This window comes from Ahaetulla prasina, chromosome 1 (genome assembly GCF_028640845.1).
Source record: "Ahaetulla prasina isolate Xishuangbanna chromosome 1, ASM2864084v1, whole genome shotgun sequence".
Lineage (NCBI taxonomy): Eukaryota > Metazoa > Chordata > Lepidosauria > Squamata > Colubridae > Ahaetulla > Ahaetulla prasina.
The window spans coordinates 197702228-197774316 of NC_080539.1; the positions used below are offsets into that span (position 1 = coordinate 197702228).

A 72089-nucleotide genomic window follows, 5' to 3' on the forward strand; every position below is an offset into this window, starting at 1 on the left:
TTTTGCAGAGGTCTTCAACTTGCTGCTGCCATTTGTTTGCTGTTGTTAGTTGCAAAGTCATATCCGACCCATCGCGACCCCATGAACAAGATTCCTCCAGGCCTTCCTGTCCTCTACCATCCTCTGGAGTCCATTTAAGCTCATGCCTACTACTTCAGTGATTCCATCCAGCCACCTTATTCTCTGTCGTCCCCTTCTTCTTTTGCCCTCAATCTTTCCCAGCATTAAGCTCTTCTCCAGTGAGTCCTTCCTTCTCATTAGGTGGCTAAAGTATTTGAGTTTCATCTTCAGGATCTGGCCTTCTAAAGAGCAGTCAGGGTTGATGTCTTCTAGGACTGACCGGTTTGATCGCCTTGCAGTCCAAGGGACTCACAGGAGTCTTCTCCAGCACGAGAGTTCAAAGGCTTCAATTCTTTGGCGCTGAGCCTTTCTTATGGTCCAACTTTCACAGTCATACATTGCAACTTGGAAAACCATAGCCTTGACTATACACACTTTTGTTGGCAGGGTGATATCTCTGCTTTTTAGTATGCTGTCTAGATTTGCCATAGCTTTCCTCCCCAGGAGCAATCATTTTTTAATTTCTTGGCTGCAGTCCCCATCTGAGGTGATCTTGGAGCCCAGGAAAACAAAATCTGTCACTACCTCCATTTCTTCCCCATCTGTTTGCCAGGAATTGAGAGGGCCGGATGCCATGAACTTAGTTTCCTTAATGCTGAGTTTCAAGCCAACTTTTGCACTCTTCTCCTTCACCCGCATCAAGGGGCTCTTTAGTTCCTCTTCGCTTTCTGCCATTAGAGTGGTATCATCTGCAAATCTGAGGTTGTTGATATTTCTCCTGGCAATCCTAATTCCAATTTTTGATTCATCTAGCCCCGCCTTTCTCATGATGTGCTCTGCATATAAGTTAAATAGGCCGGGCGACAGTACACAATACAACAAATGGCAGGTACTGTCACCCTGCCATTTGTTAACAATTGAATATTTTATTATTCATCTTGAGATTAATGCAAAAACAAATTGAGTGATTTACAGACATTTGGCCAGATTATATGACTGCACTTTTTTCACATCTCCTTTCTATTTTCAAATAATATTCTTGTGAAATTTGGCTAATGTCGTCCTTAGGCTAATGTCACACTTTTATGGGAAAATGTTGATAATAATGTGCACTTTTTATATAACAGCTACGTATTTTGTCACAAGAGTTAGCTGTTATGAAATATACCCTCGAAGGGTAACTAATTTGATGGAAAGTAGCCAAATATTCCCCCAGCTAGTTAATGCTTATTGTCTGTTTGCTACAGTGCTCTCACAAAATGAAGATTTTCCAAGAGGATAACCTGGAGGATATTTAAAACTATTTGTCCTGAGCTACACATCACCTCCAGCCCTAGGTCATCCTGGGGAAACAAATGTTCTTCAATCTTTTTTACAATGGTGTCAACTCAGGTGCGAAATGTAAAATTTGTTACTACCGGTTCTGTGGGCGTGGCTTGGTGGGGGGTAATGTGACTGGGTAGGCATGGCCAACTTTTTTTTTTACTGTTAAAAGCATTTTTTCTACAACCTCTTCGGCCGAAGAGGTTGTAAAAAAATGCTTTTAAAAGCCTCTGATGATCAGGCAATTCAGCTGGGATCGCCAGAGGAACCTTTTAAAAGCATTTTTTTCTACAACCTCTTTGGCCGAAGAAGTTGTAGAAAAAGGGTTCTGACGATCCCAGCTGAGTTACCTGATCACCAGAAACTTTTAAAAGCATTTTTACAACTTCTTTGGCTGAAGAGGTTGTAGAAAAAATGCTTTTAAAGAGTTCTGAAGATCCCAGTTGAGTTGACGCAAACATCAGAGGCTTCTTTTTACTTTTAAAAGCATTTTTTTCTACAACCTCTTTGGCCGAAGAAGTTGTAGAAAAAGGGTTCTGACGATCCCAGCTGAGTTACCTGATCACCAGAAACTTTTAAAAGCATTTTTACAACTTCTTTGGCTGAAGAGGTTGTAGAAAAAATGCTTTTAAAGAGTTCTGAAGATCCCAGCTGAGCCACGCAAACATCAGAGGCTTCTTTTTTTACTTTTAAAAGCATTTTTTTTTTGGCCGAAGAAAATATGCTTTTAAAAGTTAAAAAAAAAAAACACCTCTGATGATGCACGATTCACAGGGCATGGGCGGGGGGGGGCCAGGGATTTTTGCTACCGGTTCTCCAAACCACCCACCACCATCGCTACCCGATCGGGCGATCAAACCAGAAGCATTTCACCCCTGGGTCAACTACTAAGGTGGCAAACCTGTTTGGGGGATCTCAGGTGGCAGATGAAATGAAGTGAAATGAAGTTTATTATACACAACCCAGAGTTACTTTGTGCAAGTTGGGTGGCCATATAAATTTGATAAATAAAGAAATAAAAGTGAGTGGATGTTCCTCCAGAATTCTCTCTGTACTCTATGAAAAACAAAACATAAAGAAGAAAGAGGCTAATCTTCGCCAGGGATTGCTGCTTTTTAAATGGTGGGAAATTGTTTTGAATGAAAACAGTTGATTCATAGCAACGTTTGGCTGCTGATAGCAAAAGCACTATTTTAGCTCCCATTGGGTCCCAGTGTCTTTTGAAAGAGACACCCTCTCCCTGTTAAGTAGATTCTTCACACCACAATATAGAAATAAGTATCTTTACTAAGATGGTCAGATCTTTAAGGCACTCCTAACTGCTAATACTTGCTTCAATAAACTAGGCAAACAGGATGTAACAAAAATAATATACATGTGAATATACAACTAAAGACAATTCTGTTCTTACAATAGCTCCCAAAATTCCTGATGCCCTTTGAAACAGCTTTCCTCAGAATTGCTTAAAGTAAGATACTGGCTCAAAATTTTCTGTTTCTCCTTCAATACAGTTAAGACTTCAGAACTGCAGAATAATTAAAACCAGGTGGTCCCTTCCTTCACTTTACAATTTAAACCAGAGATTTGCAACTTCGGGCGGGATGGAGACAAAGACCACACTTAGCCGTCAGAAAATCCTGTAGGGAGCCAAGCAAAAAGTGAGGGCGTTTTCATTTATTTACATCTAAAATTGATTAAAATTAAATACAATGTATCTAATTATTTTCTCTTTTTGCCACATTAAAAATTGCGGTAGGTGAGCAACCTTTGGGAGTCTGCAGGAGTGGACCTAAGGCTTTTGGAGGCCATAAAAGTTGTAGCCTAAAGATGATGCACAGAGCTTGATAAGGTTCTCATCCTTTCCCGCCATTGCTCTTTTAGCGCTTGGCTTTTATTTTACAGTGCTAATCTGACATCTCCAATTAAAAGGACCACTTTGGTGCATGGGTTAAAGCTTCAGGTTCGAAACTGTGAAACTGTGAGTTCTAGTCCCACCGTAAGAATGAAAACTGGGTTGATGACTTAGGGCTAGTTACTCTCTCTCTCAGTCCTAGGAAGAAGAAGACAAGGACAAGTCAAAATATTGTCAAGAAAAAAGCAGAGACTTGTGCAGGCAATCCCCAGGAGTCAAGAATAGTTCAAAGTTTGACACATTAAAAGAAGGAGGAGGAGGAGGAGGAGGAGGAGGAGGAGGAGGAGGAGGAGGAGGAGGAGGAGGAGGAGGAGGAGGAGAAAGATCTCAGCCTGAGATTTTAGGCAGCCAGGTTAGTCAGAGTGATTTATTAGTCATTTAAGAATCTCTTTCTTATCCACCTTCTCTTATAATATGATCCATGATATAACAGGCAGCGCCAGGAGGAACGTACCTGCAGGGCAGTGGATAAGAACAAATATACTTATCATTTGTATATCCCATTGTCTGGTCCTTCTCTCAGCTTCATAAAAACAATTCTCATTGTTATTTAAAGAATGTGCTGCTTAGCTTTCATATGATCAGTATTCTCTATTGCCTCTGAATCTCTCTTTCTCTCTGGCCACATATCCCTTTTCGTTTGTAAAGAGAAGTGGGGAGGAATTTGTTAAAAGAGTGATGTCATCATTCTCCCTTGCCATTCATAATCTTGCAGCCCACCAACTTTTTCCAGCAAGTTGTCACGGAAATTAAAATGATATATATTGCACATGTCAAATATTATCTAGATTTGGAGTTCCACAAGGAGCCACGGGGCAGAAAGGAAAAGCAGGTTCACGTTATAGCTTTTGTGCAAAGAAACATGTTTTCTTTGTCGCAAAAGGACCTGTGGCTTTATTCTTGTAAGAAAGCCAGTGGAATTCACAGATGTTACCACATTCATTTCCTCACATACCCAAAGTGGCTTCAACGTTGAATTTAAATGTTGCTTTGTGATTCAAAATTCCTTTTTAAAAAACCAATACTTGTGTGATTCAATTGACTGGTGTTCTGTTTCCTTTTTTCAAACTCTGACATGAGAAATTATAAGTTCCCATGACAAATACACAAGTGAATATTTTTCTTCTTCTTGGTGTTGATTAGATGTTTTAGCTATCACAGTGTATTGTTCTAGAATTTTTTCAGTTGCTATGACAACCCTTTTCTGCTTTCTCATACCTTCAGCAAACACTGGCGCTGGATACGTATCGACAGGCTTAGCATCAGCAGTGAACTGTTAAGGCCATATTAGAATAAAAACAGAGTGAAAAAGACTCTTTTATTGTATACAGCTTGGATTGTGGTCTGATGCTGAATGCTAACCATACCAACCTAGTGCTTCCCAGCTAAATTAGGACTACAACTCCAGAATCCACAGGCACTATAAGTAGTAACTGGTTAGGCTGCATACATATTAGGCCACATCTTTCATGGCTTAGCTGTACAGATCAAATTTTGAAATCATTTCCAATTCATAAATAGATATAACATCAATGTAATGAATATCCATACAATTGGAGATCTCAGACTTTTTTATGTATTAACAAATCTGTGCATGTTTGACAGCAGAGATAGACTAGCAAATCTTTGAAATATAAGAGTGAAACATAAACCTAAGAAATGAATAAATGAATGGATTTATCTCAGATATTTATCTGCTATTTGATTAGCCGCTCATATGAAAGTGAGATGGTTCCCATTGCCTCTCCTTGTCTCCCCATGCCAGACATAATACATCTTCCCTACACTGTACATCTCGTCTCCCTCCAGAGGAGTTGTGCAATTTATCAATGTATCTTCAAGAAGCTAACTCCATATAGTAAATGTAAAACATATTGTTATTTCTTATTTTAAGTTTTCCTGTTAGGGATGCTACAATTTGTTTATGATTCCTGTTTCGCCACTTGTTTGGAGAGATGGAGCTACCCTTTCAATAAAAATTAGTGAGAGTCTTTTTCAGGACATATTTCTCACCACCTTTATTGACTCGTTTGCTGCTCTTTCCTATTTGAAATCTGCAGTCACAACTAACATAACAGGTAACGTGAAATAGCAAAATATCACAAGAAACTCTGTAAAGATAAGCAATGGCCCTGCAGGTCATAGAGTGGAGGCATTTAAATACTATAGGGTTATCACCATCTATCAGGACTGCTACATTTACAAGATTCCTGTTGTGAATAGAAAACAGGAACAGGGCAACTTCAAAGATCTTCTCCAACTCAACATGCCGTGAATCCCCATTTTTCTCTTGCTTTCTGTGTATTTCCAAGCCTCTACAAATGAAAACAGTACAACCTGTTCCCAGTGTGTCAAATGCAGCAATAAAAAGAGTTCATGATTCTTTTAAGAGTTTACTGATACTAAGAGAGATCTTCTATTTCAATTCTAATTCTTACTTTCTGTTGTTGCTACTGTGTTCATTTACTATCATCATTGTCATCGTCATCATCATCATCATTGATGTATTTAATTTGAGATCTGTGTGATTTTCTTTGTGAATATGGTATCTCAAATTCTTCATTTATTTCTGTGACTGATCTTTTAATTCCATGTTGTCCATTGATTCAGATCTCTTGCGACCCTATTCATAATATTATGTGTATAGTCCTATTCATAACCTTGTTCACCATGGGAACATCCCACTTCCAGTTTAATGTGATACATGCTCATCCACAAACTTGTTTAAAAACAGAAGAAAGTTTTAAGACAAGTTAAAGATCTACTTCAGATTTCGTATATGGAAATAGTTCTGTATTAGAACAAGGATTTAGGTCCTCCTCTCTAGATTTCCAGTCATTAGCAATCACAGCCACTAAAGCAGTTTGAAGAGTTTTCTGGTTGCTAAGATAGAGGACAATTGGGAAGACAAATATTCATACAGCCCTTTCCTGAAAAAAGCTTGTCTGATTTCACACAAACACTCACCATTGACCCTCTTCTGCTCATTTGAATAGCTAGAGACACTAAATAAGACAGAAACAGACTTTTGATTTTCGGTGTTAAGAAAACCCAGTTGTGATTCTACTCCTGGAATCATTTTTCTTGTCTGGCTCATCCTTTTCCAGCAACTGACTGGAGCAACTCCGTCTGGGGCTCTTTTCAGAACGTGCAGTAATGCAGCCCCAGATTGGAGGCCTGGGCTTTAAATTCAGATGTTTGTTTTGAACAGAAAACTGTAATGGTCTTTTATTCTCAAGGGAGCAACAAGACTAAGTAATTGGAGTTGGGGAGAGAAGGAGCAAAATACTATGGAAACATTTGTATTGTTTCATGCTCCAAATATCTAAGCAGAAGGAGAATCCACGGACAGCTTTTATGTCACTTGCTGTTGAAAAGAGGGTGCTGAAAGTACCGAGGTATGCAAAGCTGAACAAATACTGAATAGGTGGAAGGCCCATATAAAGAGGGCCAGATGTAAAAACACTACTGTAACCGTTTCCCAAAAGCAACAAAATTGACAGGTTTTTTTTAAGCTCATCCGTTCAGAACTCCTTCACCATTTTCTTATTTTCTCCATCCAATGCCAAGTTGAAATCCCACAGAAGTGACACAACAGTATTTCCCTAAGCAATATGAGTTCTTGTAGACTAGCTTTCCTTCTTTTGAGAAAATTACTACTCTAATCATAAAAACCATTACAGCCTACGCTCATTCAGCCCAATGACCGGCATTTAGTTTAGTCATTGATCTGAATATCTAATATATCCATTTTATAGTTATATCTTTCATATAGAGATATAGACACTCCTAAAGAGCTGTACCTTCAATATCTGGAGGTAGGAACAGTACCTTCAATATCTGTAGATAAACTGTCCAAGACCACTGCAGTCCTCCTCATGGACCACTTGCAACACCCTCCTGTACATCTCCAGAACATTTGCAGCATGATACCAACTAAATGAGGTTCAGCAATAACACTTAGACTTATATACCACCACTTCATAGTGTTTTACAGACTCTCTAAGTGGTTTACAGAGTCAGCATATTGTCCCCAACAATTTGGGTTCTCATTTGACCAACCTCAGAAGGATGGAAGGGTGAGTCAACCTTGACCCGGTCAGGATTGAACTGTTGGCAGTTGGCAGAATTAGCCTACAATGCTGCATTCTAATCATTGCACCACCACAAACAATAGCCACCAGTCCCTGGTGATCCCAGCCACCTCTTTAAGCAGAAAAGATAGAAAGGAAAGCAGCTCACAAGTTACCTATTCTTGTTCTTGATAAATTGGCTTGATATTTTCATTAAGCAGCATCAATGTATTTATAAAACTTAATGTAGTCACAAATGTTCCTACTAAAAATCCTTATTTCCCACTGACCTCTGTTTCTATTATTTCTGGCTTCTTAACTTGTGTAAAATATTGCTTCCTCTTTCTTCTCTTTTCTGATCAACATCTCATTTTGCTACTAATCTCTGGGCAGATGGAGAGGACTCCTACCCCTTCTCAAAAAAAGGGATGAAGCTCCATCACATAAGACTAAATTCTTTGGCTGAGCAATCAAAGAAGGGGACAGGGCAGCCCAGAAAACAAATACTAACTTCTGGCATCTGATGAAAGACATCTTACTGTGATTTGGAAGCTTCTTCTATTGTTATAGCGTAAACTTGCATTTCCTTTTGTGACATTTGTATCACACTTCCCATTCTTATTTTGAATATTTGGAGATATATGACAAACGCAGGGATTTTCTTGGCTTCCACCACTGAAATCTACACAAAGCAGGTTCCAAACTCCTTAGCCTCTGCAACACAAAAGAAAAAGATCTATTTTGGAGCCTTGGTTCCTGACCAGCCTTGAGTGATAACCATTGGCCCCAAAAATATTGCCCACCAAACCATCCAGATTAGGGAATCATCTCAATTTATATCTAACAGTCCTAGACCTGTCTGAATGGAGGAGAGGAGGAGATTGTCTGGAGGAGAGACAAAGGTCAACAATGTGTTAAGTGTTTTCTCTCTTGGTTTATAAAATGTCTTTTTCCTTGGTTTCCCAAGGAAGTAGCTGAAAGCATAGCAATACAGCCACATGATGTATGACTTGAGCTGGATTCTTCCTATGTAAGGGTACTATGCTGATGGGGGCAGTGAACTGAGATTTATGCCACTTGCAATATTTAGCCAATGTAGGTAGACTGTTTAATTGTCGTTTTCATTTTTTTTTCCCCATCCAGTAGCAAAACATTATTTATTCTGGAATTAAAATCCCTATATCACTTGGAAATTGAACGAAGAAATTATTTTCCAGAGGTCTGACTCATTTTAATTGTCCCATTAGATGAATATTCTGACTGGGGAAAGAGCCATATGCTAAATCTGAGGTGTTCCATTGGCAAATATAGTGACGTCTGTTTCACATTATTGAAGGGGCTTGTGTCACAGCCCTTTAGACGGCAGAATTTAACTCCGGAACTATTTGTAATTTGTTATTGTTGTTGTTTTTTCTTACTGCTTGAAATCAGGAAAAAGGTCTTTGTTTCAGGTGTATTCTCTTGTAAAAGTGATATAGCATTCTCTTGTAAAAGTGATATAATAGAAATCTTCCAGAGGAAAATCAGATTGCAGGGTGACCCTGTCCAGATAAGCATGAATTTTTCAGGATCAAGCCTAATTTATATCTTGTACTGTACCATAGAACAACATTAGGAAGTTAGTTGAAAAAGTTATTCATTATTAATGCTCTATCAGTCAAAAATAGGCTTTTAAATATTGGAATATACATTAAACATTTATATTTTATTGTCAGGCCACTTAAATCAAGTTTTAAGCCATGAATGTTTATTATAGGAGTCTTTTATTGATCAGTATTTGCAAATATTTTGTGTGCTTTGGAGGAAAACAAATACAGGAACATACTTCCTGTACTCATGAAGAAAATATTCACCAATATTTCCATTGGAAAGAGAAAAAGGAGAAACTAACATTTCAAAGCTTGTTGTAATATTCAACAAAAAAGGGGGGGATTCATGAAAAGGAAACAGGTTACTCCAATTTGTTTTTCCCAACTTAATAAATTCTTTGCTGTGCTTATTTTCCAACTATTTCATTCATTCTGACACTGAGTCTGCTGATAAATAGAGAAAACACAAAAGACCTAGATAGTACCTTCCAGTTTGGAATTTATAGTATTTGCATACCTGGGTAATATACAGTATCTGCAGCAATATATCAATACCATATAACTAGAAGGAAACAGGTACCAATTTTCTGATAGAAAGATAAAGACAATAATTAACTTTTATAAAATTATTTAGCTAATGTTAATTTGGGGAAAGAAAAATGTGAAGCTGCCATTCCGAGTACAGGTAGTCCTCGACGTACAACAGTTCATTTAGTGACCGTTCAAAGTTACAACTGCACTGAAAAATGTGATTTACGACCATTTTTCACATTTACATACAATCGTTGTAGCATACTTATGGTCACATGATCAAATTTCAGATGCTTGGCAACTGACTCATGTTTATGATAGTTGCAGTATCCTGGGATCATATGATAACTTTTTGACAAGCAAAATCAATGGGGAAGGAGTGCAAATTCACTTAACAACTGTATTACTAACTTAACAACTACAGTGATTCACAACAACTGTGGCAACAGTGATGGGTTTCACTTACCTTGGCTACCAGTTCACTCGCGCATGCACGCTCGCTTCGCTCACACACACGCCACTTCTGTGCATGTGCAGAAGCTTCTACGCATGCGCAGAGGGTATTTGATGATGGGCGGGTGGGCGGAGCCTCCTGCCATTGCTACTACTGGTTCGCCCCAAACAGGGTGAACCGGTAGCAACCCACCACTGTGTGGCAAGCAAGGTCATAAAATGGGGCAAAACTCACAACAAATGCCTCACTTTTGGGCTCAGTTGTGGTCATACCTGTATAATAACATGCTAAAAGTTATAGACACTATTATGCCATTTCCTTAATAGGAAGGGGTATCTTTGGTTATCCCTGGAATATCCTGCAGGCTAGATGCCATAATCCTATGAGGAGATCTTTAACAGAAGCCCGTTTTTGACACAGATTTCCAAACTGGATTGAACTGATTAAATATAAATTTGAAAAATACATTGCATTAGACTAATTCAGGAAGCTCCTCTTAAAACCCCACATTTCTCTAACAGTCCTAGTTTTTTAGAGTGCAGGTCACCATCATTCAAGCCAGGGGTCTCCAACCTTGCTCCCTTTAAGACTTGTGGACTTCAACTCCCAGACTCCTGGGAGTCAGCTTTGCTGGCTGAGGAACTCTGGGAGTTGAAGTCCACAAGTCTTAAAGAGACCAAGGTTGGAGACCCCTGATTCAAGCTACTGGAGCCTTTAGGGTCAACACATGAAACATTTTTGGCTCAGACCACTTCCTACTTCAGAATGGAAATTAACTTTTGGCATATGGTGTCCAAATGACCAAAGGAAGAATGAGTGGAATTTTTGCCCATGACCAAGAAAACAAGATCTGTGTTCAGCACTGAGATGCTAACAGATGCTTTGCTGGTTCGTGGGAATATTGGAGCAACAAGTTTTATAAATACATTCTTGGAGTGAACAGAGTTCCTAAAGCTATTGCTTTTAGCTTGTTAACAAAACTGTGGCATGAAGATGTTATTCAATGGCTTGGAGTGCCTACATAAACCTGGTGCACAAATTTCATTCTATAGGCTTTCAGCTGCTTTTTGGCAATTCCAGAGACTCAGAGTAACTGCCATAGTTCCAAACACACAAGGCAAATAGAAACTAGTAACTCTAAAAGCAAAGCATATGGAAATTCAGCTGCAAAACGGTTGCAGTGTTTCTGACTCAATGAAAAAGAGACAAGACTCACATGGGAATTGCTTGACGTCTTGACGATTACCAGATCCCAAAGACTGGAATCCTTCTGATATGATATGCTGCATGATTCATCTAAAGGCTATCTCTTTAGAACCCTATCTTTATTTGCTGGCAGTTTCCTTCAACCTTCATGCTGGAAATAGTTTTATGTGATAGTTTAGGGAGGAAGTACGTTTCTTCCCCAGAAGGTAAAAGGAATCTGCAGAATCCAGAAGAATCTGCAGAATCCTTGAAGCAATACATTATGTTGTGATTGTAATTGCAAGAGATATTATAACAGTCTTCAACACCTTGTCTGATTATACCATATTAATGCAAGCATTCCAACCAAGGAATTAAAATTCAGCAAAATTACTAAAACACCTTCCTTTGTTTTTAAGAGAGATTTCAAAGCTGAAGAGTACAAGTACAATGTAAGAAGCATATATTCACACAAATCCTTGCCCAATATAAATTATTATCCATAGAGAATCTTGGACCAACCATTTTCTTGAATCTCTTTTTAACTATGGCTATCCCCTTAATTTAATTTGCTATGGAATCCAAATTAAGAAATAATGGCTAGTGTTTACTTTGCAGTCCAGAATCAGAAGCCCACTGACTACAGCAAGACAAGCAATGCCTGCTGAGTCAGAGATCATAGCCACAGTGGTTAATGCTACACACAGGGAAAGCATTTGCAATTGGAAGAAAGGAACATTGAGTCCATCACTCAGTTCTTGTACTAAAGGATGTTGTAGACTGACTGACTTAATTCGTTCTAATTGGAACATTTAGAAACCTGATCCCCAGTACACGTAGTCCTTGACTTATGACTGCAATTGAACCCTAAATTTCTATTGCTAAGTGAGAAATTTGTTAAGTGAGTTTTGCCCCATTTTACAACCTTTATTGCCACAGTTCTTAAGCAAATTATTGCCACAGTTGTTAAGCAAATAATTGGAGCTGCTAAGTTAGTAACACGATTGATAAGTGAATCTGGCTTGATTTTGCTTTTCAGAAGGTTGCAAAAGGGGGATTGCATGACATTGCAATGTCACAAATACGAGTCAGTTGCCAAGTGACTGTATTTTTATCATGTGACCATGGAGATGCTGCTATGGTTGTAAGTGTGAAAAATAGTCATAAGTCACTTTTTTCAATGCCATTGTATGAACGATGAGTAAACGAACTGTTGTAAATCGAGGACTACCTGTACCATGTAGAGTATAAGGTCATATATTACATACACACACGCATTACAACCATGGATCTATCCACATGAAGGACTGGTAGATTTCTGGCCCTGTTGAGGGAAAAGTAACAGCATGCCTGTCTTTTTTAGGATGGACAGCCTTCATTAGTGGAGCAATAAATGGGACAAGATTTCCAGTTTACTAACATAGCTGATAAACATCTAGAAATATTATTTCTGCAGATGAAATTGTTATTTGTTTTAAGAAGTTGTTTTCAGGAGTAAAACATTGATAATAAGACAGAGATTAATTGTCAGAAAACAAAAGTATTGTTGCAAAGAGACCTGAAATAAATATAGTGGTAATTACAGAATAGCCAGCCGAGTCTTGCCTCAGTATTGTGGTGGTGGTGGTGTTTTAATTAGAAGAACACAGTATACTCCTGAAGGCTTTTTGAAGATGAAGTCCAGTTATTCTACAGAGCCTAACTTGGCCTGATGTATTTCATAATAGTAAAGAAATTATTATATATAAATAAATTGGAGAGCTCTAACCTATGCTTAGTACATTGGAAGAATGGGAAGATGCCAGAGGTGGGTTTCAGCAGGTTCTGACCAGTTCTGGAGAACCTGTGGCGGAAATTTTGAGTAGTTCAGAGAACCGGTAAATACCACCTCTGACTGGCCCCGCCCCCATCTATCTCTGCTTCCTGAGTCCCAGCCGATTGGGAGGAAATGGGGATTTTGCATTAACCTTCCCCTGGAGTGAGGCGGGAATGGAGATTTTACAGTATCCTTCCCCTGCCACACCCACCAAACCACAGCCACCAAGCTATGCCATACCCACCAAGCCACTCCCACAGAACCAGTAGTAAAAAAATTTGAATCCCACCACTGGAAGATGCTTTTCACTTTATCTCCCATTAGGATGTTTCTCATGCTTTTCCAGCCTCTGACACACTTTGTCTCTGTGTTGCTTAGAAAACAAAGAGTGTAGTCATTTTAAAGGAAAACAACAACAAGCTTAAGACTGGAAGGCTTTCACGTTCAGTAAATAAACAGGGTGAATCCTGTCCATAACTGATGTGGAAGACAAGATTAAATCCTGCTTTGCTGTCTCAGATGTTTGAGAATGTATGTTAGATTCGGGCAATAACGAGGCAGGAGACCAGGATAGTGACAACAGCTCTTTACTATATGGTGAACCCAGCAGCCAGTGCTGGGAAAAACCTCTCTTTATATACAGTTTAGCCGGAGGCTTCAACCAATCAGCAACGTGCTATTTTCCCGCCAAAACTTTTAAAGATACATTACACTCCTTCCCTCCCAGAAAACACTTTACCAATATTTGCATAAAATTAGCCTCTTATTTTACTACGTAATCACGCAGGTAGACTGGGTGTCTCCTGACTCTTTCGGACCTGCGCAATTCACTTTCTGGGAGTGAGTCGAGCTGACCGGAGGGACTGTTTGTTCCTCTCAGCTCCTCCTCTAGGCCATCCGGCCCTGGATTATTTGTAGAGTCGTCCCCGCTGTCTTCAGGATGGGCCGGTTGGTGTCGCTGGACCTTCTGGAACTGTTGTGTCTTGCCCGCCCTCAGAGCAGCCGGGGCCTTCTTACCTGCTCCCGCACACTGAGGAATGTATGCCTCCCGGTCCCAGTCCTGGCTCCATGCCCACACAAACTGCAGAAGGAGAATCTCCCTGCCCCAGCCCTGACTCCATGCCCAGGCAAACGGAGCAGCTAGACCCCTCCCCCTCCTCCACAGCAGGTGAGCCTGAGGAGGTTTATTAACAGCTGATTGGTGTGACCTCGCATCAGAAGATTGGAGGCGGAGGCTACAGAGGGAAGGAGGCCAGGCCTTAATGAGTGCTGAGTCATGGAGCCACACCCCATGGCCTATATAAAGGATCTACTTTCTGGCAGTCTCTGAGTCAGGCAAAAGTCAAACTTATCTTGCTGAAGTCACTTACTGGTCTCCTGCCTGCTCTGAGGACTTTGCTAGGACTTTGGGCAGAGCTGCAGAGGCACGCCTGATTCGGATTTCCCGGACCCAGCCGTCAGCGGAGGAGTGGGACACGACAGGAACTCAGATAAGTCTCGCGTTTGCCCCGGGTTTGAGTCAGTTGTGGATTCATTCGTTGGGTAGTCAGGGCCTGTTTCGTCTGTTTCTGATTTACCGGTTATGCGTTTCCTTATCTGGTCTATGTGGCGTTTCCATACCCGGCCATCCTCTATCTCTACTAGATATGATTTCGGTCCTGTTATCTCTAGGATTTTTCCTGTTACCCAGGTCGGACCCACGCTGTAGTTGTGTGCCCACACTAGGTCGCCTACTGCCATCCCTCTTGTTTTACCCTGTACCCCTTTGTAACCGTCTGGTGTGTAGTTTGGGTTTAAACGGTCTAGTGGGCACCTGAGCTTCTGACCCATTAATAGCTCTGCCGGGCTTCTGCCAGTTGTGACACAGGGGGTTCTGTGTTGGACGGCCAGGAAGGTATCGATTTTTGTTTGTTCTCGCCCAACGTTTCTCCGATAGTTAGGTGACAATATAAATTGGATTAACAAATAAAAAAAGCCTATAAAAATAGCTACATTTATATGTAGAAAAAATGGCTATTGGTGAAGTCCTAAAATTTTAATATTTCCTTGCATGCAGCAATGGCAGCTGGAATAAATTTTGTGGCTGTCCTGGAAATGTCAGTGTTCCTGTCTAACAGTAAAAGCAAAGGAGATTCTCCTAAGAACAAATGGCATTTCTGCTAGAAACTGCTGTTATGGGGGGAGAGTGCAGGTTGTAGTGAGCACAGCTCTGTATTTATCTGATTTGAGGCTCCTTATTAAAGATTACATCATTTGTTTGTAGCTATAAGTCTATCGGATCGCTAAAGTCTTATGGAGATAAATGAAGGGAAGGGTCTTCTCCACCGCCTTATTCTTAATGTGAATTTTTCATAATTTTGCTATGTAATGCTAATATAATATTAATATTTCCCAGCTGGCTTGTTATTACTTAAAGGAGTGTGTTTAAGACACAAGGAAGCTTTTACCATCTATCTGTCTGCTATGTCTGATAGGTTACATAGAAATAAGGCTTTTCACATGTATTTAACAAAACTGCATTTTACTGTCAATCCAACTAATGTTTATTAGCATTCAGTAATAGCTGAGCTAAGCCCAGTCTTGCATCTAAGTTAGCTATTTCAAAAAAAAAAATCAAAAAACCCCAGGATGTTAGCATTCTTTCAGCCCTTTGCTTAGGAATGTAGTGTAGTGTAGTGTAGTGTAGTGTAGTGTAGTATAGTATAGTATAGTATAGTATAGTATAGTATAGTATAGTATAGTATAGTATAGTATAGTATAGTATAGTATAGTATAGTATAGTATAGTATATACTGGGAAAGAACTAAAAAGAACTAAGGGGCGTGCATAAGCGCACAAACGTGCCTACCGTTCCTGTCCTATTGTTTTTCTTTTCTTCTTCCTATATATATGCTTATACCTCCTTATATTTACTCATATATGTGTTTATATACTATATAATCTTTTGTATGATACCTACATATATTGTTGTGACAAAATAAATAAATAAATAAATAAATAAACTACTAAATTTAAATCTCTAACACGTCCATCATATACTAGAATAGTACATATGATGTTTTACATCATTTCTGTGCTGTTTATTAATGACTTGTATTGCTTTGTCATTTTAAACTTATTTTAGTTTTAAATTCCATGTAGAGAACTTTGTTTACTGAGTGGATGATAAGTATACTTGATCAATAAACCAATATCACATTCTGTGCTCTGGATCAACTCACTTCTCTAGTTAAAATACATATGCACTTTCAGATCAACTGCCTTTCCTTCTTCAAGATCTCAGGATGACATTTTTCCAGCCTTAAAATTCTTTAAAATGCTCGCTTGGCAGCAACCTCTTTGTACCCAACCAATTACAGTTCTTATTGTAATGTCCTTACGAGCCGAGCCACCTCTTTGGATGTGACTGGGCCAGAGTCCAAAGAGTCAATTAGCAGAACTGGTATCCCGGAGTGGGGTCTTCGATAGTCTCTGGTAACGGCATCTGCTCAGGCGTCTGCATGCCCTAATTCCTTTCCGGCCGGTGTAGTAATTTGTAGAATATGCCGCTAGGAAGATAGTCCATCGGGTCAGTCTGGGCGAGAGTGCCACGGGCGTTGGCCCGCCTGCCAAATATCCTTCAAACTGGGTTGCCGTGAATTGCGGGCCATTATCGGAGACTAATGTGTCGGGCAACCCGTGGGTTACAAATAGGTGCCGTAGGACTGAAATCACGGCATCGGCTGTCATGGATCTCATGAGAATGATTTCCAGCCATTTGGAGTAGGCATCGACTACTACCAGAAAGGTTTGGCCGTGGAAGGGGCCGGCAAAATCGATATGGATCCTAGACCAAGGGCCCTGGGGTCTCTCCCACTCCCGAATCGGGGCCGTTGGGGGTAGTGGTCTGGATTCCTGGCAGGCCTGGCATTTCCCTACCCTTTCAGCAATTTCCGAGTCCATTAAGGGCCACCACACATAGCTTCTCGCTAGATCCTTCATTCTCACGATCCCTGGGTGGCCTTCGTGAAGGAGATCCAATACCTTTTTCCTCAATTTCTCCGGGATCACCACTCGATCCCCCCATAGCAGGCACCCCCCTTGAGCTGAGAGTTCCCCATTTTTACAAACTCTTTAAAATGGGGGCAGGGTTCAGAAGATTAAATAAGCAAGACACATTCAGCTGTTCACTGTTATCTATGAATCAAACAGATGTTGTAACAGCATGAACAGTAGGTAAGAAACCCTCCCACTTTTGATAAAGCCAGTTCTTCTCAAAGTTAATGCCCTAATGTATTTATTTATATTGAAGGTGTTACAGAAACATCTACGGTATGTTCTTATACTCAGATAACCCTGCACATTATAAGATTATATAATGGTATGTCATCTTTCTTGTCATTTTCAGAGTTCTGGCTACCTTGGTGATTTGATCAGTCCAATATTTTATTTGCTTAGATTAGAAATACTATTCTTTTATGCATGTGCATTTTATATCAGTCTTTAAAAAACCAAATCCTATTCACAAATCCCCTGGGAGAAGCAGAAATTGGGACATGTCCATGGATGTCTGTCTGGGGATCAGCACAGCATTGTGTCCAAAGTCCTTCCTCTTTTGTATGTGTGGAAAGGATCATGAAACATGCAAAGATCAGGGCTTCAGTTGCAATCCCATGCACAATAGATCTACATGGGGCTACCTTTGAAGACAATCCAGAAGTTGAAACTGGTGCAGAATGCATTGGTGTGAGCACTCTTGGGCACCTCTAACATTGCGCATACTGTATAACACCTTTGCCATGCAAGCAGCATTATATGCCAGTTTGCTTCTGGGTCCAATTCAAGATATTGGATATCACCTTTAAAGCTCTTCTTGGTATAGGACCAGTTATTTGAACTATCTCATCCCAATTACATCATTCTATCAGGCAGGAAGGGTACGTTGCTGTTTTCATTGATTAAAGAATTTTGACAGCAAATTCAGGCAGGAATTTTTCCTCTACCATTGCCCTCACTCTTTGAGTGGGTCCCCATGTTTCTGGGCCTTCAGAAAGGGTTTTAATCGACATGGGGGTCAAAGAGTCATATGCCATCGTGAGATGTTTGGTTTCTTGAGGATGTTCTCCCTACCTTTTCAACTTTTAACTTTTAAAATCTTAAAAGTTGATGTTCTGCTTTTAACTTGCACTTATTTACCATATGCTTTTATAGAATAGAATAGAATTTTTATTGGCCAAGTGTGATTGGACACACAAGGAATTTGTCTTGGTGCATATGCTCTCAGTGGGTGAATCCTTCCCTGTCTATCCGGTAGCCCAGGAATTCCACAGACTCAACCCCGATCTGGCATTTGTTCAGTTTAACTGTGAGACCGGCAGACCGGAAAATGCCCAAAACTTTTCGCAGCCTTACCCCTAATTCCTCTAGATTCTCAGCGGATACCAGTACATCGTCGAAGTATGGTACCACCCCTGGTAGGCCCTGCAATAGCCGCTCCATTAGGTTCTGGAATAACCCTGGAGCCACACTAACCCCAAACTGTAACCGGGTGCACTTAAAAGCCCCTCTGTGAGTCACAATTGTCTGAGCTTCGGCTGTGCTGCTATCTACGGGCAGCTGTTGATAGGCTTGGGCCAAGTCTAGCTTGGCAAAAACTTGCCCTTGCCCCATTGCGTGCAGTAAGTGCTGTACCACCGGGACGGGGTAAGCACTCTTTTGCAACTCTTTGTTAAGCGTTGCCTTATAGTCAGCGCAAATCCGGACCAACCCATCCGGTTTGACTGGGGTGACTATAGGGGTCTCCCACTTAGCATGGTCAACTGGCACTAGAATTCCCTGGTTTACTAGCTTGTCCAGTTCCCGGTCAATCCTGGGCTTTAGGGCGAACGGGACCCTCCTAGCCTTTAGACGGATAGGGGCAACTTGGGGGTCTAAGTTAAAAGAGATAGGGGTCCCCTTGTACTTGCCCAGGCAGTCTTTGAAAACGTCCCCAAACTCCTTCATGAGTGCGTCTTTGAGGTCAACTTGCTGGGAAAAACCTCTCTTTATATACAGTTTAGCCGGAGGCTTCAACCAATCAGCAACGTGCTATTTTCCCGCCAAAACTTTTAAAGATACATTACAATGGACATATGGAAATCTTCTCTTCTCACACCTCTGAGTTGGGAGCAGAGAAACCCAATGTCTTTTGGGAACCCTGTCATTGCTGGGAATTCAGAAGTCCTCACCACATGCTAGAAATGCTCTCAAATACATATTTTTAGATCATATTCTAAAAAAATATTCTAATTCCAAATTAGACGTGGGCTGCCATGTTGACTTTTTAGTTCAAGTTAGAGCCAGTCACTTTCACTTGTGGTCTTTTAGCACTGACTGGTTCCTGCTCGTCTCCAGAGGACTGCCATTCACACGTTAAACTTTATGGCTTTTCAGCAGAATCGTTCTTGGACTTTAGGGTTTGATGTTGCCAAAGCAAGCATTAAAGTAAGAGCTAATGAAGAGCAAAGAGATGCTTCTTTGGTTGCAACCTATTAAAATCTATACAGAAAAAATACTTGCTTAAATCAGTAAAATATACAGTGACTAAGCAGCTTCCTGCATATAGAAAGAAAATCTGATTACTAAGATAAAATGCCTTACTCTCTGCAGTGCTATATGCAGACTAAGTGTAAGTGTCTTTAGTGGAAGTTTGGGAGCTCCAACATAGATGTTATGTTTTTAACTAAGCCGTTTTAGTCGGTTTCTGTTTTATTGTAATTCTTTATTTTTGTTTGTTCTCGCCCAACGTTTCTCCGATAGTTAGGTGACAATATAAATTGGATTAACAAATAAAAAAAGCCTATAAAAATAGCTACATTTATATGTAGAAAAAATGGCTATTGGTGAAGTCCTAAAATTTTAATATTTCCTTGCATGCAGCAATGGCAGCTGGAATAAATTTTGTGGCTGTCCTGGAAATGTCAGTGTTCCTGTCTAACAGTAAAAGCAAAGGAGATTCTCCTAAGAACAAATGGCATTTCTGCTAGAAACTGCTGTTATGGGGGGAGAGTGCAGGTTGTAGTGAGCACAGCTCTGTATTTATCTGATTTGAGGCTCCTTATTAAAGATTACATCATTTGTTTGTAGCTATAAGTCTATCGGATCGCTAAAGTCTTATGGAGATAAATGAAGGGAAGGGTCTTCTCCACCGCCTTATTCTTAATGTGAATTTTTCATAATTTTGCTATGTAATGCTAATATAATATTAATATTTCCCAACTGGCTTGTTATTACTTAAAGGAGTGTGTTTAAGACACAAGGAAGCTTTTACCATCTATCTGTCTGCTATGTCTGATAGGTTACATAGAAATAAGGCTTTTCACATGTATTTAACAAAACTGCATTTTACTGTCAATCCAACTAATGTTTATTAGCATTCAGTAATAGCTGAGCTAAGCCCAGTCTTGCATCTAAGTTAGCTATTTCAAAAAAAAAAATCAAAAAAACCCAGGATGTTAGCATTCTTTCAGCCCTTTGCTTAGGAATGTAGTGTAGTAGTGTAGTGTAGTGTAGTGTAGTGTAGTGTAGTGTAGTGTAGTATAGTATATACTGGGAAAGAACTAAAAAGAACTAAGGGGCGTGCATAAGCGCACAAACGTGCCTACCGTTCCTGTCCTATTGTTTTTCTTTTCTTCTTCCTATATATATGCTTATACCTCCTTATATTTACTCATATATGTGTTTATATACTATATAATCTTTTGTATGATACCTACATATATTGTTGTGACAAAATAAATAAATAAATAAACTACTAAATTTAAATCTCTAACACATCCATCATATACTAGAATAGTACATATGATGTTTTACATCATTTCTGTGCTGTTTATTAATGACTTGTATTGCTTTGTCATTTTAAACTTATTTTAGTTTTAAATTCCATGTAGAGAACTTTGTTTACTGAGTGGATGATAAGTATACTTGATCAATAAACCAATATCACATTCTGTGCTCTGGATCAACTCACTTCTCTAGTTAAAATACATATGCACTTTCAGATCAACTGCCTTTCCTTCTTCAAGATCTCAGGATGACATTTTTCCAGCCTTAAAATTCTTTAAAATGGGGGCAGGGTTCAGAAGATTAAATAAGCAAGACACATTCAGCTGTTCACTGTGGCCAGTTATCTATGAATCAAACAGATGTTGTAACAGCATGAACAGTAGGTAAGAAACCCTCCCACTTTTGATAAAGCCAGTTCTCAAAGTTAATGCCCTAATGTATTTATTTATATTGAAGGTGTTACAGAACATCTACGGTATGTTCTTATACTCAGATAACCTTGCACATTATAAGATTATATAATGGTATGTCATCTTTCTTGTCATTTTCAGAGTTCTGGCTACCTTGGTGATTTGACCAGTCCAATATTTTATTTGCTTAGTGTTAAGTTTGGGCAGTAACGAGGCTGGAGACCAGGGTAGTGACAACAGCTCTTTAATATATGGTGAACCCAGCCACCGGGCTGGGGAAAAACCTCTCCTTATATACAGTTTAACTGGCGGCTTCAACCAATCAGCAATGTGCTTGTTTCCCGCCAAAACATTTAAAGATACATTACACTCCTTCCCTCCCAGAAAACACTTTACCCATATTTACATCACATTTACATATTATTTTTCAACGTAATCACGCAAATAGACTGGGCGTCTCCTGACTCTTTCAGACCTGCGCAGTTCATTCCCTGGGAGTGGGTCGAGCTGACCGGAGGGGCTGTTTGCTCCTCTCAGCTCCTCCTCTAGGCCATCCGGCCCTGGATTATTTGCAGAGTCGTCCCTGCTGTTTTCTAATGGAACCTGTTGGCGTCGCTGGACCTCCGGGAATTCAGATAAGTCCTGCGATTTTCCCGGGTTTGAGTCAGCTGTGGGTTCAAACATTGTATAGTCAGGGCCTGTTTCGTCTAACTCGGATTGTTCGGCTATTCGTTTCCTTATTTGATCTATGTGGCGCCTCCATACTCGGCCGTCCCCTAACTCCACCAAGTATGATTTTGGACCTGTTATGTTTAGGATTTTTCCTGCTACCCAGATCGGGCCTTCACCATAGTTGTGTGCCCACACTCGGTCGCCTATTTCCATCCCTCTTGTTTTTTCGAGTTCCCCCTTGTAACCCTCCGGTGTATAGTTTGGATTTAAACGGTCTAGTGGGCACCTGAGCTTTCGGCCCATTAATAATTCTGCTGGGCTTCTGCCGGTTGTGGCACAGGGGGTTCTGTGTTGGACGGCCAGGAAAACATCTATTTTTGTTTGCCAGTCGCCTGGCTTGAGTCTGGACAATGCCTCTTTTGCGCTCCGGACGAAACGCTCTGCAAGGCCATTCGTCGCAGGGTGGAAAGGCGCCAAGAGGGTATGCCGGATGCCCTCTTCTGCCAAGTACTCCTCAAACTGGGTTGCCGTGAATTGCGGGCCGTTATCGGATACTAACGTGTCGGGCAACCCATGGGTTACAAATAGGTGCCGTAGGACTGAGATCACGGCCTCGGCTGTCATGGATCTCATGAGAATGATTTCCAGCCATTTGGAGTAGGCATCGACTACTACCAGGAAGGTTTGGCCGTGGAAGGGGCCGGCAAAATCAATGTGGATTCTAGACCAGGGCCCTTGGGGTCTTTCCCATTCCCGAACCGGGGCCGTTGGGGGTAGTGGTCTGGACTCCTGGCAGGCCTGGCATTTCCCTACCCTTTCAGCAATTTCTGAGTCCATTAAGGGCCACCACACATAGCTTCTTGCTAGACCCTTCATCCTTACGATCCCTGGGTGACCCTCGTGGAGGAGATCCAACACCCTTTTCCTCAATTTCTCTGGGATCACCACTCGATCCCCCCATAGCAGGCACCCCCCTTGAGCCGAAAGTTCCCCACGTTTCTTTACAAATTCTTTAAAACGCCTTGCCCGCGGCCACCCTCTTTGTACCCAACCAAGTACAGTTCTCAAAGTAATGTCCCGGTATGACGCCCGAGCCACCTCCTTAGACGTGACTGGGCCAGAGTCCAGAGAGTCAATTAACAGTATGGGCGTCCCCGGAGTGGGGTCCTCGATCGCCCCTGGTAGTGGGCATCTGCTTAATGCGTCCGCATGCCCCAACTCTTTTCCCGGCCGATGCTGTAGTTTGTAGGAGTAGGCGGCTAAAAAGATAGTCCATCGGGTCAATCGGGACGAAAGTGCCACAGGCGTTGGGCGGTCGCCCGCCAGTAACCCTAACAGTGGCCTATGGTCTGTAACAATTTCAAAGTCTCTACCAAAAACGTATTCGTGAAACTTTTTTACCCCTGACACTATAGCTAGAGCTTCCTTATCTAACTGGCTATAGTTCCTCTCTGTCGAGGACATCGTTCTGGAGTAGAAGGCTATTGGGGCTTCTGTGCCATTTGGAAGCCTGTGGCTGAGCACAGCCCCCACCCCGTAAGGGGAAGCATCGCAAACTAATACCAATGGCATTGTGCTATGATACTGGATCAGTAAGCTATCGCTCGAGAGTAGGTTTTTTACTGCTTCGAAAGCCCTAGCTTCCGACTTTCCCCAAGACCAAACAGTATTCTTTCCCAGTAACTTATGTAGCGGCTCGGCAACGGTTGCCTTATTTTTCAAAAAGACCGCGTAAAAGTTCACTAGACCCAGGAATGCCTGTAGCTCTGTTTTGTTTTTGGGCGCTGGAGCCTTTCTTATTGCCTTGACCTTGCTCTCAGTGGGGTGAATTCCTCCTTGTCTATTCTGTAGCCCAAGAACTCTCTGATTCTACCCTATTTGGCATTTGTTCACTTTAACCTTTAGACCGGCTGACGGAAAATGCCCAGAACTTTTCTCAACGCTCCCCAATTCTTCTAAATTTTGGCTGATACCAATACATCATCAAAATAGGGACTACCCCGGAGCCCTTGCAGAAGTCGCTCCATTAAATTTTGAAATAGACCAGGTGCCACACTCACCCCAAACTGTAACGGGTACACTTGAAAGCACCTCTGTGAGTCACAATTGTCTGGGCTTGGCTGTGTTGGCGTCTACGGGCAGTTGTTGATAGGCTTGAGCCAAATCTAATTTGGCAAAACGTGCCCTTGCCCCAGCGAGTGCAGCAAGTGTTGTACCACGGGACCGGTAAGCGCTTTTGCAAGGCTTTGTTTAACGTTGCCTTGTAGTCAGCGCAGATTCTAACTGACCCATCTGGTTTCACTGGGGTGACGATTGGCGTCTCCCACTTTGCATGATCGACTGGCACTAGTATCCCCTGACTGATGAGCTTGTCTATCTCCTTGTCAATCTTGGGTTTAAGGGCAAAAGGGACCCTCCTTGCTTTTAACCGTATGGGGGCTACCTGGGGGTCTAAATTGAAGGAAATAGGGGTCCCCTTGTACTTGCCCAGGCAGTCCTTGAAACATCTTTGAATTCGTCCATGAGTGTGTCCTTTAGGTTAAAGTCATTTCTGTAGATGCCAGTCACTCCCATGCCCAACGCACGGAACCAGTCTAGTCCCAACAAACTTGGCAGGGTCCCTTCGACTATCGTGATGGGCAGGGTCTTCTTGTGTGGTCCGTACTCGACGCGGACGGAGGTGGTCCCTCGAACAGGGATGCGATTCCCTTGGTAGTCGTGAACTCTTAGCCGCTGTGTTTGCAGTTTGCGTTTGGCGATTTTCGGCAAAGCTTTCGCAAAAGTGTCCCAGGACATGATTGTGATCGCTGACCCTGTGTCCACTTCTAGTCGGCACGGCACTCCTTCGATTTTCGGTTTCGTGAAGATTTTCTTCTCTACACGGGTTGCTGCGCGGCCTATTATCACGGTCGTTCGATTTGAGTTCGCGCCCTTTTTGTTTTGACCAATCACGGGTCGCCTAGCCGATCCCGCGCTCTGATTGGTTGGTTTGAATTTTCGGCGGGAAGGTTGGGGTGCTCGACAGACTTGAGCCAGGTGCCCCTTCTTCTCGCACCGCCGACATGTAGCGTCCTTGAACTTGCATTGTTGACGCTGGTGTTGCCCTCCGCAACTTCCGCATTCATCCCGGTCTTCTTTGCCCCTTCTCCCGGTGAGACAAACTCCTTCCTCATCCTCGCCGTCTGATTCGGTCTGGATTTCTTCGTTGTGTACCGGGGTTGATTTCTTGCCCGCCGTTGGCGTGAGTGGCTTTTGTAGGGTTTCCGCCGCTTGGGTGGACATCTCATGAGCTCTGGCTTCGTCCAGAGCGTTTGCCAGTGTTAGATTGCTTTTTGATAGCAGCCGCCTCCGCAAACGAATGTCTCTGACCCCATGGATGAGTTGCTCTAACAGCTCCTCATCCAAGTCTCGGTACCCACAATCCTTGGAGGCTTTCCTCAGGGCGGCCATGTACTCGCTGATGGATTCGCCCTCTTGCTGTCTGCGCTCTCCAAATTCAAAACGCCGTACGTATTTGGACGGTGTTGGCGCGAAATGGTTCTTCAATAGATTTTGCAGAGTTTGCCACGATACCGATTGTACCGGCGTTGGCTCTGCCAGGGCTTCCGCGATGTCGATGACCTCGGGACCGCAGTGGCTCAGGAAATACGCCCTTTTGCGGTTGTCTGGAACTCCTTGCAGTTCGTTTGCCTCGAGGAAGCTCTCGAAACGGGTCATGTACGTTCCCATTTCTCCCTGGATGGGTCAAACGGCGCGGGCGGAGTGTAGCTGGCCATCGCTGCGTTTCCGCCCTGAGCTTTGCTGGGTTCGGTTCTTTCGTGCGTTCAGCTCGTTCCTGGTGCTCTTAACCTCGAAATCCCACCTTCGTCGCCAGTGTTAAGTTTGGGCAGTAACGAGGCTGGAGACCAGGGTAGTGACAACAGCTCTTTAATATATGGTGAACCCAGCCACCGGGCTGGGGAAAAACCTCTCCTTATATACAGTTTAACTGGCGGCTTCAACCAATCAGCAACGTGCTTGTTTCCCGCCAAAACATTTAAAGATACATTACACTTAGATTAGAAACACTATTCTTTTATGCATGTGCATTTTATATCAGTCTTTAAAAAACCAAATCCTATTCACAAATCCCCTGGGAGAAGCAGAAATTGGGACATGTCCATGGATGTCTGTCTGGGGATCAGCACAGCATTGTGTCCAAAGTCCTTCCTCTTTTGTATGTGTGGAAAGGATCATGAAACATGCAAAGATCAGGGCTTCAGTTGCAATCCCATGCACAATAGATCTACATGGGGCTACCTTTGAAGACAATCCAGAAGTTGAAACTGGTGCAGAATGCATTGGTGTGAGCACTCTTGGGCACCTCTAACATTGCACATACTGTATAACACCTTTGCCATGCAAGCAGCATTATATGCCAGTTTTCTTCTGGGTCCAATTCAAGATGTTTTTACAATAGAATAGAATTTTATTGGCCAAGTGTGATTGGACACACAAGGAATTTGTCTTGGTGCATATGCTCTCAGTGTACATAAAAGAAAAGATACGTTCATCAAGGTACAACATTTATAACACAATTGATGGTCAATATATCAATATAAATCATAAGGATTGCCAGAAAAAAGTTATAGTCATACAGTCATAAGTGGAAAGAGATTGGTGATGGGAACTATGAAACGATTAATAGTAGTGCAGATTCAGTAAATAGTCTGACAGTGTTGATGGAATTATTTGTTTAGCAGAGTGATGGCCTTCGGGGAAAAACTGTTCTTGTGTCTAGTTGTTCTGGTGTGCAGTGCTCTATAGCGTCGTTTTGAGGGTAGGAGTTGAAACAGTTTATGTCCAGGATGCGAGGGATCTGCAAAAATCACCTTTAAAGCTCTTCTTGGTATAGGACCAGTTATTTGAACTATCTCATCCCAATTACATCATTCTATCAGGCAGGAAGGGTACGTTGCTGTTTTCATTGATTAAAGAATTTTGATAGCAAATTCAGGCAGGAATTTTTCCTCTACCATTGCCCTCACTCTTTGAGTGGGTCCCCATGTTTCTGGGCCTTCAGAAAGGGTTTTAATCGACATTGGGGTCAAAGAGTCATATGCCATCGTGAGATGTTTGGTTTCTTGAGGATGTTCTCCCTACCTTTTCAACTTTTAACTTTTAAAATCTTAAAAGTTGATGTTCTGCTTTTAACTTGCACTTATTTACCATATGCTTTTATAGAATAGAATAGAATTTTTATTGGCCAAGTGTGATTGGACACACGAGGAATTTGTCTTTGGTGTATATGCTCTTGGTGCATATATGCTTTTATATTATGCTTTTATATTAAATCTTTTTTTATTCTAAATTGCCCAGAGTCACTTAGGTGAGATAGGCAGGGTAGAAATGTGATGAATAAATAAATGATGCAAATTTTGACGCAAAGATTTGGTTGCACCGGGCAGGTTTTCTTCCCATTGTTATTTAGGAAATTTACAACTTGAATTCAGAAAGATCCCAGTTTGGTCAATTTTTAAATTCCTTAGATCCATGATGGTGAACCTACGGCAGGTGTGCCAGAGGTGGCACGCAGAGCCCTCTCTCTGGGTACATGTGTGGCGACCAGCTGCTCTTTTGGATTCCATAGCACACATGCACACCAGACAGCTGCTCTCTTCTGGGTTCAGCTGGTCTTCACACTGAGTGCTGAAACTGGAGCGCACATGTGTACCAGAGGGCCAAAACCTGGAAGAGCACCTGGCCGCCATGCACATGTGCACCAGCCATCTGCTTTCTTCCAGACTCCAGCGCTCCGGCATGCATGGACACTCCAGTTTTGGCACTCGGTGCCAAAAAGGTTAACCATCACTGCCTTAGATAGTTTCCCAATTCCAGGAGATATTTCCTGACTTGATTTTTCTTGCTTATGCAAGTGGCATTTCTCTCTTTGCTATTCCCCAGGGAAAAAGTGATATTTCAAAACCATGTACTACATAAATGTTTATGCTCAGGGCATGAGCTGTCCAGGGGAAAGCGGGGGGTTTGCGAGGAAAATCAGTTTGGAAGAAAACCTGGAGCATAGTGTGCAAGTGAGAAAGGCATCATACTAAGACAATCAGGCTATGACATTGGTTCATGGTTGTCTGGAATACTGGTTTTTCTATATTATTTATAAATTCTTAGACAGTTCTGGAAGTTTCTAATATTTTCATCAGTAAGCTGGTCTTTGGGACTTTGACCAGCATAAATCTAGTATTTTCAGAGAATCAAAAATCATATATATACATTATCTAAATCACAATCATGAAAATAATATAAATGAAAAATCATATAAATCATTTAGCGCACATGTGCTAAATATTCACATATATACACACACATACACGCACACACAGAGGGAGAGGGAGAGAGGAGACATGTTGCTTCATAGTGTGACGTAAAGACTGTGAGCTTCTATTCCCTTTAAGTAAGAGACCTTTTAGATGCCATGGCAACAGCAGCATCACGTTTTTTTCTGTGATGCCACCTATAAGCAAATGTGAGCTATGATGTCTAATAAAGTCAAAGCAAGTGTCAGACAGGAAAAAAAATTATCAGCCAGTGTCTGTGTTGTTTTGGAATAATTCATTAGTTTATGGCTCCTCAACTCCCTTGTTTCATATAGGTGATCCCCAAGCCATCAGCTAAGTGAAATTTAATTACTACTAGACAACCTGTGACCCACTGAATAAATCCCTTCAAAGATATTTCCTTACTGCCTTCAACAATGACAGAGCTTCTAATGTACTGCCTTCACTGGAAAAGTCGGGATACATGTAGAAATGTATCTACATTGACGTCAATAGACGGTGCTGAACATAAGCACAAGAAATGTTTTACGTTATTTTGTATTATGTCATAAAAACAATTTTATGATCATTTTTATACCATGCTTTTTTTATAAAATTTACCAGATTTCAGTTCCACGAGAGTCATTCATCCCAGATTTTGGATACGTTCTGTAAATTAATCCATTTGATATACATTGCTTCAAAAATTATTTCTCTATGATGCACCGTTTCACCCAGTTAAAGTTATGGGAATGAGAGTTTTAGTAGTATATAAATTCTGCCATTCTGAAAAAAAAAGCTTATAATACCATTTACTTTCTGCAGAATTATTTTTTTTTTTGTTTCATTCCATCTTCCTTTCTGCATTGCTCTAAAACAATGGATCTGGATCATTAGAGTCGAGACCAAATGTTTTTTTACTTTGTAATTGATGAGATTGAACCTGTTTGCAAGATTGATTTCTTGAATATAAAGCAATAACCAAAACTAAACTTGTGTGGCCATCAGAACAGTAGTATTTAACACATATAATTTCAAAATCTGCATATGTGATGCAATACTAGCTGTTTTTTCAATGAAAAATTTTCAGGATTAACCCTTGGATTATCAAGGGTTAATCCAAGCAATCCAGTATTTATGGACAAGTTTCCAAAAAGCAGTTTGTCCATCATGACCTAACCTACAGACTACAGAGGATGTTGATTGTACTACATTGAAACTCTTTCAGTTCCACAGGAAATGCTGAAGGCCCACAGTACTAGATGATATCACTCCAGCCTTTCCTCAACTCAATGGTCTCCAAGTGTCCTCCAACCCCCAACATCAACCCAGGCAGTATGATTGGGAAAGACTGTTCTGTAATATGAATGTACTCAAATAGTGAGAATCATTGTGTTCTGTGGCTGGGAGTATATCTAATCCACTGTTAGCTCAACACGGGAGAATGTGGGGGAGGACTTGCATGAGTCACCATCTCTTAGCCTAAACATGGGAGGGAAACACCTTGAACTCCTTAAAGAATTATTGTAATGAGATTCATGGTGGTTGCTGCTGTGTATGAACCTATTGGTGGGAATTTTGGAGGGTAAAATACTCAATGCCAATTGGCTGGTGCCTCAGCCAGATGTGTAGATAAAGGGCACCTTGCCTGGTGCCAGTTGCTGGATTCTCACTATATTAAAAAGAGCTGTTGTCACTCACTTGTTCTCATGCCTCCTCATTTGCCCAATCCAACAGTTGCAATGATTATGTTGATGATGTTGATGAAGATGACAATCTTCTACAAAAGAACTGATTCTATTTCAAGTGGGGAAAAATTTCTCCCTAGGCAAACAATGTAAGTAAGTTTGAAGTAAATTATTCATATAAAATCAAGGTGAACTTAATTTGATTTTCAGAATACTTCAGTAAAGTATGTGAGAGCCAGTTTGGTGTAGTTGTTAAAGGCTCTGGCAAGAAAATGAGAGACTGTGCATTCTAGTTCTATTTCAGGCATAAAGACATCTGGGTGACCTTGGGCCAGTCCCTCTCTCTCAGCCCTAGGAAACAAGCAAGGGAAAGCATTTCTGAAATCTTGCCAGTAAAACTGTAGGGTCTTGTTCTGGCAGTTGCCAAGAGTCAGCATTGACTTGAAAGCACATACACACACACACACACACACACACACACACACACACACACCTTGATGTATTCCAAGTTTTTGCATTCTGAGAAAGAAAAGTTGGAGTTCTGGAGCCACAGAATGGAAGAGAAAGTACAATTTTTGTAAATTTTCCCCCAAAAATAATGTACATTTCTTCCTTGTGGTGTTACTAGCCCAGTGGTGGGATTCAAATAATTTAACAACCGGTTCTCTGCCCTAATTATTTCTTCCAACAAACAGTTCACCAAATTGCTCAGAAAGTTAACAACCGGTTCTCCCGATGTGGTGCGAACTGGCTGAATCCCACCACTGTACTATTCTAGTGCAAGTGGGAAGAAGGTGATTGTATATATTGCAAATATATTGCAATTGTGAGAATATGCTTTCTAGATCCCTAACAAAACCCTAATACTTCAAGAGGGAGTAATGATTTTTTTTTTGTCAAAACTACCTTCACTACAAGAATGTTCCTTTCAATACTGAGAGAGCAAAATAATATTTTATTTATTCTATGGTCTAGTAGTTAAGGCACAAAGCTAGAAACCAAGAGACAATAAGTTATATTCTTGCCTTAAGCATGAAAATCGGCTAGGTGCCTGGACCAGTCATTCTCTTTCAGTCCAGTCCACCTCACAGACTTGTACTGGAGAAAATAAGAGAAAGGAGGAGTACTAGGGTTCACCTCCTTGAGTTATTTATCAATATATAAAAAAGGTGAATTAAAATAATTAAGTAAAGATTTGTAACATTTTTGTAGCTGCCCATCTTATACCAAACTCTGGTGACTTGCTAAACTTCAGGGGGATCATAGGGCAGGGGCTTCCTGGGTAAATCAGAGGGCAACATTTAAAAGAGAGGACTAGGGTTGTACCCACCATGTCCAGGACAGACATCTAGAGAGAGAGGCTGTTCCACAGATAACCTGGTGCCATGCAGGTAATAACCAGTGCCTTGAATTACATTTAAAGAAAACTACAACCTAGTGCAGCTCATGCACTGGCTAAACCTAAAAGCATCCATCACTTTACATGCTGCCACATTCTGGACCAGTTGTAATGTTAGGGTGGTCTTCAAGGATAGCCCCATAAAAACCATGTTGCAGTAATCCAACAGGGAGTAACCAGGACACAAATGAGGCCTCATGGTCCAGAAAGGAACACAATTTATACACAAAACAGATCTGTACAAAGCCACAGCCACCACCACCACCACCCCCAGCATAGCTGCCACCTTGCTCCTCAAGCAGGAGTCATTAAGTCTAGGAGGATCCCCAAATTGCATACCAGCTCAGTTAGGGTTGAATCAAAGTTGGTTTCTCCCCATCCAGACCAGGGGTGGGTTCTACTTACCTTTACTACTGGGTCGCAACTGGGTCGCACATGCGCGCTTGCTTCGCTCACATGCGCAGAAGCTTCCTGATAACATCTGGGTCAGTGGGTGGAGCCTCCCGCCAGTTTTATTACCAGTTCTTGTGAACCGGTCCGAACTGGGTGCAACCCACCACTGATCCAGACCCTTACAGCCTTCAGGCACTCAGAAGCACAGCAACAGCAGCATCTGCCCTGGCAGGGTTGGAGATGTATAACTGGGTATCATCAGCATACGGATGATACCACAGACCATGCCATTGGATGACCAACCCCAGTGGTTTCTTGTAGATGTTAAAGAGGAAGGCAAAAGACTTGATAGGAGATCACTGCTTTGATCAACTATCAAAAATGCCACTTGAACATTTGTAAAATGTTAGAGGCTAGGAGAATGAAAGTATGTCTTTTAAAGAAAATAAAAGCACACAGATTCAGGACTATCAGGACATGTGTAATGAGTGGACTTCGTTATAATTCGCAGTATGGCTTGCTCTAGATTCATTCAGCTTAAGTGAAACGAGGTGCTCTGCCAAAGATAGCTCTGCCTGAATTCATGATAGCTCTTAAGAGAAGAAAATATCCATGGGGAAGGAGTTTATGCATGACATTCAACCCTCCTCATTCCTCTGCAATCATTCTCATTAATAGCAGGCACCGCTTTCTGCTTGGTTCCCCCTCCTCCTCCCGAATTTCTAGAATTTCATCATAGCTATTTGGGCAGTGCAAGAGAGGAACTGCATTTAGCAGATTTATATTTATTTATTTATTTATTTACTTATTTATTTATTTATTTATTTATTTATTTATTTATTTATTTATTTAGTCACAACATCTCTCAAATCTTCTTGGTCCACTTCTTCCAAATTTTGAAACCTAAGGAAATAAGACATTTTATCCATCTGTGGTCCAAGCACAGCATTGCCTGTCGTCTCCTCTCTTTTCTGCACTGCCGCATCTCACCCTCAGACCTTCCATTTTCTGCTTGTTTTCTGCTGAGACTTGTTGAGTATCCTTTAAATCCTTTTGGATAGTCACAATTTCTGCTCTTATTTCCGTTTGGCCTCTTTGCAAATCATCCAGTTTCTTGTCCATATTGGATAACTTTTCCAGAATTCTCTCCATCTCTCCAGCAGTTGGTCTCTGACCTTTTGCCATTTAAAAAAAAATTTCAAAATCCTCAGGCAAGCACAGTATCCTTGTAATTTCCTCCGGATCCACCAGGGGGCACTCACAGGAGCAACGAGTCCAGAGTACAGTTAGTCAACCAGGAAGCCGAAGGGAAGTGATGTCATCAAGATTCTCATAGTGAAGGCGGAAGCTGGACGCCACCATTGTTCCCCAGAGGGAGGGGGGGCCTCAAACCCTCCCTCCTAAATTTCTCCATCACCTCTTCTCTCCAGAGCTCCACAAAACCGGTAATCTTCTTATTTTAAGTTCTCCTCTCTCCAGAATGACTCGTGCTCCTTCCAGCCGCAGGGGAGAAAAACCCCCCCGCACTCCGGAGCACTCCACTCGCGTTTACCGATATCCCCTTCCCTTCTCCATTCCTCAATTCTTCTCCGTTCCCTGTTCACCACCAGGCTGCTGCAAGTATAAATCAAAGCCCGGTGTCACGGGCTGGCAGGCGGCGACCAAAGTAATGGCCGTGGCCTGTGGCCTCCGAACCCCGCCGAGCCTAGGACGCGCCAGCATCGGTCCCCCCAGTCCTGTATGTCGGCTGGGAGACCCCTGGCGAGCCGTCCGTGCGGCAGGTGTCCTTTTCGGAACACCTGGCCCCTAGGGGCCTCGGCGGCGGCCGGATTCGGGCACTGGGGGCAGGAGAAGCGCCTCCAGACGACCGTTGCCACTGGACACCGGAAGTCGTCTTTGGAGAATAGACCCTATTCTGCCTCCTTAGTCCCCACCACTATGCCAGTCAAAGGCACTGGGTAGGGAGGGAGAGAGCATCCTTTGCCTCCATACAGCAAATGGGCCCAATCTAACCTGTTGCAATGCCAGCTGGCCCCATTTGGACTCCCCCAATTCAAAGTGCTCAAAGGACAAAAATGCCTCATTTTTAGAAACAGGATAATTTTTGTTTTATTTTTAATAAAAAAAAATAGGGGATAAAACTGAAAGCAGGGGTCCTTGGGATGCAAAAGGGTTCCCCCAATAGTTTGCAACTTTCCTGCAAAATAGCCTGAAGCCAGATTCTAACAGTATTTTCAAGACTGGTGGTTGTTGTTTTTAATCTGTTGGGAAAGAGATTAAAATTCCCCATTGCTTTCCAATCCCAGAAGCTTCCTTCTATAGTTTTCATTCTTAATCACACACACCCCCGCCCAACAAATGTAAAAGGTATTGAAGAACTGACAATGACACTTTCTGTAGCTCTTCAGTAACATCACCTGTGGCCCTCACACTGGTCAAAGGAGCAGGTTGTGTATAGTATTGGACCTGGGAAAATTGTGTAGTGAAGTGACACTGGATTTGTTGATGGCTTTTGACAACAAATAAAAAAAGGAACAACCGTACAGTTCTTGTGAGGTATCAATAAGCACTTCATATCAAATTTGTCACTTCAGATTTTTTACAGAAGTGTTTGATGTAATTGATGTGTTCTCTCTAGAGTACCTTGGGAATTATCTTAAAGAAACAGACCACAATTGTGCTGTGTTTCTTGTATTCAAGTAGTATGTGGGATGAATAATAAAGCGGACCCATTGTGGAACAATGAAAGACTTTGCTTTCACAGTTAATCGAATAAAAGGGATACAAATGACAAGACTCTTTCTGAATATTTTACAACAGGGAGGCATTTCAGAAATAAGGGATTAGAAAGCATTGCATGGAAAATCCCCTATCGATGTTGCCTACATTCACATGCCCATGTCACACTATGTATATTCTAAAGTGTTAATTGAAACTTAAGAACTGTTACATGATATATTTATTAAGAGAAAGTGGACTAGGATGCAGTCTTTTGTCCATAGGCACATTGTTTATATCATACTGTAAATCACTAAAGAACATTGACTTAAGACCAAGTTAGATGTGACAATTGCTTGAGTGCAATTAATGAACATAGTTTAAATAGACAGTCAAGATGATTTCTCACAGTCATAATCAGTGAGAACAACTGATAGATCAAAATGATGTAAACTATCAGTGAATAAATAGATAACATAACAACATTTGTAAAGAAACTAAGATTGTAGAGAAATTGTTTTAATTGTTTATGTAGCAAAACTGCATGTCCTTTTTTCCCCTTTAGGAAAAAAATACAGTAAGTCCTTTTCTGTAGGCTAAAATGTCACTTACCCAAAAACATATAATCGGTATTTCTGTCCTGAAAAAAATTAAGCCTCAATAGGATGTTTCACTGGATCCCAACAAATATCTTAAATTATTCAGAATTTAATTTCTATAACATATTTTTCATTTGCATAATATGATGTGAATGTGTATGTGTGTGTGTGTGTGTATACACATGTGCACACTAATGGGTGCCATATTTAGATAATGAAAACTATTCAATGCAACGATAGTGAAAATGAGTTTATTGACAATTCAGCTCAGATCAAGAATGGCACACATCTCGGTTTTCCTGAGCAAGTCTGCAATGGCTTGCACAAAGCAGGGAACAAAGACTGGAATGAGTTTTGAGAGATAGTTAAAGCCTTGCCTCTAGCCATCTCTCAACACCTTCACCAATCACAACAGTGCTATGATTGGCAGATAGTTTCCCACCAGCTGGACTTCAGCTGTAGCAGGTAGTATACATCTGTAGCCTCTGGAGTGTTTGTAAAATATACATATTAATGAAGTTTCATATATTTTCCATTATTTTAATTGTTGAAACTTTCAAAATGGAAAAGGATAAATAAAAGGTTAAATCAAGTATGATGAAGTTACATATCTTTTAGTAAGTAACATTCTATTGGTAAAATGGGTGCATGTGTATGATCAATTTGGCAAATAAACATAAGTATATTTCTTTTACAGCCATAATCCCAATGAAAACAATATTCATGGTGACCAAACAAATTCATTTCTTACTATGGAGGTGTCATAGTATTCCAAAGCTTGAGAATGCCTAATGAAGTATGGAAACAATTGTAGCATTGTGCTATAATTTTTGTATTGAACTTTCCCCTGCATGTAAAATAAGTTTTAATTCATCTTCAATGAAATACTTGCATGGATCTTCAGAATTTCTGAGAATAAAAAATTAGCTGTCCAATTACTATAAGGACAGGAAAATCGTCTTTTTCACTAAAAAAATATATATTAATCTTATAGAGGAACAGGCTGAATACTGGTGGAATTCCCAGAGTGCTTTGGACAAGCTAAGGAAATAGAGTGTAAGCAGAGAAGGGGTGCAAAATCAAAGTGAAGGAAGGATGGTTGGACACAATACATGGAACAAAAGGAATTAAGGATAGACATTGCTAATCAAAAGGGCACTTAAAATTTATAGTGCTTGAATTCAAGATGGACTATGAAAGAGAAGGAGAAGGATGCTAGAGGGATTAAATTTATAGGGTGGGTGAACAAAATAAATGAGCTAAAAAGCAAGCATCTGAAAGAAGTTGGGAATTTAGGAAAGGAGGAGGCAAGGGGAAAGTACAGTATCATAATTCTATGTGAGTTCGTTCAGAAATAATTTCCACAGAATTCAAGGGCATTTTTAATGAAAGTATAAGATCACTGCCTAGGTTTGCAAAGGAGTTTTGGAAGGCTGCGAGGAACCAGGGAATGCTTGGAGATAGGATAGCCAGATCGAGGGCATGGAGAGACAAACCTTTTGCATTCATATGATGGGGGGAATATTACAAACCAAGTTATGGGCCCACTCACAAAACAGTAAATGCAGGGATTTAGTTATAAAATGATTGCCATCGTGGGGTATGATTTTTCTGGAGTTGCCTCAATATATAGCTAAATCTAAGTGTGAAACCATAAGTCTAATTTTAGCTGTTCAGTCAATCTATTCACTGCAGCAAAGACTGCATATTTGAAATGCTCAGACCATCAAACGGTCAGGCCAAAATGGATACGCTAATCAGGATACTGTTAGTGTCTATGTCCTCTATTTCTTAAAGCAAAGGGCTGCTTTTCTCTTTGTAAAAAAACAACAACATATACTAAAACACAACTTTTACAGTCTGTTTTCTCAGGGTTTATAATCCTTTTGCAAAATGCTGCACTTTGGGTTGTGTATTCACTACAAACTCCTCAATATAGCCATCACAGGTCATGCATTTCTGTGCATCATCAACAAGCTTTTTGTTTGATATTTACAGCACCAGATATGCACAGATCAGAGTGGCAGAAAATGCCAAGTAAGACAGAAATGCTAAGTATTTTTCCTTTTGCTGCTCTAGGTGCAACACAGTTTTAATTCTTTCTTGCCTTTCTACAAGGGATTTATATTATATTTTTCAATTCAAAGTTTTCAGTTTAAACTTAAGTAGGGATCCCAAAGCTATTTCAGCCAGTGGACACGTTTCACATTTTGCAAATGTATTTTAGGCATTTAGGCATTCATCCAAAATGATTACTTGCTCTATAACGAAATATTGCAAAAGAGCCAGTTTGGTGAGGTGGTTAAGGCAGCAGGCTAGCAACTGGGAGTAGGTGAGTTCAAGTTGTGTTTTAGACACAAAGCCAGCTAGGTAACTTTGGGCCAATCCTTCTCTCAGCTCTGAGAAGGCAAGGGCAACCCACTTCTGAAAAAACTTTACCAAGAAAACTGGAGAGAATAAATGATATGTGGGAATAACCTTGGCAGACGGAGCAAGAAGACACACCAAGGGCATGGTCAGATAAAAGGCAGCTTAGTGCACCACAGGAATGTGGGTGGAAGAAATTCAAAAGAGACTGTCCCTATTTTGGGGGCTGTAAAAGAGATGGGGGAGAGAAGTACTTTCACAATAAAGTAGCCCATCTGATCTCATTTTCTGGTCTACTTTGTAATGCTGATACTGCCAGGAGTCAAAATTGACTTGAAGATGCACACGGACACAGAAACAGACACACAACCCCACCTAAACATTAAATATGGTCTGAAAAACTCCAAATGACCACTAAAGGGCAGCAGTGGTCTTTGCGTCTGTACAACAGTCTTTGCAGGCTGGATCTAGTAACCCCACAAAACATCTCCTGACAAAAAGGCAACTTGGTGGATCAACCCATTGCTCCCTCTAGTTTCCCAGGAAGCTGTTTCCATTTTCCGCATTTTTTTCCCTCCTAGGGAGCTTCCTTTCATTTTTAAAATCTGATAAAATAAAAATCAGATGGAGTTTGGAGTCTGGCAGCTTGCCAAACAAGAATGCATTCCAGCATTGGAATGAGCACCATTCAGGAAAGTTTAAAGATCTCAAAAGAAAGAACACATAAGGAAAAGAGTTGTGGAAGGAAAATGAAAACAGGATAACTCAGTTTTATAGTTCCTGTAATTGCCAACTCTGATGGAAATGAACTGCTTACCATAACAGTAAGAGAAGATGAACATTCCTCAGTACTTTATCGCCTCCCTCAAGGTTTGAGGTTATGCTCAAAAAACCACAGTCTGCCTTCTAAGACAGGGAGGTGTTTTGTTCTTTTTAAGAAATAATATTTGATTCTCTATGCATGTATTGAGAATACACCAAAGGAGAGGTGCTTTAGTTCTGCAGGAATGCAGGTATTCTGCATGCAACAAAGCTTCTAGGAGAATAGAGATTTTTTTAAAAAAATCTCTGGTATGTTAAAGCAGGATTTTCCAAATTGAAAGAATTCTGTAATAGACTCAGGACAAAAAGGGAAAGTTCATTCAGATGCAGCCTTTTTCTGTCACTAAAACTTTGCTTGTTCATCAGGGATTCCAGAGGTTAAAAAGCTAGCCGGAGAAGTTTGAATACCTTGTGCTAGATAACTGCTAACAGCCATTTTCCACAATCATTCTCTCACCCACCTCCATTCCCATGCGCAGAAACCTTACTTCTCCTTTGCCTCTCCCTTACGTGACACAAAAAGGAGTATTTGGCAGTGCTCTATTTTCCATTGAGTGGTCATTCCCCTGTGGGGTGAGGCTTGCTTTGGAGCTGCCACACAGACAGAAGCTCCTGGCCTCCAGGGTTGGGAGCGAGGTAGTGTTTTCTCTCACAGAAGGACCCAACCACAAGTGTGGTGGGAGGCATTGTAGCAATTGGATACCTGCACTCATTTTTAAAGAGGCAATGGAGCTCCTAGCACTTTTCAAGCACCCTGGATGTGGCTTTGATGCTGGGCCGTGCTATGGCAATACCAGAGAAGCTTGGTTCATAACAGGGTTACTCATGAATGGAATTCATTTGCTTGCAGGTCAAAACCACTTCTCTGGCATAGTCTCCAACAGGAAGCTTTCCCTCTAGACTGCCTGGTCAACAATAGGAAAATTTCACTTCAATACTTGCACGCTTTGATCATTTGCTCTCATTCTGGAAAGGAGAAGGAGCAGGGATGTACAGGATGTTTGCAGGGCCCTGCTTCTATCAGCGCTAAGCGGAGCATGAGCGGAGCACGTGAGTGAAGTGGAACAAAATCACACTTTTGTAACAGTGAACCATTGCATGAATGTCTTGGCCTGCCTGGATTTCTCAGAGGCCACAAGAACCCTTGGCCTGATGGGCAGGCTAATTCTTAGATCTGCATCTGCCTTTTCTTTCTGGGCTTTTCTGTCTCATAGCTTTCTTGGTAAATTGCATTATTTGAGTTTTAGGAGTAAATCGGATTTGTGCTACTGCTGGGAAGTAGCGTGTGCAGAATAGTTACGGCCATTTCCTTCCGTAGTTCGTTTGAGATCAGTATATGATGCCATTTGGTCCCTGCCCACAGAACTTGAGCCAAAGTCCTTATTTATGCATATTTGTGGTTAATCCTTCCCCTCAACCCCACTCCTCTGTATCAGACATCTGTCAGATAAATTGGTCTTTTTTTTTTCTTTCTTCCTTTTTTGGGACGAGACTATTTTACACATTTCCAGAAATCACACATAGCTTATCAGCATTTTCCCTCTTCTGTTAAACCAAAAAGTCAAATCCATTTTTGTATTGTAGGATGCAGAACCATTGCTGATTTGAAGGAGTTGTTGGAAATCCAGTTTAGAAGATTTTCATTTTCAAGCTATTTTTTCCCTATTTTTCTCCTCAGATTCTAGCCTATATGACTGTGTTTGCCAAGGAAGATTGGATTTAGTCATTTTAGCCTTTTCCTATCCACTTGCATCTAACCTCAGCGCATGAGGTTTATAAATTAGGACTATGCATGCGTGCTCAGAAGCTTGGGGAAAAAAGAGGGAGGAAAGGCTGGCTGCTTCATCTTATGCAAAGTCCAGAGGACTTCTTCCAAATCATTCTCAAAATGTGCATGGGGTGATATATATTTCATTAGAGTAAATAAAGATAAACTTATTTTTTTGTTAAGCTGAACTTTTCAGGGAATTTTATTAAGAAGATACAGCAGGACTCAAGGAAGGTTGTATGCTAAAAGAGTCAGCAAATTCTAAACTCTCTCAATCAATCCCTCTCTCAGCCAGGGATGAAGGAGCATTAGATGAGCCATTCAGCAGGTGAAAAAGTAAATTCACATTGGGCAGAGTGGAAATCAATCTTGGCCATCAAAGCGCCCCAGTGACAGGTATGAATTGTCCTGCCCGTATTTCATAGATTCACATAGGTGCACAGATAGTATAAATAAATATAAAAACATAAAAATAAACTTATCAATAAATAAAGACATATATTGGAAACCTTCATAATGTTCCTATCCTTTGTCTTCTCTAAACTCAACTTAATTTGCATATCACATCTGCTTTCCTTAGGGACCTTTTCAAGGATAAAGAAATGAAAAAAGTAATCTTCTCTCTGCCATCTAAAAATTCAGCACTTGCAAAATTGCTGCCTTGCCCTATTTAGTTTTTTTTTTAAGTTTATAGAGTATGCTTGAATTTCTTTTTCTTGTAAATTCTATTTCTGAAGTTGATAATAGGACATCCATGCTCCAGAGACTGCCCAAAGCTTCTCAGCATCTTCCAAGATGGCACAGTCAAAATTTGGCAGCGAAGGGGAGATTTTTGACAGACAGTTTTTAAAAAAAAAAATGCAATGAGCATGGTAAAAGTGGATTATTAATTCTCTAAAATGTGTATGCCCTCCATTTTTTTAAAAAGTATGGTTTCTAGGGGAGGGAGACTGCTTTAAGACTGAACAAAATTATCACTGGATTTATGGCAACTTGTAATCATTGGTGCAACAACACTATTACCTGGAAAATACACTCATCACTTTGTGTGGGAGCTTCCTTGACAAATATTTTCATGTTGATAGGAAACCAAACCAAAAAGGACTGATTACAATTCCTCATCACAATCAAATATTGGTAAAGATGTTATGAAAGCAAAGAGAAAAAAGGGAAAAAACTTTCTTATAATTTGTATAAGAGAGGAAAGTGACAGAATGCTTTTCATAAAATAATGAATGGTAAGCTGGACAAAACACCATCTATATGAATGGCCAATCAGAGTCAGTCATTGCCTCTGTAATGGCTGAACCTTTGGTATGGTACTTCATAATCAATTATCCTTGATAAATGCAAGTTAGATCAGGAATATTAGCTTTAAACCTGTAAATACACCGTTGACTTTATATTCAGGCTCCAAAATGAATAATAATGACCATTACTATAATTATCAACTATTCTTTTCTGGAAAATGAATAAAGACTAACACATTTAAAGTATCTTTAGTTGTGGTATGCCCTAAGAATTAAGGAAAGATAATATGCATATAGTTTAAAAAGCAGGCTGAGTTATGTAAATGTAAGCTAAATAAATAAAACATGTTTTAAAATCAAATAAGGCACAGAAATGGATAATTTATTGGGATAGTGATCAAAGAGAATGATATAATTATTTTTTAATTACTGTAGTTCAATAATGCTGTCTATTGTGTAGCATTTGTTTTGTATTTGGGAGAGTATAAAGCATTCTACATTTTATTTAAGGACCATAATAATTAGAAGTATTTTGTTTTGGTTTGTTTCCAAAAGCTTAGAGGAGAAACTCCCTTATTTCCCACCCACAGTGATTAGTCTCCTTACTAAACTTAAATATTATACAAAGGCTTGTCTGTTCATGATGTTGTCTTAATGGACTCTAGAGGATAATCATGCGACCATTTGTCACAGAGCTGAGCCAGTGCATTTACAACCAGAACAAAGCACATTCTGGGCAACATGTGCTTCTTTCCATAAACTAGATCTACACAGAAACACACATATACCACTTGCTAATACTACATCTTCACATTTTCTCTCTGTTTTGGGGTGTGTGTGTGTGTGTGTGTATGGATGGATGTGATGACTAATAATTACTATACAAGTTGAGAGAGCGCAAGCAAGGTGAATAAATGTCCTCCTGGATCATTTTCTCACATTCTAGCCTTCCTGCTTCATGCAAGATACACACCAGTCTTCAAACCAGAAAATCAATGCACTTGGAATAAAGTATTTTTGGTGAGTGAGGAAATGGGTGTGAGAGAGAAAAAGAGGTGTGTCCTACCTTCAGTTGTAGCAAGTGCAGAGAAAGTAAAACTGAACAGTTCTACAGGTGCTTCAAATTAAGGCTGCCTGGGGGTATTAAGTACAAGAACCGTGCATTGTTTCTCCTCGATGCCTCCGAGAAGAGATGTTTGAGACAGGATTGTATTTTTTTGCTCACGAAAAAATTCTAAGGTCCAGTCAGATGTAAGATAGTAGTGCAGTAAAACTTACATAGAATTCAGGAACAAGGGATATCTGAGTCCAGGAAGAAGTTTGTATGAAGGATTCATAGAAGCCTTCATGCCCAAATATACTCTTACTCCTTCTACCCCTCTTAGCTTTGGTGATTATACCTTCCTGGTGAAAAAGAGGAAAATAAAAGTTTGCTTTTGCCATTTTAAACCAATGAGAATTGAAAATACTTTTGCCCTACTGGAAATCCATAACCTCCTTTCAACTTCCCCTAAGTTACACTATCCATAGAAATGAATGTCTTTGAAGAGACTTAGCCCAGTTCCATCTCTTTAGCTCAGCAATTCTTGTTTTATAAATAGGAAATGGCTGGAGAGCTGTATCATAGTGGACAAGAATGGGATATGCTCCAATTTAATGTATTCAATATACTGGGTTTTAGAAATAAATTATAGGTACATTTCTTGTTCCTTGGCATAAAAATTGAGAGGGTGATCCTGGAAATTGATACACCAGCAAATTCACTTAGAGATATGGAAGCTGCTGCCCTGCAGATGCTACTGAACTAAAATGCCCAGAAGCTCAGAGTATGGCAGGAGTGAGATATAATGGTAGTTGTATTTCATCAATATCTGGAGGGCCACAGGTTTTGTATTCCTGAATTAAATAAACTAAAAATCCCCCATTAATAATCCTGTTCTTGCCATTCTCTCATGCTGGATCAAAGGCAATGAGCATGACATAAAATAGTAATATGCTTTATTCTAATCTAGTGAACCTGGAAAGGGCAAAGCTATTTCCACACAGCGTTAACTGAACTCGGTTGCAGCTGTTTGTGACAGATATACTGTCCTTCTTATACACGCAATGAATAGAAGACACAGCAACCGGATGGCTTTTTTCTGCTCATGTAGCACATCTGTCAAGTCAATGTGGAACTGAAGCATAATATAAAAGAAAATCCATTTGGATGCTGAAAGTACTTAGAATAGAGGGGAATTTACATCCTGGGAATAATATACTCCTATATGAAATAGGGACGTGGTGGTTCAGGGACTAGGACATTGAGCTTGTCGATCGAAAGGTCAGCAACTCAGCGGTTCAAATCCCTAGTGCTGCCGTGTAACAGGGTGAGCTCCCGTTACTTGTCCCAGCTTCTGCCAACCTAGCAGTTTCGAAAGCACGTAAAAAAGGAAGTAGAAAAAATAGGGACCACCTTTTGTGGGAAGGTAACAGCGTTCCATGCGACTTTGGCATTGAGTTATGCCGGCCACATGACCATGGAGACGTCTTCGGACAGCGCTGGCTCTTCGGCTTTGAAACGGAGATGAGCACCGCCCCCTAGAGTCGGCAACGATTAGCACGTATGTGCGAGGGGAACCTTTACCTTTACCTTATATGAAATAGTTTAGTCACAGCTTTCAGGCATTCTACAGTAAGTGTATCAGTCTATAGCATAGTTGTCCTAAATTTGCACCCAATTGTGCCCATTCCTGCACTGAGAGGCCTTACTCAGTCACTAATGTCTTAGTCACCTCCCTTTAGACATCTGTAATGCACTTTACATGGGACTGCTCTTGAAGAACATCCGAAAGCTTCAGCTGGTTCAGAATGCAGTGACAGAAAAAGTTTTGGGTGCCTCACAATTCACCTGAATAACAATACAATTGTGTGAGCTATTCCACTGCATTCCAGATGCAATTCAAGATACTGGTTTTCATCTGTAAAGCCCCATATGTCACAGGGCCAGGTTAGGTATACTCTATGTGAGAGTATCTGCTTGTCTACTAGGCTAGATAGGGTGAGTGCGCTCCAGGTGGAATGGTATATTTAGGCATGGACCCTTGGCCGCACTTCCTTCACCCACAGCCACCCATCTCAGCCCATTTACAGCCAGCTTTCCTCCTCTGCTGGCTCTCCCTGGTCATTCTCCATGGCCAATGGGCCCCTGGCCCTCCACCCCTGGTCCTTTCTCTCTGCCCATTTGTCCAGACACTGTTTGACCTGGAGCTTTGGCTGCATGGGACACATAATCCCCAGCCAATCAGGTGGGAGGCAGAAGCAATGGTACTACGGGGATAGCTTGTGATTGGCAATGGGTGATCGCAGGGGCTGTAGTGGGGGGCAGCATGAAATGCAGGATTTTTTTGTTAAAGTGCAAAAGCATCCCGCAGCTCAGGGCCTGGCAGATCTGTCACCAGGATGAGAAGGGAAGGAGAGTCGCAGCAGGAATAGCAGCCATAGGATTCACTGGGTGGACAGACAGACAAGAGTGTGTTGGGGACCAGGAAGGGAGTGAGGAGCGCCTCTAAGGGGCTTCACAAAGACAGCTTGGCTCGCAACTCAGTCAGCTCCAACAAAAGGGAGGAGGTGAAGCAAGGCCGGCTGTCGTGTCCCACTCCTCCGCTGACGGCCGGGTCAGGGAAATCCGAATCAGGCTTGCCTCTGCAGCTGTGCCCAAAGTCCTAGCAAAGTCCTCAGAGCAGGCAGGAGACCAGTAAGTGACTTCAGCAAGATAAGTTCGACTTTTGCCTGACTCAGAGACTGCCAGAAAGCAGATCCTTTATATAGGCCATAGGGTGTGGCTCCATGACTCAGCACTCATTAAGGCCTGCCCCTCCCTTCCTTCTGTTGCCTCCGCCTATCCAATCTTCTGATGCGAGGGTCACTCCAATCAGCTGTTGGTAATAAACCCTCCTCAGGCTCACATGCTGTGGAGGAGGGGGAGGGGTCTAGCTGCTCCGTTTGCCTGGGCATGGAGTCAGGGCTGGGGCCGGGAGGTGCTCCTTCTTCTGCAGTTTGTCTGGGCATGGAGCCAGGACTGGGGCCGGGAGGCATACATTCCTCCGTGTTCGGGAGCAGATAAGAAGGCCCCGGCTGCTCTGAGGGCGGGCAAGACACAACACCGGCATAGCTTCTGGTATTGTGGGGGAGGGGCTGGCAGGCAAATGGTGATGGTGCATGGCTTCTGGCGTTGCTGGGGCATGGGGGGCGCAGCAGGTGAACAGTAGTGGCGCACTGCTTGAGAGGCCCCCTGCCATTACAACTCAGACCTGATGCCTAATAGGCAGTTTGGCTGTTCCCACCATCTCATGCCACTTCCATTGACCGGCCACTTGCCCCCTGCAACACCAGAAGCTGCACACCACCTTTGTTCGACTGCCACACAGACCCCCAATGCTTGCATTCTCAGCCCACTTTTCCATTGTCCATGGTTCCTTTTTCAATTAGAGACAGAATCAGGGAGGGTCCTTATGTGCTTGGAAAGGAAGTGTAGGATTTCTTTCATTTATTAAATTTAATGCCGTACGTTTCTCTATCCTGGGTGATTCTGGGTAACTTACAATGTCATGAATTTGAATAACTCCTTTCACATGAGGCCCTAACCATCAAACAGGTTTGCAAATGTGAAAGGGATCATAGTTTAATCATGAACCAGACGAAAAGCATGAAAACATTTGCATCTTTGCAATTCAAAAAAACCCCTGAGCTTTATATGCCACTCTATAAATTGGCCAGCCGAATTGCCGTGGTGGCACAGTGGTTAAAATATGTTTCAGACAAATTCTGCCCACAGCCAAGTGTTCGATCCTAAACCATTCAGAGAGTGCTGTAAAGTTGTGACCTGTTATGTTATTCCTGTGAGTAATTATAATAAGTGTTCTATTAGACAAGTAGTATTGCTTTTGACATTTCTGCAATCTTCTGCAATCTTGTTACCTTTGATGATCTTGCATGGGTACAACTTAGAACTGATCACCATATCCATAATTATATCATTTCTTTATGTGCGAAGGGGAAAACAGTAGCCATTCATTCCTCCTGTGACTGGCTTGGTTTTCTCCAGAAATACTACATACATAAATACATTGGTACCAAACGCACTACATACAAGAAAGAAAGATAGCATTGAAAAAAGTAACTTTACAATCTGAGCACTTTCCACCATTGCCGCTTGCAGGTCATGCAACTGAAATTCAATCACTTCACAATCTGGTGTAATGGGGAGCATTATATAGTTATAGCTGACATACACATCAAAAATATAAGATCAGTACACATTCACCCATAAATCTCTTCTGCGTCTTTAGCATTGCCCAGCCCATTATAACAATACTTACAATTAATAAATATAAACAGCGTTTATAATTTTTAATTTTTTTCTTGTGGAATTAAATTTATGTGGCAAGAGTTTACATTAATTTCCTAACAATGAAGCCATTACATTCCATACATACAGCTTAAAAACAACAAAAGTCTTGTGGCCTTAAAGAATAGTACATTTATTGTTGGTTTTATCCATCGGACGCCATTTCATCAACTGCATGGAATATGTACCGAGAGGAAAGGAGAGAGGGAAGTGGCACAAGGGGAAGTGAAGAAATGGTAGAAAGCCCCAAAACTTCACCGTTAGACTATCTACTGTTGACTTCACCCCATTTCAAAGGGGTCTTTAAGGGGCTTCCATAAGTACACCAGTGTGCCTACTGTCCTGCTGGTGGCCTGCAGTGCTGGCAGCAGAGTTGGACAGTGAGGAGGTTGGGGAGGAACCTGGGCCAGTCCTGGAGTCTAGGGAAGGCTCGGACGAGTGCTCTGCATCAGAGGCAGAGAAAGGGCCATCTGGGAGATACGTGTGCCTCCGGAGTCTCCAGAGTCGGATCTCAGTGAGACAGAGAAACAGGGGGAGCCTGTCCCCAGTGCGCATATGTGCAGAGCTGCCAGAAGGCAAGAACAGTTAAAACAAAACGGACAACTCAGGAGTAGGGCTTGGCGATGATCGGCCCCTCCCATAAGACTTAAAAGAGGAACAAAGGCACGTGGGCCTTTGCAGGAAGCAACATTGTTAATTCTGTTCAGTTTAAAGTTTGAAGCTCTGTTTGATTCTGGACTCCATGTGGCTTTGCCAATTAGGTCTTTGGCAGCGTGTCAAGGGAGATAAAAGGTGGGTGATTATCAGCCTTATCCCGAAGGACTCTTTACAACTATTTGGGACTCCTCTGTGAATGAACAGAATCCACAGCTGTTGCAGTAAAAGAGGTTTTTGGGACTACTCATGTCTTTTACTGACTCAGGAAGCCTAGATCAGAACACCTGTCCTAATGTTCCCTTTTATACGTATCCATTTCATGTATTCATAATCATGTTTATACTTATATCTGTTATCTAATACATGCTTGATGAAAATAAATAAATAAAAAATAAAAAAATTAACCATCCTGGACAAAAAAAAAAGAGAGATCACCCCAAAAGTGCTTTTTCAAGAAGCAACTGGACTTTCTGGGTTTTTTTTAAAGACATTTCGCTTCTCATCCAAGAAGCTTCTTCAGCTCTGCTTGGATGGTGGGGAATGGAAGGATTTATACTCCTTGCAGACAGCTGGTCATTTGCATCCTTTTAGCGAGTCGTTAAGGTCACCTGGAGGTTTATCTGTGTCAAGGTCATTTGAGTGGTGCAAATGAGTGTGGAGCCTTCTTGGAATTGTTGAATGGACCATGTTGTATCCTGGAGATAGATGATGTCATATCCCTTCCCCACCTGTGGAGAGCTGTTCAATTTTGACATAGATGGCTTCTTTGACCCCTCTTTCAAACCAGCAAGAGAGAAAGAGATGAGAACCACCCTTCAGTGCAAGAATCTCACCTAGCATCTTTTGCCAAAAGTTCCTTTTTTTTTTGTTTTTGTTTACATTTATACCCCGCCCTTCTCCGAAGACTCAGGGCGGCTTACAGTGTATAGGGCATTTGGGTCTACAGATAAGACTCTACCAGGCCTCCACCAAGAAAACAGGTCCTCAAGAAAGGTAATACTACTTTTATTAATGACGGCTAAATAGCCAAATCTTCTAAGTCTGGCTGACCTCACCCCTACCTTATACTTATGAGAATTAGGGAGGTATTTACCTCTGCCTTTCCTGAATGCCTTCTTCTTGTTTTGGACTTAAACCATGTTTGGGCACTTGTTCCATTGGTCACAAATCCACCCTCTCTCTGTCAAAGGGATCTTTCTTATTCTCTACACTTACATTAAGTTCAGTCTTGATGGTACATACCAGATCAAAACAGCCAACGAATTTCAGTAAACGGAATAAATAACTACCAATGTATTCACTTTGATATTTCATCTCAAACAAACGATGCTACCAATCTAACTAGAGAATGTATGATTTGAAGACATTATTGAACTTGGGTTTTGACTATAATAGTGACTTTTTTTTCATGGGCTTGCACCTATGTAGTTTTGTTATGATTTATGCCTTTGACAAATCAAAAGTTTATCACACTCAAGCTGTTGATGCACTTGGCATCTGTTTCAGTTGCATTTTTACTGACAGCAAGCTGCTACTGGCAAGCACTCAGACTTTTTATCATCAAAAATGCACACATTGGCACACCTGGCACCATCCTTTATTCAGCAAAACAGCAAAACAGCACACAAACACTACATTAAAATATGCAATGGGAGAGACTTCCAGTGGCACCGCGTCATTGATGGCTGTCTTTTTTAGACCGCCAGCCCCATGATCTCGTAGAACCGCTCAGACAGCGCAAATCAGCTGTCTGGCGGCTCGGAAACCTTTCCCTCGGGTGAAGAGGGAAAGGTGAGCAATCGAGCTGAGGTAGAGCCCCCCCGGAAAGCCCCAGGATGATACTGGAGGCTTGAAGATGAGGGCTCCCTCCCAAGCTCGACAAGCTCCGGATCCAGGACGCCTCTGCAGGAAAGCAGAGCAAAACGCCGCAACCACGTCTGCGATCAATATTGAATCGGGAATGGATTTTTAAACAGACAGAGCAAAATTAGGAGTACCGGCAGTTGCAAGTATCAAATTTTAACTCCTCAGTCATAGTATAATTTTTTTGAAATGATTTAAGAAGAAGACAGGAAGTGGTGTCTCTGTTGTAACAAGACATGAAAACTAAAGTTAAAGGAAGTGCTCGTTAAAGCTGTCAGCGCTGAAGTTACGTGAAGAGATTAAGCCAAAGAATTATTTTAATTAATTTGATTAATTTAATTACAGTGCTTAAGAGAAGATCTGAAGATTTCCTCTCTTTTTTTTCTTTTTGTAGAGTTTAAAGTTTAACAGAAAATGGCTTTTATGCAAACAAAGTTAAATGTTTCTAAGGACATTGAAGCTTTGCCAGTTCAAATACACAAGCTAAAAGAAGATATGAAAGAATATCTAAAGGGTTTAATAGATCAAAAATTTAGTGAAATAGAAAAAGAAATATTGGAACTTAAAAACACGGTGGAAGCCCAGAATAAGGATATGAGTGAAAGTGTGGTGGTAGTATCTCAATGTTTTTCAAAATGTATGATTCAGTTGGATGAAAGAATGGAAGAAACGGGTCAAGTTAATTTGAATTTGGAAAAGTAAATAGAGGAGGTTCAGAATAATCAAATTAATTTGAATCTGGAAAATAAAATAGAGGAAACTGAAAAAGCAATATTGGAACTTAAAAGTACAGTGGAAGCTTAGAATAAGGATATGAGTGAAAGTGTGCTGGCAGCTTTTCAATGTTTTTCAAAATATGTGATTCAGTGGGATGAAAGAATGGAAGAAATTAATCAAGCTAATTTGAATTTGGAAATGAAAATACAGGAGGTTCAGAGTAATCAAGTTAATTTGAATTTGGAAAATAAAATAGAGGAAGCTCAGAGTACAATGGATAGGGTGGATGAAGAAATTGTTATATTGCAATATAGATTGATGGAGTATGCCTTGAGAGTTAGAGGATTGAAGGAAAATAAGCAGGAGAATTTAAAAGAGATTTTTATATAGGCTTTTACATATATAATTGGAGAATACCCAATAGATTTTGAAGCCCATATTGAAAAAAATTACCGAGTTAATTCTTGGATTGCTAGACAAAGGCAGCTACCAAGAGATGTTGTGATTTATTTCACAACCAAGAAGATTAGGAATGGAATTTTACAAGCATTTTATAAAAATAAAATTCAAATATTAGGACAAGATGTATTAGTGATAAAAGAAATTCCTCCTAAAATGTTAAGAAATAGAAAGGAGTTTGCCTTTTTGGTGGATGAACTTAGGAAACATCAGATACAGTATAGATGGGATGTCCCAGCTGGACTAATAGTGAATTATAAAGGAAGAAAATTTTGTCTTAGTACAGTTTTCAAAGCAAGACATTTTTACACTAAAGTATTAAAGGCTGGAAATATTTTATTGCTAGAAGCTAAGATGAGAACAGGTGTGGAGATGGAAAAAAGCTGGGAGAAAGAAGTAAAACAAACACAAGATAAAGTTGGGCTTGTAATTACTGAAGAAGAAATAGTGGGAAAAGTAGGGAGGTATAAAGAGGAAACAAGAAACAGTTTTAAGCGAAAAGAGTTTTTTTCTTATGGGAAAGGATAAATTATAATTGATATTGAAAATAATATAAGAAGAAAGGTTAATTTATATAATGGTTTTTGTAAGAATAGTTATTTGGAATTTGTAAAAAATTTATTGGTATTTGTTTGAATTTATAATTTAAATGTTGGAGATATGATTGTAGTGATGTTATTTGTTTATATATGGTTGAATTGTTAACAACTGAATTATTTGATTTGGGAGTGCCTTGATAAGAACAGAACAAGAAATGGATTCAATTAAGGAATGTATGAAAAATGGTTATAAAATATTTGGTAATATATAGTGATGGAAATATGGGGAACAATTAGGATTAAATGTAAATGGTACTGTTTGAATTTATAATTTGAAGGTTTGGTAAATTATAGTGATGGAAATATGGGGAAGAATCTGGATTAAAGTTAAATGGTATTGTTTGAATTTATAATTTAAATGCTTGAGTGATTGTAGTATTGTAAATCATTTTGGATAAAAATAGATTTGGGGTTAAATAAGGTAATGATAATAATAGAATAAGAAATGGAGTATTAATGAAATGAAATGAAAAATGATATTATTTGTTATTATGTATGGTAGATTTAAAAACTTGGTGGATTATATAAGATATTATGAAGAATAATAAGGAGTAAACTGACTCTAAATCTAATATCGGTAGTTGGACTTTCTTTACTGAAACATTGGAAGATGGAATACTGTTTATTGTTGAAGATTGGACTAATTTTAATGGATTTAAGAGAGAAAGTAGAAACTTTAGCACTCAAAAGAAGGTCTACGAAAGAATATTCTCAGCGTGTTTGAAGACTACCCACAAGAAAGATATATATTGGAATGGAAAAACTGGATTGATTATATTCAAATCAAATATCAGACTGAAGTATCAAATAGTTTATGAGTGATTGTAAGAATTGTATTGTATTAATGTATTTGTTTATATGGGAAAGGGGAGTTAAGGTTTCAAAGGGGAGAGGAGAGATTATGGATTATGGTTTATTGGTGTAATTTAGTTTATGATTGTTAGATGCAATACCCTGTATTTTGCTCTAGGAAGTCTGGGTGGGGAAGGGTGGAGGGGAGGGGGAAAGGGAGAGGGAGGAGGGGGGAGATGGGGGGGGAATTAATTGGTAAAAAAAATTTGTAAAATTTTTTCAATAAAAAAAATATGCAATGGATAACAAATACAGTAGTTTTAGTCCTTTAACTATCATTGCTAAGCTATAGTAAAATTGTATTGGGATAGCCTTGCAACAAATGGAATAGAACATTTTCACAACTGCTATGTTTCTAACTCCCCCTTCATCTTATAGACAGTCCTAACAAAAATCTGTAAAATAAGTAAAATATTCCTAAAATAATCCTAAACGCTTTAACCAAAAACTTTCTACTATTGACCTCACCCCATTTCTAAGAGGAGCATAAGGGGCGTGCATAAGCGCACAAACGTGCCTACCGTTCCTGTCCTATTGTTTTTCTTTTCTTCTTCATATATATATATATATATATATATATATATATATATATATATATATATATATATATATATATATATATATATATATATATCTTCAGGCTTCAGCTTCGTGCTTCTGGGAGCAATGTGTGAAACCTCAGAAAACAAACATATATATATATATATATATATGCTTATACCTCCTAATTTTTACTCATATATATGTTTATATACTATATAATCTTTTTGTATGATGTTGTGACAAAATAAATAAGGGCTGAGATAAGATAATGGATGGCCTGCTGAGTTCACAAAGGAACAAAGATTTGATATGGTGGTGGGGTGTGGGGAATTTTTATTTAGTAGTATTAGTTATTGCTCTACATCAGCTCTCAATAAACACGCACACAACACAAATACAGGCAGCCAAACATGCATACATGTACATAGTTTTATTTATGAAGGTCAACAAGTAAAAGAATGATGTGGATTAATCTTTTGCTTTTTCATGTAGTCATTTAAGCCATGTTTTTCTTTTCCCACAGTTTGTTTCACCTGTAAGAGTCCTGTGCCACCCTGAGATCTAGGCAAGTATAATCGATTAATATCACTTTTTGGGTGCAGAGCATGGTGCATTGGTTATATATCCTTCACCTAGCTTTATCTCAAGATTTACCAGACTCGCTTTATGTATTTTGTTGATGTAACTTTCTTAACTTGGTTGTGCAACAGGTCAGAGGTTTCTAAAACTCCTAAGTACTTGTATTCTTCTTCTGATGTTACTGCTTTTATCAACTCTTCATTATCAAGTTCAAATCCATCATTTTTCCTGCCGTAACAGCAATCGTTGCACATTTGTCAATGCCAAATTGCATCTCAATATCTCTGCTAAACTTCTCACTGCTTTTCAGCAGTGAGCTCAATTCAGCTTTTATTTTTCCAAACAGTTTTAAATCATCCATTTAGAGCAAAAAAGAATTTTTCAACCCTTTTTTTTGCAAATTAATAGTCACAGTTCATTTTGTTCAAAATACTTGTTAGTGACACCATCGAAAATACAATTAACAGATAGTTATTTTTATTTATTTATTTATTATTTATTATTGGAAGGTTCGTCTCTTGATGTTAAACTTCTCCGATTCTTTGATTGGACCAGCAACCTTGTCTTCCATTGAGCCAATGATCTTTGCACAAAGTTTCCAATGTTTCCACTTACTCTTGTTTTTTCTAGGCACTTGATTCTGATTAGATTAAAATTGGAGATTCTGTAAAATTAAAATAATTTACAATTCAAGCTTTGTATCTGCTGATGATCTTGGCTACATGTGTTATTTGCTGCTTTATTGTTTCCAGTACTTCCTTGATCTTCCTTGCTTCTAAGTGGTATTTCTTGATTAGGTATTCTTTGGTCTTCTTGTTCTTCAGCTTCTTTTATTTCTGGCTTGCTTGCATGTTCTGGCTTGCTTTCATCTAATCTCAGCTTGCTGATTTTATTTTCCAGTTTGATCTTCCATTTTGATGGATTTTTTTTCTTCTTTGATTTTGCATCATAGGTGTTCAGTTATAACTACAGCTGTGCTGTACATTGGTTGGTTTGTTCTTGCAGTGAGCTGGTGCTTATATTTGAAATTGCTCTAACAACTAACAGCTTCTCTAACAGCTTATCATACTTTAGTTTTCTTTTTCATGATGTCTTTATCATTTTTATGCACTCTTTTCAACAGTCTATCTTCACTTTAGCTCACAACATTCTATGGTCACTTCCAACGTTAAAGCGATTGATGACAGTACAATTGCAGTACAATTGCAGAATATGGTTTTATGACTTGACATGATGTAGTCAATTTTGCATGTGTACCCAGATGGACACTTCCATGTCCATTTTCTGCAAAAGATTTTCTTGTAAAATGAGTTCATGATATAAAGCTCCTTCAGCAACATCTACTAGTCTATTGCCTCTATTATTTCATTTGCCACTTCCATATGGGCCAGTCGTTTTTCCTCCAGTTATTATTCTTCCTATTCTTGCATTAAAGTCACTCATTAGTATTTTGTAGCATTAGTATTTTTCTTTGTCTTGAAGCCGGGCCACATCATCATAAAACTCTTCGACCTAATCATCACTATAGCTTATTGTTGATGCATAAGCATGGATGATTTGAAGCTTCTATTGTTTGTTCAATTGAATGATGCATTGGGCTACTATGTCCAATATACTTTGAAATTTTACTACAAAGTCTTTTAGCTTTTGGTGGATAAGAAAACTAGCTCCATCACATTGACCATCCTCAGTACCCCTAATGTAGAGTAGATGCCCAGTCAACTAAATTTTTGCCTTTTAATCATGTTTCACATAATCCAATAATATCCCAATGCACATTGTTGAGTTCAATCGGCAGTTGCTCTAGTCGAGCGTTCATTTTCATTGTTCAAATGTTGACCATTCCTATGTCCAAAGTCCAAAGGCATCTTGATTTTGCCCGGTGATTCTTAGCACCCTCTGCCTTCTGGCAAGTTTTCCCACTGCCGTGGGTAATTGCCCTAGGGCCTCCGAGGAATGAGGGCCATTTTTGAGGTTGTATTGGCAAGGATAGACTATAATCTGCCATGCTAAACCAATCTGGGTTGGCAGATGCAATCGCTGTTAGTCTGGGGAATCCATCATGGCCTGTTCACCTTAGGTGACCCTTCTGGACATATATATGTCCAATGACATAGCCCACGATTTCATTTAATCACATGAGCTCCTTCGCCTCGCCAAGGCCCTGATCATAGAAGGAGCTTCAGGAGCATATTTGATGGTAAAGGGGATTATTCATAATACAGGTGGTCATCATTTTATGATTTCAATTGAAACCAAATTGGGGCTGATTGCCATTGCCGATGTGTTGGTTTTCAATGATTGCACACAAGACTCGAGATGTTTTTCAGTGTGCGAGCAAGCGTGTTCACACATCCTTTATTGAGCAAGCATTTGTTTCCACCCAATTTACCCAGCGTGGTACTTCTCCTTATATTCATACAAACATTTGTATTTAGGGAAAGTTTATATCTCATGATGGGGAGGGCTGCTGTTACAGGTGTCAGACGTGAACTTCAGCTGACCCTCCCAGATCACCCAGGCATGGCAGAAAGTTTCGAATATGTAGGAAAGAGAGAATGAAACAGCTAAAAATACAGTTGTTATGCTGGTGTGCATTGAAGCATCAAGGGTGGTTCTCCTCTCCTCTCACTGAAGCAAGTTTTGATAAAAGTATGAGATGGACAAGGGCGGCCATCTTAGTGACCATTCACTCTACACCGATGTTAAATGAAGAGGTGTGCGATGTCTCATGACTGCATCTCTTAGCCACAGTAATCCAGAAAGTCCTGGTTGTTTCTGATTGGGTTAAGCAAGAAGCGGAGGGAGTCCCAAAAAAGGACTGCAAGTGTCTTTGACATTGAGATATTCACTGAAATAGATTAAAAACAAGTAGGTTAGAACATTCACATTACTTCAATCTTATATTTGATGACTGTATTTGAAGAGAAACCATATATTCCTTTTTTGAAATAAAAAAAAACTAACACATTAAATTATTTATCAAATAGCATTTTTGTCTAATCAAAACTAGCCAAGTTGAAATAGACAATAATCTAAGCTGATGAATAGCTTTTTGGTGGAAATTAGGCAGAACATTACAAAGATTTTCCATCACATTTGCTTTTGGATCAATTCAGCCAAGCATATCAAGACAAGCCATCTAAATTTTAACGCCATGGGAGAGTGAATTCTTGTCTAAAAGCTCACATGATTTCTCACATAATTTCATATGTTGGGGTGTTTTATTAGTGCAGGGAAACACATCTTTTTGCATCTTTTCCCCATTAACTTAAAGGGAATTCAGTGTCTCCCAAAAATAGTAATTCGGAAGGAAGGTTTTTTTCCTCTGTGGTGCAGAGGAAGGACTGCCCTTCTATCCCCATTCCTGCAGGTACCCATACAAACAATATGGTTGGTTACTTGCCCTTGTCTCTTTGATGTTGCTTGTATTTCTAGAGAGATTATTGCCAAAAGAAGACATTTTGAATATTGAGGGCAATCCAAGTGGAGGAGGATAATTTAGTTATCCTAGTTTTCTTATAATTTATATATGCCTTCTCAAAGCAAAATGTTGATATTTGTACTTGAGACAAAGTATGATGAATTTAGATTTTTAGCAGCAATCCTTAAACGGGCTGATTACAAATGAAGCTGCTGAAAATAATTATTTTGCTCTATTTATAAAAATCTGTCAAGAATAAAAATTTAATCCTGTAGCTCTAAATAGATTTTAAAAAACAATATTTATCTTGCATATAGTCCATATAATTATTTTAAGAAACTATTTTATCTCAAAACTGGGATCTGGAAGGAACTATATTAAAATTTGATTTGAATTCTTAATCCATATAAATTTCTGGAATACATTAGTGAAAAGGGTTCATTTTTACCTGCTCTGCCTCTGCAGCTAGCAGCACATAATAAACTTTTCTGTAAAGTTAAATCAGACTGATATGATAGGAGCTGAAACTGAATTTGCTTCGGATTTTACTTATTTATTTGTTCATTTACTGGGTGTCTGAGTTGAAGTTGGTGTGAGAGAGAAAAATAGCACATTTCCATAGTCTACACAATTTGCCAGACTTTTTCCATATTTTTAAAAAATAGCATAAGACTCTCACTAACCACTGTTAACCACTGTTAAGCAACAATCTTCATGACATCATCTGAATTTTGCCTCTAGCCAGCTGAGAGGACAGCTGAAGTTGCCTTTAGTTGCTCTGCTGTTAAAGTGATGTTATAATGGCCCTCTTCTTCCACTATAAACCTTGCTGAACAAACAGTTGACAGCACCTCTGAGATAATATTGATGACAGCATGGTCAGAGACTAGGATCCTCCTATCACTACCGGTAGATGATTCTGGGCCTCCTGACTACTAATTGCATGGGTTTTACACAACTGTTTGTAAATTGTGAAGAATTCATATGGAATCAGCAGTACAAAAATACTATTAAATCAGCCAGTCTGTGCCAGTTTCTATCCATCTTTCCTCTGATATGGTCCTAGGCTGATTATCACAGAAGACATTGGTACATGTACTGTTCTAGTTCCACTGAGAGATTTTTTTTTTTAGACAAACAACATAAGATTCGATCTCAGTTTGTTCATTTAGAGCCTAACAGCTCCCAAATATTAAGTCATCCTATCCCTGGCACATCCCAGAGGTATGCACAGATGGGTTTCACATAATTTTACCACTAGTTCACCACACACCGAATCTTATACTCAGAAATGCAAGTTGACAGTAAATAAATAAAGAGAAGATCTCTTACCTCAAAGAGGGTTTTCTCTGTATAATACAGGAATCTCCATGATGAACTCAAGGTGCTGAACTAGACTAAACTAAACTAATCCTAACTAAACTAAATAAACAAATATATTAAATATGATAGATAGATAAATAAATAGTATGTGTAAATAGGTGTGATATTAAGTAAATAAATCAATAAACAAATAAATACTATAAAGTACTACAAATCTAAGTTATGTAAATACAGTTACATAAAAGCAGCCAATCCTGAGTAAGGAGCAATACACTCAGCACCCACACAGAGAAAAAACTCTTAAGTCAAGAGCTTTCATTTAGCCCACCAAGAAGTTTTATTATTATTATTATTTATTATTGGAAGGTTCGTCTCTTGATGTTAAACTTCTCCGATTCTTTGATTGGACCAGCAACCTTGTCTTCCATTGAGCCAATGATCTTTGCACAAAGTTTCCAATGTTTCCACTTACTCTTGTTTTTTCTAGGCACTTGATTCTGATTAGATTAAAATTGGAGATTCTGTAAAATTAAAATAATTTACAATTCAAGCTTTGTATCTGCTGATGATCTTGGCTACATGTGTTATTTGCTGCTTTATTGTTTCCAGTACTTCCTTGATCTTCCTTGCTTCTAAGTGGTATTTCTTGATTAGGTATTCTTTGGTCTTCTTGTTCTTCAGCTTCTTTTATTTCTGGCTTGCATGTTCTGGCTTGCTTTCATCTAATCTCAGCTTGCTGATTTTATTTTCAGTTTGATCTTCCATTTTGATGGATTTTTTCTTCTTTGATTTTGCATCATAGGTGTTCAGTTATAACTACAGCTGTGCTGTACATTGGTTGGTTTGTTCTTGCAGTGAGCTGGTGCTTATATTTGAAATTGCTCTAACAACTAACAGCTTCTCTAACAGCTTATCATACTTTAGTTTTCTTTTCATGATGTCTTTATCATTTTTATGCACTCTTTCAACAGTCTATCTTCACTTTAGCTCACAACATTCTATGGTCACTTCCAACGTTAAAGCGATTGATGACAGCATGGTCAGAGACTAGGATCCTCCTATCACTACCGGTAGATGATTCTGGGCCTCCTGACTACTAATTGCATGGGTTTTACACAACTGTTTGTAAATTGTGAAGAATTCATATGGAATCAGCAGTACAAAAATACTATTAAATCAGCCAGTCTGTGCCAGTTTCTATCCATCTTTCCTCTGATATGGTCCTAGGCTGATTATCACAGAAGACATTGGTACATGTACTGTTCTAGTTCCACTGAGAGGTGTTTTTTTTTAGACAAACAACATAAGATTCGATCTCAGTTTGTTCATTTAGAGCCTAACAGCTCCCAAATATTAAGTCATCCTATCCTGGCACATCCCAGAGGTATGCACAGATGGGTTTCACATAATTTTACCACCAGTTCACCACACACCGAATCTTATACTCAGAAATGCAAGTTGACAGTAAATAAATAAAGAGAAGATCGCTTACCTCAAAGAGGGTTTTCTCTGTATAATACAGGAATCTCCATGATGAACTCAAGGTGCTGAACTAGACTAAACTAAACTAATCCTAGCTAAACTAAATAAACAAATATATTAAATATGATAGATAGATAAATAAATAGTATGTGTAAATAGGTGTGATATTAAGTAAATAAATCAATAAACAAATAAATACTATAAAGTACTACAAATCTAAGTTATGTAAATACAGTTACATAAAAGCAGCCAATCCTGAGTAAGGAGCAATACACTCAGCACCCACACAGAGAAAAAACTCTTAAGTCAAGAGCTTTCATTTAGCCCACCAAGAAGTTTTATTTACTTCTCCTTTGTGAGCTCATGCACCTTTCAGTACCATTATGAAGCATGACCTCACGAAGGAAAAGCAAAGCAAACTGTTTATTGAATGAATGCTACTCAGATTTTTATCTATTTTTCAATATTGATAAAAATCCTGCTGATGAGTTTGGTGGAATCAGGATGAACTAACAAGAAAAAATGAAGAGAAATAGTGCCAATGAAGAAAGAAAAATTGCAGCATGACTCTTGTTCCATCTGTTGCGGTCTGGCAGCAGTCTGCGGACCTGGCAGCGGAGTCAGACAGTGAGGAGGCTGGGGAGGACAATGGGCCAGTCGTTTTTCCTCCAATTATTGTTCTTCCTATTTTTGCATTAAAGTCACTCATTAGTATTTTGTAGCATTAGTATTTTTCTTTGTCTTGAAGCCGGGCCACATCATCATAAAACTCTTCGACCTAATCATCACTATAGCTTATTGTTGATGCATAAGCATGGATGATTTGAAGCTTCTATTGTTTGTTCAATTGAATGATGCATTGGGCTACTATGTCCAATATACTTGAAATTTTACTACAAAGTCTCTTAGCTTTTGGTGGATAAGAAAACTAGCTCCATCACATTGACCATCCTCAGTACCCCTAATGTAGAGTAGATGCCCAGTCAACTAAATTTTTGCCTTTTAATCATGTTTCACATAATCCAATAATATCCCAATGCACATTGTTGAGTTCAATCGGCAGTTGCTCTAGTCGAGCGTTCATTTTCATTGTTCAAATGTTGACCATTCCTATGTCCAAAGTCCAAAGGCATCTTGATTTTGCCCGATGATTCTTAGCACCCTCTGCCTTCTGGCAAGTTTTCCCACTGCCGTGGGTAATTGCCCTAGGGCCTCCGAGGAATGAGGGCCATTTTTGAGGTTGTATTGGCAAGGATAGACTATAATCTGCCATGCTAAACCAATCTGGATTGGCAGATGCAATCGCTGTTAGTCTGGGGAATCCATCATGGCCTGTTCACCTTAGGTGACCCTTCTGGACATATATATGTCCAACGACATAGCCCACGATTTCATTTAATCACATGAGCTCCTTTGCCTCGCCAAGGCCCTGATCATAGAAGGAACTTCAGGAGCATATTTGATGATAAAGGGGATTATTCATAATACAGGTGGTCATCATTTTATGATTTCAATTGAAACCAAATTGGGGCTGATTGCCATTGCCGATGTGTTGGTTTTCAATGATTGCACACAAGACTCGAGATGTTTTTCAGTGTGCGAGCAAGCGTGTTCACACATCCTTTACTGAGCAAGCATTTGTTTCCACCCAATTTACCCAGCGTGGTACTTCTCCTTATATTCATACAAACATTTGTATTTAGGGAAAGTTTATATCTCATGATGGGGAGGGCTGCTGTTACAGGTGTCAGACGTGAACTTCAGCTGACCCTCCCAGATCACCCAGGCATGGCAGAAAGTTTCAAATATGTAGGAAAGAGAGAATGAAACAGCTAAAAATACAGTTGTTATGCTGATGTGCATTGAAGCATCAAGGGTGGTTCTCCTCTCCTCTCGCTGAAGCAAGTTTTGATAAAAGTATGAGATGGACAAGGGCGGCCATCTTAGTGACCATTCACTCTACACCGATGTTAAATGAAGAGGTGTGCGATGTCTCATGACTGCATCTCTTAGCCACAGTAATCCAGAAAGTCCTGGTTGTCTCTGATTGGGTTAAGCAAGAAGCGGAGGGAGTCCCAAAAAAGGACTGCAAGTGTCTTTGACATTGAGATATTCACTGAAATAGATTAAAAACAAGTAGGTTAGAACATTCACATTACTTCAATCTTATATTTGATGACTGTATTTGAAGAGAAACCATATATTCCTTTTTTGAAATTAAAAAAAACTAACACATTAAATTATTTATCAAATAGCATTTTTGTCTAATCAAAACTAGCCAAGTTGAAATAGACAATAATTTAAGCTGATGAAAAGCTTTTTGGTGGAAATTAGGCAGAACATTACAAAGATTTTCCATCACATTTGCTTTTGGATCAATTCAGCCAAGCATATCAAGACAAGCCATCTAAATTTTAATGCCATGGGAGAGTGAATTCTTGTCTAAAAGCTCACATGATTTCTCACATAATTTCATATGTTGGGGTGTTTTATTAGTGCAGGGAAACACATCTTTTTGCATCTTTTCCCCATTAACTTAAAGGGAATTCAGTGTCTCCCAAAAATAGTAATTCAGAAGGAAGGTTTTTTTCCTCTGTGGTGCAGAGGAAGGACTGCTCTTCTATCCCCATTCCTGCAGGTACCCATACAAACAATATGGTTGGTTACTCGCCCTTGTCTCTTTGATGTTGCTTGTATTTCTAGAGAGACTATTGCCAAAAGAAGACATTTTGAATATTGAGGGCAATCCAAGTGGAGGAGGATAATTTAGTTATCCTAGTTTTCTTATAATTTATATATGCCTTCTCAAAGCAAAATGTTGATATTTGTACTTGAGACAAAGTATGATGAATTTAGATTTTTAGCAGCAATCCTTAAACGGGCTGATTACAAATGAAGCTGCTGAAAATAATTATTTTGCTCTATTTATAAAAATCTGTCAAGAATAAAAATTTAATCCTGTAGCTCTAAATAGATTTTAAAAAACAATATTTATCTTGCATATAGTCCATATAATTATTTTAAGAAACTATTTTATCTCAAAACTGGGATCTGGAAGGAACTATATTAAAATTTGATTTGAATTCTTAATCCATATAAATTTCTGGAATACATTAGTGAAAAGGGTTCATTTTTACCTGCTCTGCCTCTGCAGCTAGCAGCACATAATAAACTTTTCTGTAAAGTTAAATCAGGCTGATATGATAGGAGCTGAAACTGAATTTGCTTGGGATTTTACTTATTTATTTGTTCATTTACTGGGTGTCTGAGTTGAAGTTAGTGTGAGAGAGAAAAATAGCACATTTCCATAGTCTACACAATTTGCCAGACTTTTTCCATATTTTTAAAAAATAGCATAAGACTCTCACTAACCACTGTTAACCACTGTTAAGCAACAATCTTCATGACATCATCTGAATTTTGGCTCTAGCCAGCTGAGAGGACAGCTGAAGTTGCCTTTAGTTGCTCTGCTGTTAAAGTGATGTTATAATGGCCCTCTTCTTCCACTATAAACCTTGCTGAACAAACAGTTGACAGCACCTCTGAGATAATATTGATGACAGCATGGTCAGAGACTAGGATCCTCCTATCACTACCGGTAGATGATTCTGGGCCTCCTGACTACTAATTGCATGGGTTTTACACAACTGTTTGTAAATTGTGAAGAATTCATATGGAATCAGCAGTACAAAAATACTATTAAATCAGCCAGTCTGTGCCAGTTTCTATCCATCTTTCCTCTGATATGGTCCTAGGCTGATTATCACAGAAGACATTGGTACATGTACTGTTCTAGTTCCACTGAGAGATTTTTTTTTTTAGACAAACAACATAAGATTCGATCTCAGTTTGTTCATTTAGAGCCTAACAGCTCCCAAATATTAAGTCATCCTATCCCTGGCACATCCCAGAGGTATGCACAGATGGGTTTCACATAATTTTACCACCAGTTCACCACACACCGAATCTTATACTCAGAAATGCAAGTTGACAGTAAATAAATAAAGAGAAGATCGCTTACCTCAAAGAGGGTTTTCTCTGTATAATACAGGAATCTCCATGATGAACTCAAGGTGCTGAACTAGACTAAACTAAACTAATCCTAGCTAAACTAAATAAACAAATATATTAAATATGATAGATAGATAAATAAATAGTATGTGTAAATAGGTGTGATATTAAGTAAATAAATCAATAAACAAATAAATACTATAAAGTACTACAAATCTAAGTTATGTAAATACAGTTACATAAAAGCAGCCAATCCTGAGTAAGGAGCAATACACTCAGCACCCACACAGAGAAAAAACTCTTAAGTCAAGAGCTTTCATTTAGCCCACCAAGAAGTTTTATTTACTTCTCCTTTGTGAGCTCATGCACCTTTCAGTACCATTATGAAGCATGACCTCACAAAGGAAAAGCAAAGCAAACTGTTTGGCTGAATGAATGCTACTCAGATTTTTATCTATTTTTCAATATTGATAAAAATCCTGCTGATGAGTTTGGTGGAATCAGGATGAACTAACAAGAAAAAATGAAGAGAAATAGTGCCAATGAAGAAAGAAAAATTGCAGCATGACTCTTGTTCCATCTGTTGCGGTCTGGCAGCAGTCTGCGGACCTGGCAGCGGAGTCAGACAGTGAGGAGGCTGGGGAGGACAATGGGCCAGTCCTGGAGTCAGCAGAAGGCCTAGACGAAGGCTCTGCATCGGAGGCAGAGACGGGGTCAGGGCCATCTGGGAGTGATGCGTTGACTCCGGAGCCTTCAGAGGCGGACAGCAGAGAGGCAGAGGAATAGAAGGAGCCTGTTCCTAGTGCACGCCTGTGAAGTGCTGCCAGAAGGCAAGAGCAGCTGAAGAAAACCAGCTGACCCAGTTAGTTGACGGTCCCACTCACATCGGGACTTGATTTTCGTCTCTGGCCAGTGGTTGAATGATCTGGAGTTAGGGGAGATCATTCACTCCTTCAGCTGGACTTTCGAACTGCCGACCCCCGCCACAGAGAGTTGGTTCCGTCCCAGGCGCCTGATGGACCCTGAGAGGTTCCAGACGGAGCTTGGGCCATTCCCTGAGGATTTGGCCCACGACTCGGCTGGGGATCTAGTTGCCGCCTGGGATCGGGCGGCGGCTGGTGCTCTAGACTGAGTTGTGCCTTTGCGGCCTCTGACCCGGTGCCGATCTCGTTTAGCCCCTTGGTACTCCGAGGGGCTGAGGGAGATGAAGCGCCGGAGAAGACGCCTAGAGACTATCTGGAGGTCCAGCCACTCCGAATCTGACTGGACACTAGTTAGGTCTTACATTCGGACCTATCTAGTGGCAAAGAGGATGGCGAAACGGGAATATTTTTCCACTCTCATTGCATCAGCAGATAACCGCCCAGCCGCCCTGTTTAGGGTGACCCGCTCGCTCCTTCAACAGGGAGCGGTGGATGATCCCTTACAGGGTCGAGCTGAGGAGTTTGGACAGTATCTGTTTGATAAAATCGCTCAGATTCGGGAAGGGTTGGACACTGATTGGGTAGATCCAGGTAGGGTGGGAGAGGCAGGTCTTGGGGTTACTATCTGGGACAAGTTTGATTCTGTGGCTCCTGAGGACGTGGACAGGATACTGGGGGGATTGAATGCGACCACATGTTTACTGGACCCGTGTCCCTCCTGGTTGGTACTGGCCACCCGGGAGGTGACACGAGGCTGGCTCCAGGAATTGTGAACGCTTCTTTGATGGAGGGTGTTTTCCTTACCGCCTTGAAAGAGGCGGTGGTGCAGCCCCTCCTCAAGAAGCCCTCCCTGGATCCAGCTATTTTAGGAAATTACCGTCCTGTCTCCAACCTTCGTTTTGTGGCGAAGGTTGTTGAGAGTGTGGTTGCACGTCAGTTGCCCCAGTGCCTGGATGAAACCGTCTATCTATATCCATTCCAATCTGGCTTCCAGCCTGGTTACAGCACGGAAACAGCCTTGGTCGCGTTGGTTGATGATCTCTGGAGGGCTCGGGACAGAGGTTGTTCCTCTGTCCTGGTCCTACTAGATCTCTCAGCGGCTTTTGATATCATCGACCATGGTATCCTGCTGCGCCGGCTCGGGGGACTTGGAGTGGGAGGCACCGTTCATCGGTGGTTCTCCTCCTACCTCTCTGACCAGTCGCAGATGGTGTTGACAGGAGGACAGAGATCGGCCCCGAGGTGCCTCTTATGTGGGGTGCCGCAAGGGTCGGTTCTCTCGCCTCTTCTGTTCAACATCTACATGAAGCCACTGGGTGAGATCATCCGTGGTTTTGGGGTGAGTTGTCACCTATACGCTGACGATACTCAGCTGTATATTTCCACCCCTAACTACCCCAACGAGGCTGTTGAAGTGATGTCCCAGTGCCTGGAGGCCGTACGGATCTGGATGGGGAGAAACAGTTTCAGACTCAATCCCACCAAGACTGAGTGGCTGTGGATACCGGCGGCCCGGTACAGTCAGCTAGTTCCATCGCTGACCATTGGGGGCGAGTCATTGGCTCCCACGGAAAGGGCTCGCAATCTGGGCGTCCTCCTGGATGCACGGCTGTCTTTAGAAGAACATATGACGGCCGTCGCCAGGGGGGATTTTTATCAGGTTCGCCTGATACGCCAGTTGTGCCCCTTTCTGGATCGGGCTTCCTTATGCACAGTCACCCATGCCCTTGTTACATCCCGCCTGGACTACTGCAATGCTCTCTACATGGGGTTCCCCTTGAAGGGGACCTGGAGGCTTCAACTGATCCAGAATGCAGCTGCGCAGGTGATAGAGGGAGCACCTCGTGGCTCCCGTGTGACACCTCTCCTGCGCAGTCTGCACTGGCTCCCGGTGATCTTCCAGGTCCAATTCAAGGTGCTTGTTATCACCTTCAAAGCACTCCATGGCTTAGGACTGGGGTATCTACGGGACCACCTACTGCCACCAGTAGCCTCACACCGACCAGTGCGCTCTCACAGAGAGGGCCTCCTCCGGATACCATCAGCCAAACAATGTCGGCTGGCGACCTCCAGGGGGAGGGCCTTCTCTGTGGGGGCTCCTGCCCTCTGGAATGAGCTGCCTCCGGGGCTTCGTCAACTCCCTGACCTCCGGACTTTCCGCCGCGAGCTGAAGATGCTGTTGTTTCGACGTGCAGGACTAGCTTGAACATAGTTTTAATTTTAGGGTTTTAATCAGGGTTTTAAATGGGGTTTTAAATTGTATTTAAATTTTTAGGCCGTTATTGAATCGGTTTTTTATATAGTTTTTTAATTTGTATTGTATGTACTGTGTTTTTACTGGCTGTGAACCGCCCTGAGTCCTTCGGGAGAAGGGCGGTATACAAATATAATAAATAATAATAATAATAATAATAATAATAATAATAATAATAATAATAATAATAATAATAATAATAATAATAATAATAATAATAATGGACAACTCTGGAGTAAGGCCAGAAGATGATCGGCCACTCCCATAAGGCTTAAAAGAGCAGCAACGAGCCGTTGGATTCTTAGTAGAAAAGCAACATTGATTTCCGTGCTTCTTGTCATCGTCTCTTGAACTTTGTGGGTTTTTTGCCAAGAAAACCCTTTGGTAGGTTGCCAAAGACATCAAAGATTGGTGATAAGGCCGACGGACTGGTTATTAAGAATTTTGTTTTGGACGAAGCTGAGAATGAATTAATTCTCAGCTATTTTAATAAAATAAGTTTGTTGAGGACTGAATTGTGTTTAGTAATCACTACTTGGGCCTTGGTCACAACACCACCAAACTTCAAGACAAACACAGTATTTGAATGTAACCATTGAGCAACAGCCCTTTATTTTCTGTCCTGAGCTGTCAGTATACGTACAGGTAGTCCTCAACCTATGACCACAATTGAGTCCAAAATTTATGTTGTTAAGTGAGAAAATTGTTAAGTGAGTCTTGCCCCATTTTATGGCTTTCTTTGTCACATTTGTTGAGGGAATCACTGAAGTTATAGAACTAACATCTGGTTGTGCTTCTTGCCTAGACTACCTTGCAAATCTAATATAACTTGCAAATTTGCATCAATTTTTGATGCAAGGATATTATATATTGTTATTGAAAAGTCTGTTTGATTTCTACCCTGGAAAAATGATTAACCCAGCTTGGGAAGTTTGTTCTGATGTACAGAATATAAACTGATCTAGAATTCAATTCTCATTGGAAACCATCTCTGGACTATCCTGTCACTGAAAACATGGATTTGTGCCACATCCAAAATTTAGGTTTTCCAGGATAGAATCTGTTTTTTCAATTTCATGGGATAACCCAATTTGGGAAGATTTTCAATACTGATCCCATTTATTGTACATTATAATTCCAACCAGTGATTTCTATAGTGTTGAACCTAGTTCTTAATACGTATTCACAGTTTAAACCTGAATAGTGATCTTTATTTTTATAAAAGGGATATAACATATTTTATAACTCATAAATACTTAATTATATATTGGAAAACTTGAATCCCCAGGACATTCTAGATTCCTTGTTTACCTATTTGCATTTCAATCTTTTATATATTTGCATGATTTTTTATCTTCCTTTGCTTATATCCTTTCTCTAAAATGTTTAATTAAAAAATAAATTTTAGAATCTTCACTACACTTCTGTGAAATATATCTGATAAGATATATAAAATTTCTCTCTGTGGGATCAGAGAAGTGCCACCCCTTCTCTCCCCTTCCAGAGTCTTCTGCTAACAACAACTGGCACTAAATCATCCATTCCCCACCCCATCACTCTTTTGCCCCTATTTTCATGCAGATTTTCATGCTGCTTTGTTCTGTGGCATACACCAGGGGTCTGCAAACTTGACTCTTTTAAAACTTGTGGACTTTGCTGGCTTTGCTGGCTGAGGAACTCTGGGAGTTGAAGTCCACAATGAAGAGGTCCAGGCCGAATCGGACGGTGAGGAGGAGGAAGGAGTCTTCCACACCGGGAGGCCGGAGAAAGAAGACCGGGCGACTGCGCGAGTTGCGGAGGGCAACACCAACGACAACAATGCAGATTTAAAGATGCAACATGTCGGCGATGCGAAGGAAGGGCACCTAGCACAGGTCTGTCGAGCTCCCCAACCTTCCCGCCAAAAATTCAAACCAGCCAATCAGAGCGCTGGAACGCGGCGGCCCGCGAGTGGTCAGTTTAAAAAGGCGCGAAATTAAACCAAACTGTCGTGAGAGTGGGTCACGCATCAACTCGCCTAGAAAGAAAATCTTTACAAAAGCAGGTCACACCAACGGCTGGTGCGAAATCAACCCGGTCCACAGTGAAGAGGTCCAGGCCGAATCGGAGGGGGAGGACGAGGAAGGAGTCTTCCACACCGGGAGGCCGGAGAAAGATGACCGGGGCGACTGCGCGAGTTGCGGAGGGCAACACCAACGACAACAATGCAGATTTAAAGATGCAACATGTCGGTGATGCGAAGGAAGGGCACCTAGCACAGGTCTGTCGAGCTCCCCAACCTTCCCGCCAAAAATTCAAACCAGCCAATCAGAGCGCTGGAACGCGGCGGCCCGCGAGTGGTCAGTTTAAAAAGGCGAATTAACCAAACTGTCGTGAGAGTGGGTCACGCATCAACTCGCCTAGAAAAGAAAATCTTCACAAAAGCAAAAATTGAGGGGGTGCCGTGCCGACTGGAGGTGGACACCGGCTCATCGATCACGATCATGTCCTGGGACAACCTCGTGAGAGCCTTACCCGCCATCGCAAAGCGCAAGCTGCAACCACAAAGACTAAAAGTACAGGACTACCAGGGGAATCGCATCCCTGTTCGAGGGGTAACGTCCGTCCACGTCGAATATGGACACTACAAGAAAACTCTGCCCATCACCATCGTCGATGGGACCCTGCCAAGCTTGTTGGGACTGGACTGGTTCCGAGCATTGGGCATGGGAGTGACCGGAATCTTCAGAAACGAAGTCGACCTCAAAGACACACTCACAAAGGAGTTTGGGGACGTTTTCAAAGACTGACTGGGCAAGTACAAGGGGACCCCTATATCCTTTAACTTAGACCCCCAAGTTGCCCCTATCCGCCTAAAGGCTAGGAGGGTCCCGTTCGCCCTAAAGCCCAGGATTGACCGGGAACTGGACAAGCTAGTGAACCAGGGAATTCTAGTGCCAGTTGACCATGCTAAGTGGGAGACCCCCATAGTCACCCCAGTCAAACCGGACGGATCGGTCCGGATTTGCGCTGATTACAAGGCAACGCTTAACAAAGCGTTGCAAAAGAGTGCTTACCCCGTTCCGGTGGTACAGCACTTACTGCATTCAATGGGGCAAGGGCAAGTTTTTGCCAAGCTAGACCTGGCCCAAGCCTACCAACAGCTGCCCGTAGACAGCAGCACAGCCGAAGCGCAAACAATTGTGACTCACAGAGGGGCTTTTAAGTGTACCCGGCTACAGTTTGGGGTTAGTGTGGCTCCAGGGTTATTTCAGAACCTGATGGAGCGGCTATTGCAGGGATTACCAGGGGTGGTACCATACTTTGACGATGTACTGGTATCCGCTGAAAACCTAGAGGAATTAGGGGCGAGGCTGCGAAAAGTTTTGGGCATTTTCCGGTCTGCCGGTCTCACGGTTAAACTAAACAAATGCCAGATCGGGGTTGAGTCTGTGGAATTCCTGGGCTACCGGATAGACAGGGAAGGGATTCACCCCACTGAGAGCAAGGTACGGGCCATCAGGAAGGCCCCGGTGCCCAAGAACAAAACGGAGTTACAGGCATTCTTGGGTCTGGTCAACTTCTACGCAGTATTCTTAAGGAATAAGGCAACAGTAGCAGAGCCGCTGCATAAATTATTAGCTAAGACGGCTGCATGGTCTTGGGGAAAGGCGGAAGCTAGGGCATTCGAAGGGGTAAAAAATCTCCTAACGAGTGATAGCCTCCTTATCCAGTACAATGGCACACTACCTCTAGTGTTAAGCTGCGATGCATCTCCCTATGGGGTGGGGGCTGTGCTCAGCCACAGGTTACCTAATGGCACAGAAGCCCCCATTGCATACTACTCCCGAACCATGTCATCAACTGAAAGGAATTATAGCCAGCTTGATAAGGAAGCTTTGGCTATAGTCTCAGGGTAAAGAAATTCCATGAGTATGTATTTGGTCGTGATTTTGAAATCATCACGGACCATAGACCTTTGCTAGGTCTGCTGGCAGGCGACCGCCCAACGCCCGTGGCACTTTCGCCAAGACTGACCCGATGGACTAGCTTCCTGGCAGCGTACTCTTACAAATTGCTACACCGGCCAGGAAAGGAATTAGGGCACGCAGACGCTCTGAGCAGATGCCCGTTACCAGAGACTATTGAAGACCCCACTCCAGGAATACCAGTTCTGCTAATTGACTCTTTGGACTCTGGCCCAGTCACATCCAAAGAGGTGGCTCGGGCTTCGTATAAGGACATTACAATAAGGACTGTAATTGGTTGGGTACAAGAGGGTGGCCGCTGCGGGCGGCGTTTTAAAGAGTTTGTAAAAAACGTGGGGAACTTTCGGCTCAAGGGGTGCCTGCTATGGGGGATCGGTGGTGATCCCGGAGAAATTGAGGAAAAGGTGTTGGATCTCCTTCACGAAGGTCACCCAGGGATCGTGTGGATGAAGGGTCTAGCGAGAAGCTATGTGTGGTGGCCCTTAATGGACTCGGAAATTGCTGAGAGGGTAGGGAAATGCCAGGCCTGCCAAGAGTCCAGACCGCTACCCCCAACGGCCCCGATTCGGGAATGGGAGAGACCCCAAGGGCCCTGGTCTAGGATCCACATCGATTTTGCCGGCCCCTTCCACGGCCAAACCTTTCTGGTGGTAGTCGATGCCTACTCCAAATGGCTGGAAATCATTCTCAAGAGATCCATGACAGCCGAGGCGGTGATCTCAGTCTTACGGCACCTATTTGTAACCCATGGGTTGCCCGACACGTTAGTATCCGATAACGGCCCGCAATTCACGGCAACCCAGTTTGAGGGGTACTTGGTAGAAGAGGGCATCCGGCATGTCCTCTCGGCGCCTTTCCACCCTGCGACGAATGGCCTTGCAGAACGTTCCGTCCGGAGCGCAAAAGAGGCATTGTCGAGAATCAAGCCATTATTGAATCATCATCATTGCCTTTAGAGTACAACCATCTTTTTTTATTTAGGAAGTCAGCCTATCTTTCTCATTAAACTCTTTTCATTTCATCCTTTATACTGGATTTTAGGTGAGCAGATCCACTCATTTAACTTCAGCAGCATACCTGAATAACTGATGTGCTTCTCTTATTTATTTTTTTTGTCTTCCTTCCTTCCTCCCTCCCTCCCTCCCTCTCTCCCAATTTTATACTAAGTTATGAGGCCTTTTTATGAATTTGTGCTTAAAATACACCATTGTATAGAAATGTCATGAAATTCGATGAAAATGCATGTTAAATTTTTATCTACCGTTCTTGTTAAACACTGATTATGATGATATCATTTAAAACTGCTATAAATTTTTTCAGAGTATTTCAAAGTTTAGTAATCCTTACTGCAATGGTGCCATTAGTACTTGCCCTTAGTAAGTGTTATTATTATTTTATCAGCGTGTTTCAAGTACTGGTGGAACTGGAAAAAAAATATTACCCAGTCCCCTAGAATTAAATATACTCTTGGATTTCAGCCATAGGGCTTATAGATAATGCTCTTAACCATGTACTTCAACAGTTCTTGGTTACAGATATTACATTTTATTCTTTTTGCATCAGGAAAACTTTTTCCCTTTATAAAAGTCCATAATTATATTTCTGAAAAACCAACAGTCTTTCCCTTCCTCATCCTCCTTCTTCTCCCCCGCCCGCCAAAAAATCTTGTTATTCTAAACATTCTTAGATTTGCTTTGAGTAGTGAGATGGCTGGCACATAAATGTAATAAGTAAAATAGATGCCACATTTTCTTGCTTTCCCCATATTCTTCACTTGCTCAGGAAATTCTTACTCTAACTAAGTTTAGCATTTCTCAATAACTAGGCTTCTGCAGATAGTGGATTGACATCAAGTCAATCAAAATAAATATTTCTCAAGCAAAAGTTCCATGTTATGTCCTTG

The 72089-nt window shown here is 40.8% G+C and overlaps 1 protein-coding gene across 1 annotated transcript; it reads right to left on the minus strand.

Moving 5' to 3' along the window:
• Positions 1-6048: 6048 nt before the first annotated feature.
• Positions 6049-53055, minus strand: LOC131199382 (uncharacterized protein K02A2.6-like). The gene is made up of 3 exons (XM_058185153.1): positions 52877-53055; positions 22031-22801; positions 6049-6178 (listed from the first exon to the last, which is right to left on the minus strand). Exons 1-3 carry the CDS (start codon positions 53053-53055, stop codon positions 6049-6051), a joined length of 1080 nt encoding a protein of 359 aa, XP_058041136.1.
• Between the last annotated feature and the right edge of the window lie 19034 nt (positions 53056-72089).

Excerpts from the sequence above, each read along its gene's own strand:
- LOC131199382 (XM_058185153.1), bottom strand. The coding sequence starts at position 53,055 with ATGTGCAACGATTGCTGTTACGGCAGGAAAAATGATGGATTTGAACTT. Across the intron at positions 22,802-52,876 it reads AAATACATAAAGCGAGTCTG|GGGGTGCCTGCTATGGGGGG; the intron begins GTAAATCTTGAG and ends TTCGGCTCAAGG. Across the intron at positions 6,179-22,030 it reads ACAAGAGGGATGGAAATAGG|CAACCAGAAAACTCTTCAAA; the intron begins CGACCGAGTGTG and ends CCTCTATCTTAG.